The 72,089-nt window shown below is 45.2% G+C and overlaps 2 protein-coding genes across 3 annotated transcripts in view; both read right to left on the reverse strand.

Annotated features, from left to right (window-relative positions):
- Positions 1 to 18,260: 18,260 nt before the first annotated feature.
- Positions 18,261 to 50,537, reverse strand: SREBF2 (sterol regulatory element binding transcription factor 2). The gene is made up of 19 exons (XM_066596230.1): positions 50,315 to 50,537; positions 42,389 to 42,751; positions 42,071 to 42,279; positions 39,527 to 39,673; positions 35,442 to 35,663; positions 33,930 to 34,044; positions 32,525 to 32,706; positions 30,742 to 30,934; positions 29,669 to 29,853; positions 29,054 to 29,315; positions 28,784 to 28,953; positions 26,788 to 26,959; positions 26,509 to 26,620; positions 25,221 to 25,333; positions 24,903 to 25,032; positions 24,566 to 24,731; positions 23,666 to 23,851; positions 23,470 to 23,581; positions 18,261 to 22,777 (listed from the first exon to the last, which is right to left on the reverse strand). The coding sequence occupies exons 1-19, from the start codon at positions 50,379 to 50,381 to the stop codon at positions 22,557 to 22,559; spliced, it is 3,327 nt and encodes a 1,108-aa protein (XP_066452327.1). The 5' UTR covers positions 50,382 to 50,537; the 3' UTR covers positions 18,261 to 22,556.
- A 16,959-nt stretch (positions 50,538 to 67,496) lies between these two features.
- The window catches only part of CCDC134 (coiled-coil domain containing 134), a 39,511-nt gene continuing 34,918 nt past the window's right edge, over positions 67,497 to 72,089 (reverse strand). For both annotated transcript variants that reach the window (XM_066596232.1, XM_066596233.1), the window contains one exon: positions 67,497 to 72,089. This exon is cut by the window's right edge and continues 3,120 nt beyond it. The gene's annotated coding sequence lies outside the window, so the exon portion shown is untranslated.

Below are 72,089 nucleotides of genomic sequence, written 5' to 3' on the forward strand. Positions count from 1 at the left end.
CCTGTTTGATGCAGCATAATGGGAATTCCACAAACCCCACTGCTAGCTTCATGAGATCTGCAATAATTGTAGTGGCAGGAGCCATAACTTATTTTCCCGTTGACATAGTCATATGCAGGCTTGTTTTTGGTGGGACATGTTGTATTTTCTAATGCTTTAATTTTTGGGTACATATAATGCACTGTAGAACTTATTTTTTAGGCGGATAGGGTAAAAAAAATTCTACTTGTTTTTTGGATTTCATTTTTACAGCGTTCTGTGTGCCAAAATAAGTGATGTGATAATGTTTTCTGTGTCAGCACAATTTTGGCGACAGCAAGGTTATACAGTGTTTTTTTTTAATAGAAAAAATAGCAAAAGTGCTTTGTTTTTTTTTTGTAGATTTACTTTTCTCACGACGCATTCCAGGAGCCAGAGCATTCTTATTTTTCCATTGACGGAGCTCTATGAGATCTAGATTTTTTTTCATGATTAACTCTAGATTTTTGAGAACATAAAATTCTGATTGCTTTTTACTCCATTGTTTTCTAGAGGCAAGACTAGCGAAATCTGCAATTTTGACATGTTTTTAATTTTAATGGCAAATGTAAAAAAGAGGTAAGTAGGCTTCCACGTCTAAAATCTTCTTTATTTTCAGGGAAAAAGACATCATGAAAGACAAATTGTCAAGGATCTGGATGCGTTTCGGTTAGTCCTGCAGCCTTTTTTAACAGCTTATGCACACACTGACAAAACACGGTCTTATAACACACAAATCTAAAAACAAACAGATGCATGACTTGATTGCTAATGCTGAATTCAGACCGATTGGTTGTAGGGTAGATCCACAATTCATTCATTCACGCCCAGGCTTGCTGTAGGTTTTTAATGGGTGTATTAAACATGTAAATATATTTAAAGACGCACCTTAATAAATCCCATATTACACATTATACGTCTGTTTATTCACTGTTACAGCAATCCTTTCTCTTCCGAGTGAAAACTAAATGAAGAACACTTGGGAATGTTAAAGGGGTTGTCTCGCGCCGAAACATTTTTTTTTTTTTTTTTTTAATAGGCCCCCCGTTCGGCGCGAGACAAACCCAAGGGATGGGTTAAAAAAAAAATTTGATATATTACTTACCCAAATCCCCGCTCTGCAACGTCTTCCTTCTTCTTCCTTCACCAAGATGGCCGCCGGGATCTTCACCCATGATGCACCGCGGGTCTTCTCCCATGGTGCACCGTGGGCTCTGTGCGGTCCATTGCCGATTCCAGCCTCCTGATTGGCTGGAATCGGCACACGTGACGGGGCGGAGCTACGATGACGACACGGGACCAGCTCTCCGGCACGAGCGGCCCCATTCACCAGGCAGAAGACCGGACTGCGCAAGCGCGTCTAAAAACGCCAGAAGACAGCGAATTTAGACGGATCCATGGCGACGGGGACGCCAACAACGGAGTGGGTAAGTGAATAACTTCTGTATGGCTCATAATTAATGCACGATGTATATTACAAAGTGCATTAATATGGCCATACAGAAATGCTGAACCCCACTTGCTGCCGCGAGACAACCCCTTTAAGTTAGATTGCTGTACCTTATTTTCCCTTGTGTATCACTACTCACCATAACCACAGCAATATTTTAATTTTTAATAATCTACTTATAACCATTTCTTCACTGATTTACTATTGTTTCTTATATTTTTTTTATTTCTTTTACGTCATTGGAAGCTTTCTCCTATAAGGTTCCTCCCTTCCCAATAAACTTGAAATCTGCTCTGGTTGAACACAAAAGAGGTTATTAAAGTACTGTCAAGTGGTTGGGAGACTGCAAAGTAGAGCCCAAGTTACTATTAAACTCCATTGAGTAATGCGTACATGGTAACAGGTGAAATGAGAATGATGATAAGAGTGTGGATGGGAGTGGATGTTCAACACTAGAGTATATCTGTGACTAATTCATCACAAAATTCCCCATCCATTCCCTATGAACAACAGTAATATAGAATACATTGATATCAGCTTATGGGGTTATTCCTCTAACTTACCTACAGGTAGCATGTGCTTATATAAACCTGCAAGACATTATTATGCTGCCGAACATGACCCAGAATAATTGGCCAATAAAAAATAAAGTGAATGAATGCATTTTTGTTTCCCCATGAAAAACATAAAACATGATTATCAGATTTGTCGGCAATGATTGGCTGTGGGGTTCCCGCTATAAAGGGTGAGCTCTATTTTCTTACCGCACACTTTTAAATTTCAATGACATCTCCATCTCAGTGTGTGGCACCACTATAACTCCCAGACAGCATGCCCGCTGCCTTGGGGTTATATTTGACTCTAAAACCCCTACATCCAATCTCTGGCCCGGACATGCCAGCTACACCTCAAGAACATCGCAAGAATCTGCCCTTTTTGTCACAGTGGACACGCTTAAAACACTCACTGCTGCCCTCATCCCCTCTTGGCTCGATTATTGCAGATCGCGGATTGGCCTCCCTCGCGCCTGACCCGCCCCTCTCCAATCCATCCTGAATGCGGCAGCCAGGTTCATCTTCCTGTCCAGCTGCTACTCGGAGGCCTCTGCCCTCTGCCGGTGACTGCACTGGTTGCCTGTTAAATATAGAATTCAAGTTAAATTCATTTCCCTTATCCACAGCACCGCCCCAACCTACATTGCTTTCCTCATCTCAATCCACCACCGAGCCTGTGCCCTCCGATCAACTAACAAAAACAGACTAAGTGCCCCTTTAACTCGAACCTCTCATTTCCATCTCCAAGACTTCTCCAGAGCAGCACTAGTCCTCTGGAACGCGCTACCCAAAACTATCCGGCAACCCTGACACACAAAACTTCAGGCGTGCTTTAAAAACACACCTCTTCAGGTAAGCATACCACATCTCCTAAACCAGACCCCTCTTTACTCCGCCTGACAACACGCTCCATGTCCTACTGATTGCAACCCCTGCTAGCTGTAATCAACTGCCCCCTGCAGTCACAATTTGACCATTGTCTATATATCTATATATATAAAATTGAATGTATGTCTGTCTGCGTGCGTGCGTGTCTGCGTGCGTGCGTGTCTGTTTGTCCTTTATGCGCTACTACACCATTCATCCGATCGCCATGAAACTTTGGGAAGTTGTTGAGTACACTCCTGGGAAGATTATAGGCATAGTACAACTATCCTACGATAGGTGGCGCGCGTACGAGCATCGTCGACAGTTATGCCCCGCAGACAAAGATCGTTTGATTTCCATCTCAAGCACAAAAGCAAAAGGCATTACGAGCAACGGGATGCGTGTTCAACTACAAGATGATGCATCCGCCGAACGTTTCGCAAGACAATTGCTGGATATTGAGAATGCTGAGGTAAAATGAAAGCTGTGCTGCGCCAAAAAATTAGCGTCCAAATTTTACGTACGGAATCTAATTTTCTCACATAGAAACTTGAAATTTGGCACGGGCATTGAATATGTCATAAATAGGAAATGCTAATGGGTCCCAACTCGATTATTCAATTCTATGCGCCAAAGAATTATGACATCAACATCGGACGCCCTTGAACATGCCCCAACATGTTCTATAAAGCTGCATTGTGATGTCATTAAGGCTCTATTATGACACGTACAGCTTGGAACCACTAGAGCACGCCAGCCAATTACCATTGGAGTTGGAAGTGGGTAAACGAGTACTAGGATATCTTCCTAAGAAGCCACAGCAGCTGGATAAATTGTATGTTCCACCCAAAGTATCTTCCCAAGAAGCCACAGCAGCCGGATAAATTGGATGTTCCACACAACGGCTATTTTATTCAGCCTGCAAGGGGGAAGCAGCGGCCTACAAAATCTCATTGGTCGCTGCTGCCGTCATTTTTAAAAAAGGTACGCTCAGTTCTTTCATGGAGAACAATGTTTAGTGGAGAACTCGCTTATTGGATACAATGTTGCGAGCTGGGGAAAACCCCTAGAATAATCCATGGCACGCAGGCAGACAAGCAAAGTGTAAATAACTGGATTGGACAGCTATGTCTGTCTGTCTTCGCAGCAACGAATGTATGTATGTCTGTCTTCGCAGCAACGCGCGACGGGTACGCTAGTATATATATATATATATATATAGCGCATCACAAACTCTCCACCCTTTTTGCCTTCTGTATCACCCCATTATTTGGTATGTAAGCTCCTTGGATCAGGTCCCTCACCCCTACTGCTCCATCAGTTGATTACATGTAATCATGGTTTTTGTTCTCCCCTTTGCTTTATAAGCACTGCGGAATATGTTGGCGCTATATAAAAGATTAATTTTTATTGTTAGCAGGGTTCACCGTGATGTATAAATATGATAAATTAATTCTGCAGGCCATTACAATTATGTCAATACCAAAACACATATAGGTCTTGTTCCTGCAACTTTTTTTTTAAATAGTCTGAAAAAGGTAGGTTTTGTTTTTCGCTGCATTCAAAGACCCAACAGTTTCTTTTTTTTTTGCAGGAGTTGTACTTTTAATGGTGTTATTTGTTTTTTTATTGCATGCAACTTCATATTTCGTTTTTTGTGAGGCGAAATACAAAATTAACTATTTCGCTATGTTCTTTCTATTTTGTTTTCATGACTGTGCGGGTTAAACAACACACAATCTTTTCTCTGGTCATTACGAATGCAGAGATACCTCATATGTGATTTTATTATACATCGTAAAAGGGAGGTTTTGATGTTATTATTTTGATATTTTCACACTAACTTTTTTTTGTTCCACTAGGGAACTTGATTATCGGCATCTTTAATCACTTTATAGACTTTAGTATAGTAGTGCATTAGAAAGCCTATGAGGTCAGCCACCATAATTTGCAGACCTAGAGGACATATTCAAGACTCTGGGTGCCATAGCTAGCCCCGGACTCAGTTATTACATCTGTTGGAAGCTTATGATGACTCAAGAGCAGGGACCGTCCAATAAGGTGCACCTGTACTTGGCAGATGGGCCCACATGTCAAAATATGTGCTAAGGAACATTGAGTTTTTATGTGGTTTGAATAGTTAGACATTTAATAAATGAAGAAGTGCATATTAGTGCTGTTGCCACATCTGCTTGTACCACAAGCTATGGCAGAGGCTCTCTAAAGTATGCCATCAGTTTCCTGTTAGGGAGTGTAGATAACGGCCCCTTAAGAATTGTGCAAATTCCGCAGCAATTACAGCACAATACAAGTGGGTGGAGCTTTCCAAACCCCATTCCCATCTACCCCAAAAACTAGTGAAATTGTGGACAGAAATCAGAGTGTTGGTTAGAACTAGAGATGAGCGAGCATACTCGCTAAGGCTAACTACTCGAGCAAGTAGTACCTTAGTCGAGAATCTGCCCGCCCTTCTCTAAAGAGTCGGCTGCCGCTGCGGGTGAGCTGCGGGAGTGAGGGGAAGGGGGGGATCTCCCCTCCGTTCCTCCCTGCTCTCCCCCGCCCGCAGCCGAATCTTTAAAAAACGGGCGGGCAGATACTCGGCTAAGGCACTACTCGTTCGAGTAGTTAGCCTTAGCGAGTATGCTCGCTCATCTCTAGTCAAGAACAGTAAAATGTTTTTTCAGTCTTTGAACGTAATGGTGTAGAACAAAATAAATACATAAAATGAGACCCCAGAACATTTCTTGGCAAATGTGTATTTTATACGTTGCAAATAAAATCAGAGGTTTATGTATACATTAACCATAACATAGCATTGCCATTTTTATTATACAATCCATAGATATACAGACGAACAAAAAAAGTGTCTATAATGTTACATTATAGGTTGAAGGCAAATGAACAACTGCGTATAAGTAAAAGCAATGTGGGACCTTTGGAGTTGCTTTACATTGTATATCATAGAATTGTATAATAATGTCCTAATATGGTCTAAATTGTCAATGGGCTCCATAAACCAGGTTGACATAAAGCAGCCCACACGTTGTGGCTGGATCTGCATGTCGGCTCCAGGTTAAATCTGATACTACTGCAGCATCTACCGTATAATATAGAGAAAGTCTATGTACAGTATGCCTCAAAGGTTTTGTATAAAGCAGCTATTCGGGTGGAACTTTAATGATAATTTTTCTGTAAAAAGTCAGAAATATAACCTATGAATAGTAGGAGACAACAGTTTAAAAAGCAGCATTAAAGGGGTTGTCCCACGGCAGCAAGTGGGTCTATACACTTCTGTATGGCCATAATAATGCACTTTGTAATGTACATTGTGCATTAATTATGAGCCATACAGAAGTTATAAAAAGTTTTTCACTTACCTGCTCCGTTGCTGACGTCCTCGTCTCCATGGTGCCGACTAATTTTCGGCCTCCGATGGCCAAATTAGCCGCGCTTGCGCAGTCCGGGTCTTCTGCTGTCTTCTATGGGGCCGCTCGTGCAGAATGCCGGCTCCGTGTAGCTCCGCCCCGTCACGTGCCGATTCCAGCCAATCAGGAGGCTGGAATCGGCAATGGACCGCACAGAAGAGCTGCGGTCCACGGAGGAAGCAGACCCCGGTGGCCATCTTCAGCAGGTGAGTATGAAGACGCCAGACCGCCGGGATTCAGGTAAGCGCTGTGCGGTTTGTTTTTTTAACCCCTGCATCGGGGTTGTCTCGCGCCGAACGGGGGGGGGGGGGGGGTTAAAAAAAAAAAAACCCGTTTCGGCGCGGGACAACCCCTTTAATATCTCAAATTGTTTATTTTAAACTATGGTTTAAAAGGCTCAATATATAAAATATATTGAAAAAGGACTTTCATACTAGAAAAAAAAAAGGGGGGGTATTTGGAAGGTACAGGAATAAAATCCAAAACATGCTGCAAGGAAGCAGAGAAGGACTGCCAGAAATGGAGATGGTACTAAGTGTTCAGCCACGTGGTGTAAAATCTGCAAATTCTCCGCTGTTGAATTGCATGCGAAAAATATGCAGCATTTAAAGTAGCATCAAAGTGGAATCCCAATATGGTCTAATTTGTGAATGGGCTCCATAAAACAGGTTGACGTAAAGCAGCCCACGCGCTGCTGCTGGATCTGCATGTCGGCTCCATGTTATATCGGATACTACGGCAGTATCTGCTATGGAGGAAAGCTACAGCAGAATGGACCTCTGTGGAATTTATATCAATTATTACCGTAGCTGTGGAATCCACACCTTACATGTGCAGGTTTTGTGGTGAAGTCACAAACATCTATACAGGAATTTCTGCAGCGAAAATTCACCCCATGTGGATATACACTTACATTTCATACACATGGCGGTATTACAGCTCTGTACAACCCGGGTAGTAGTCTGTGGGAATCTACTATACTTCCATATGCTGCAGATTCCATACCAAGGCAAAAGGGTTTTCAAATGAAGTCTAACAGTAAAAACATGGCATGTGCCTGGACAAATTAAGACAGTCTTTACAAGGCCAAAAATACCCAGTGATTTCTGAGCAATTGCGAGAACTCCCATTTGGGCAGATACATTAAAAAAAACACATTATTTTCAATGGCTTGATGTGCATGAGTAATTTTTTTACTTACACCACTAGTGCTATGTAGGGGAGCAAAAAAAAAAATTTAAAAAAATCACCATTTTCTATAGGTGAAGAAAAAAAAATGCAGACGATTTTTATGCGACTATGATGCACTTTATTTTTCCTATTGAAACATGCCATATCTGAATGTGAAAATTCCATGTGTAGCAATTAGAGATGAGCGAACGTACTCGTCCGAGCTTGATGCTCGGGCGAATATTAGCGTGTTCGGGATGCTCGTTACTCGTAACGAGTACCACGCGATGTTCGGGTTACTTTTAGTTTCCGCTCTGAGACATTAGCGCGCTTTTCTGGCCAATTGAAAGACAGGGAAGGCATTACAACTGCCCCCTGTGACGTTCAAGCCCTATACCACCCCCCTGCTGTGAGTGGCTGGGGCGATCAGATGTCACCCGAGTATAAAAGTCGGCCCCTCCCGCGGCTCGCCTCAGATGCCTTGTGAGTTAGCTGAGGGACAGTGATGCTGGTGCCGGAGCTGCTGTAGGGAGAGTGTTAGGAGTGAGTGTAGGCTTCAAGAACCCCAACGGTCCTTTTCAGGGCCACATCTATCCGTGTGCAGTACTGTGGAGGGTGCTGTTAGCAGTGTTGCACAATTTCTTTTTTTTCAAAATCGGCTGTCTGCAGAGCATTGCGCCCTGCAGTAATAGTCCAGGGACAGAAGTGGTGGTTAGGCAGGGAGAGTGTTAGGAGTGAGTGTAGGCTTCAAGAACCCCAACGGTCCTTCTTAGGGCCACATTTAACCGTGTGCAGTACTGTGCAGGCTGCTGTTAGCAGTGTTGCATTTTTATTTTTTTTTTCAAAATCGGCTGTGCAGAGCATTGCGCCCGGCAGTAATACTACAGGGACAGAATTTTTTTCCTTATCACAGAGACGGGAAGTCTATATGTAAATTTTTCTTAAAAGCCCTTCACAGGTATAGACTAAAAGAATATAGTTTATTAGAAACTCTTAAAAACATATACGGGCTGACTAACAGTACTAACATAAATTAACACGAAAAAGAGGAGAAGATATATTTAGGTGCAAGTTTGAATTATGCATCCAATGTCTCCAATGTAGATGATGGTCACAATAGCATGGTCAGAATAAGTGGATAACTTTAGTGCATATACAGAGTTCCTGCACCGAATGACTGGTGACAGTCGTATGTAGAGGTCGCAGAGAACTACGGCTCTGAATGACTGGTGAAGTCACAGAGAAATACGGCTCAACGCGTTTCTCCGCTCGCTTTAGAGCGGTTCATCAGGAGCCACAGATGTATATTTGACCAAAAAATCTTTAGTGGGATTAATAGCGTCAATCATTTAATTGACTAAGCTATCTTCCTCTTTTAGGATATATAATCAGTAGGATTAAATTGGCAAGAAAGTGGGTTGTCTGCGAAGATGTCGCCAACAGGTATATATATACACCAGACACCGTTAGACAAAAAGCCAGCACGGTACGATGGTATAGTGGCTACGTTGGTAAAGAAGGAAGGAGGACTTGGATAAAGAACTTGTGCACTGACAGTAGTCACAAGTCAGATGCGTGTTTAGATATGTCAGCTATAAGGATCCTGTATTTAGCGCTGTATACCTATCCTCCTACAAGTGTTGCAATGTTAGCAGCACTAATGTAGAACTTCTAGTCATATGCACTGACATTAATGAAAAGTCAGGTGCATGTTCAGATAGGTCAGCTGAAGAGGATCCTGTATTTAAAGCTGCATACCTATCCTCCTAAAAGTGTTGCAATGTCAGCAACACTAATGTAGAAATGCTAGACTCCTATCAAAAGTTCAGACAACCACAGCTCACCATCAGGGCCACAGGCTTTATCTGTTTGTTATTTTACTCTATGTTTGGCACACTAGGTAGCCTTATCTTGGGGACCTATTGTTCGAACAGAAAAATTTGTTGAAGCCTATTTTTGGCTGCCTGCTTGAATATTAGATTGGTTGTCTGAACTTTTGATAGGAGTCTAGCATTTCTACATTAGTGTTGCTGACATTGCAACACTTTTAGGAGGATAGGTATGCAGCTTTAAATACAGGATCCTCTTCAGCTGACCTATCTGAACATGCACCTGACTTTTCATTAATGTCAGTGCATATGACTAGAAGTTCTACATTAGTGCTGCTAACATTGCAACACTTGTAGGAGGATAGGTATACAGCGCTAAATACAGGATCCTTATAGCTGACATATCTAAACACGCATCTGACTTGTGACTACTGTCAGTGCACAAGTTCTTTATCCAAGTCCTCCTTCCTTCTTTACCAACGTAGCCACTATACCATCGTACCGTGCTGGCTTTTTGTCTAACGGTGTCTGGTGTATATATATACCTGTTGGCGACATCTTCGCAGACAACCCACTTTCTTGCCAATTTAATCCTACTGATTATATATCCTAAAAGAGGAAGATAGCTTAGTCAATTAAATGATTGACGCTATTAATCCCACTAAAGATTTTTTGGTCAAATATACATCTGTGGCTCCTGATGAACCGCTCTAAAGCGAGCGGAGAAACGCGTTGAGCCGTATTTCTCTGTGACTTCACCAGTCATTCAGAGCCGTAGTTCTCTGCGACCTCTACATACGACTGTCACCAGTCATTCGGTGCAGGAACTCTGTATATGCACTAAAGTTATCCACTTATACTGACCATGCTATTGTGACCATCATCTACATTGGAGACATTGGATGCATAATTCAAACTTGCACCTAAATATATCTTCTCCTCTTTTTCGTGTTAATTTATGTTAGTACTGTTAGTCAGCCCGTATATGTTTTTAAGAGTTTCTAATAAACTATATTCTTTTAGTCTATACCTGTGAAGTACAGGGACAGAATTGTGTAGGCAGGGCCAGAAGACATATATTATTGATTGAATATAGTCAGTGGGCCTTTTCTTTACCAAAAAAAGGGAAAAATTCTATGTGCCCTGCCTCTGTCAGTCCTCAGCGTTCTGTGTACGTGTGTGGTGGGTGGAGATAGTAAAAAATTCATACGCAGCCAGCTACAATTAACAGCAGGCTTGCGCCAATTTATTTCCTGCCTGGGAAATTCCTTGCTCAGCTGTAGTTAATAACTCTGCAACACTAAAGTTCTGTGACACATTTGCAGGGGCACAACACAGTTATTAAACTTATTATTCATTGAATAGACGCAGTGGGCCTATCCTTTTAAAAAAAGGGAAAAAAGTATATTTGGCCTGCCTCTGACAGTCCTCGGGGCTCTGGGTACGTGTGTGCTGCGTGGAGAACGTAAAAAAATCAGACGCAACCAGCTACGTTTTACAGCAGGCTTGCGCCACTTTCTTTCCTGCCTGGGAAATTCCTTGCTCAGCTGTAGTTAATAACTCTGCAACACTAAAGTTCTGTGACACATTTGCAGGGGCACAACACAGTTATTAAACTTATTATTCATTGAATAGACGCAGTGGGCCTATCCTTTTAAAAAAAAGGGAAAAAAGTATATTTGGCCTGCAGGCTTGCGCCAATTTATTTCCTGCCTGGGAAATCAAATCACTGGTAATACAGCATGCTGAGGGGTAGGGGTAGGCCTAGAGGACGTGGACGCGGCCGAGGACGCGGAGGGCCAAGTGAGGGTGTGGGCACAGGCCGAACTCCTGATCCAGGTGTATCGCAGCCAACTGCTGCGCGATTAGGAGAGAGGCACGTTTCTGGCGTCCCCACATTCATCGCCCAATTAATGGGTCCACGCGGGAGACCGTTATTAGAAAATGAGCAGTGTGAGCAGGTCCTGTCGTGGATGGCAGAAAGTGCTTCGAGCAACCTATCGTCCACCCACAGTTCTGCGCCGTCCACTGCTGCAAATCCGAATCCTCTGTCTGCTGCTCCTCCTTCCTCCCAGCCTCCTCCCTCCACTACAATGACACATGCTCAGGAGCGGGAAGACTCCCAGGAACTGTTCTCGGGCCCCTGCTCAGATTGGGCAGCAGTGGTTCCTCTCCCACCAGAGGAGTTTATCGTCACTGATGCCCAACCATTAGAAAGTTCCGGGGGATGAGGCTGGGGACTTCCGGCAACTGTCTCAAAACCTTTCAGTGGGTGAGGAAGACGATGACGATGAGACACAGTTGTCTATCGGTGAGGTAGTAGTAAGGGCAGTAAGTCCGAGGGAGGAGCGCACAGAGGATTCGGAGGAAGAGCAGCAGGACGATGAGGTGACTGACCCCACCTGGTGTGCAACGCCTACTCAAAACAGGTCTTCAGAGGGGGAGGCAAGGGCAGCAGCAGGGCAGGTTGCAAGAGGCAGTGCGGTGGCCAGGGGTAGAGGCAGGGCCAGACCGAATAATCCACCAACTGTTTCCCAAAGCGCACCCTCGCGCCATGCCACCCTGCAGAGGCCAAGGTGCTCTAAGGTCTGGCAGTTTTTCACAGAGACGCCTGACGACCGACGAACAGTGGTGTGCAACCTTTGTCGCGCCAAGATCAGCCGGGGAGCCACCACCAACAGCCTCACCACCACCAGCATGCGCAGACATATGATGGCCAAGCACCCCGTTCACCGCCTCCGGTTTGCACCGCTGCCTCTCCCCCTGTGCCCCAACCTGCCACTGAGATCCAACCCCCCTCTGAGGACACAGGCACTACCGTGTCCTGGCCTGCACCCACACCCTCACCTCCGCTGTCCTCGGCCCAATCCAGCAATGTCTCGCACCGCACCGTCCAGCCGTCGCTAGCGCAAGTGTTTGAGCGCAAGCGCAAGTACACCGCCACGCACCCGCATGCTCAAGCGTTAACCGTCCAGATAGCCAAATTTATCAGCCTTGAGATGCTGCCGTATAGGGTTGTGGAAACGGAGTCCTTCAAAAGTATGATGGCGGCGGCGGCCCCGCGCTACTCAGTTCCCAGTCGCCACTACTTTTCCCGATCTGCCGTCCCAGCCCTGCACGACCACGTCTCCCGCAACATTGTACGCGCCCTCACCAACGCGGTTACTGCCAAGGTCCACTTAACAACGGACACGTGGACAAGCACAGGCGGGCAGGGCCACTACATCTCCCTGACGGCACATTGGGTGAATTTAGTGGAGGCTGGGACAGAGTCAGAGCCTGGGACCGCTCACGTCCTACCCACCCCCAGAATTGCGGGCCCCAGCTCGGTGGTGGTATCTGCGGCGGTGTATGCTTCCTCCACTAAAGCACCCTCCTCCTCCTCCTCCTCCGCAACCTCTGTCTCGCAATCTAGATGTGTCAGCAGCAGCAGCGCGTCGCCAGCAGTCGGTGTCGCGCGTCGTGGCAGCACAGCGGTGGGCAAGCGTCAGCAGGCCGTGCTGAAACTACTCAGCTTAGGAGATAAGAGGCACACGGCCCACGAACTGCTGCAGGGTCTGACAGAGCAGACCGACCGCTGGCTTGCGCCGCTGAGCCTCCAACCGGGCATGGTCATGTGTGACAACGGCCGTAACCTGGTGGCGGCTCTGCAGCTCGGCAGCCTCACGCACGTGCCATGCCTGGCCCACGTCTTTAATTTGGTGGTTCAGCGCTTTCTGAAAAGCTACCCACGCTTGTCAGACCTGCTCGTAAAGGTGCGCCGGCTCTGCGCACATTTCCGCAAGTCCCACACGGACGCTGCCACCCTGCGGACACTGCAACATCGGTTTAATCTGCCAGTGCACCGACTGCTGTGCGACGTGCCCACACGGTGGAACTCTACGCTCCACATGTTGGCCAGGCTCTATGAGCAGCGTAGAGCTATAGTGGAATACCAACTCCAACATGGGCGGCGCAGTGGGAGTCAGACTCCTCAATTATTTTCAGAAGAGTGGGCCTGGTTGGCAGACATCTGCCAGGTCCTTCGAAACTTTGAGCAGTCTACCCAGGTGGTGAGCGGCGATGCTGCAATCATTAGCGTCACCATTCCTCTGCTATGCATCTTGAGAAGTTCCCTGCAAACCATAAAGGCAGACGCTTTGCGCTCGGAAACAGAGCCGGGGGAAGACAGTATGTCGCTGGATAGTCAGAGCACCCTCCTGTCTATATCTCAGCGCGTTCAGGAGGAGGAGCATGAGGAGGATGAGGAGGAGGGGGAAGAGACAGCTTGGCCCACTGCTAACGGTACCCATGCTGCTTGCCTGTCATCATTTCAGCGTGTATGGCCTGAGGAGCAGGAGGAGGAGGAGGATCCTGAAAGTGATCTTCCTAGTGCGGACAGCCATGTGTTGCGTACAGGTACCCTGGCACACATGGCTGACTTCATGTTAGGATGCCTTTCTCGTGACCCTCGCGTTACACGCATTCTGGCCACTACGGATTACTGGGTGTACACACTGCTCGACCCACGCTATAAGGAGAACCTTCCCACTCTCATTCCCAAAGAGGAAAGGGGTTCGAGAGTGTTGCTATACCACAGGACCCTTGCGGACAAGCTGATGGTAAAATTCCCACCCCGACAGCGCTAGTGGCAGAAGGCGCAGTTCCGAGGGCCAGGTAGCAGGGGAGGTGCGGAGATCGAGCAGGATGTACAGCACAGGCAGTGCAACAGTCTTTAAGGGCCTGGACATCTTTATGGCTCCCCAGCAAGACTGTGTCACCGCTCCCCAGTCAAGGCTGAGTCGGCGGGAGCACTGTAAAAGGATGGTGAGGGAGTACGTAGCCGATCGCACGACCGTCCTCCCTGACGCCTCTGCCACCTACAACTACTGGGTGTCGAAGCTGGACACGTGGCCTGAACTAGCGCTGTATGCCCTGGAGGTGCTTGCTTGTCCTGCGGCTAACGTCTTGTCAGAGAGGGTGTTTAGTGCGGCTGGGGGAATCATAAAAGATAAGCGTACCCGCCTGTCAACCGACAGGCTAACACTCATCAAGATGAACAAAGCCTGGATTTCCCCAGACTTCTCTTCTCCACCAGCGGACAGCAGCGATACCTAAGCAATACGTAGGCTGCACCCGCGGATGGAAGCATCGTTCTCTCTCACCATCCAAAACGGGGACATTTCTGCTTCATCAATCTGTGTATAATATTCCTCCTCCTCCTGCTCCTCCTCCTGAAACCTCACGTAATCACGCTGAACGTGCAATTTTTCTTAGGGCCACAAGGCTCACTCATATAATTTTTCTAAACAATTTTTATACTTTTCAATGCTCTTAAAAGCGCTGGAACTTTAACTTGAAACAATTTTTCGTTAAACTGGGCTGCCTCCAGGCCTAGTTACCACTTAAGCCACATTAACCAAAGCGATTAATGGGTTTCACCTGCCATCTTGGCTGGGCATGGCCAATTTTTACTGAGGTACATTAGTACTGTTGGTACACCAATTTTTTTGGGCACTCACCTACAGTGTAATCATAGCAATTTCTATGTTCTTCGCCTGCACTCATGGTACAGAAAGGTGTGTGGGGTTGGCCTACACTTTAGCTACATAAATGTAACTTGGGCCTTGTCTATACTGCAGCTACTGAAATGGAACGAAGACTGCGCTCCCACTATACTGCTGCTTCGGAATTGTTACTGGGGCTTGTCTTGAATGCTACTATTACTGAAATGGAACGAATACTGTGCTCCCCCTATAATGCTGCTAGTGATATGTTAGTGGGGCCTGTCCTAATGCTACGGCTGAAATGTTACTAATTATGGGCTCTGCCTATACCGCTGCTAATGGTATGTCTCTGGGGTGTGGAAACAGAAGCTTCCCAAAGACATGATGGCGGCGAGGCCATTTCCCACCAACGCTGTTACTGTTAAGGTGCATATAACCACGGACACGTGGAGAGGACACGTAGTGCCTCAAAAACATCCCCCGCCACAGCCCACTTAATCCTGGCCACATTCCGAAAACCAACAAAATAAAACCGCGCTACTAGGTCCGCAGTCACCACCACATTACCACCAACGCGGTTACTGTTAAGGTACATATTACCAGTCAGACTGGGGCATGCAGTGTTGGCCGAAGCCCATCTGCATTAAGCACAACATTACTACCTCAGCTGTGTTGGGCAATGCAATGAGATATTTTTATGTACCGCCGGTGGGTTCCAGGGAGCCACCCATGCTGTAGGTGCACACGGAGTTTAACCTACATGTGTCCACTTGTAAAGAACCCCAGTCTGACTGGGGCATGCAGTGTGGGCCGAAGCCCACCTGCATTAAGCACGACATTACTACCTCAGCTGTGTTGGGCAATGCAATGGGATATTTTATGTACCGCCGGTGGCTTCCTGGCACCCACCCATGCTGTGGGTCCACAGGGAATTATAAATGCATCTGTTTCCACTTCTAAAGAACCCCAGTCTGACTGGGGCATGCAGTGTGGGCCGAAGCCCACCTGCATTAAGCACGACATTACTACCTCAGCTGTGTTGGGCAATGCAATGGGATATTTTTATGTACCGCCGGTGGGTTCCAGGGAGCCACCCATGCTGTCGGTCCACAGGGACTTCACAATAGGGAGTTGTACCTGCCTGTGTCTATGAATTAAAAAGCCCGGTCTGACTGGGGCATGCAGACACCTTGACAGAATGAATAGTGTGTGGTACATAAGTTCCCCATTGCTATGCCCACGTGTGCAGCTCCTGATGGCGGTGGCACAGGATTATATTTTTCATTGCTTCTGTACAGCATTGTGGGCTATCGCCCCGCCCCTTTTAAAGAGGGTCGCTGCCTAGCCGTGCCAACCCTCTGCAGTGTGTGCCTGCTTTTCCTGTGGCAGACGCACTTATAAATAGACATGAGTGTGGCGTGGCATGAGGGCAGCTGAAGGCTGGGCAGGGACAATTTGGTGTACGCTGTGGACACTGTCGTGCGGGGGGGGGGGGGGGGGGGGGGTTGGGCAGCATGTAACCCAGGAGTAGTGGCAGCGGAGTGTCATGCAGGCAGTGATTGTGCTTTGTTGGAGGTAGTGTGGTGCTTAGCTAAGGTATGCCATGCTAATGAGGGCTTTTCAGAAGTAAAAGTTGTTGGGAGGGGGGGGGGGGCGCCCCACTCTTGCCGGTATTGTGGCTCAATAGTGGGACCTGTGAACTTGAGATGCAGCCCAACATGTAGCCCCTCGCCTGCCCTATCCGTTGCTGTGTCGTTCCCATCACTTTCTGGAATTGCCCAGATTTTCACACATGAAAACCTTAGCGAGCATCGGCGAAATACAAAAATGCTCGGGTCGCCCATTGACTTCAATGGGGTTCGTTACTCGAAACGAACCCTCGAGCATCGCGATAATTTCGTCCCGAGTAACGAGCATTTTGGTGCTCGCTCATCTCTAGTAGCAATCCTATGAGTTTTGTCTAGCAAAGCGCATTGATTTCGCAGGAAAAAATAAATAAATCGCAGGTTTGCAAGTGCTATATTAGTCCAAGTTTCTCAGACAGATATCATCCGTGTAAATACGGCCTAAAGGTCTTTTCTTTTTGCTAGAAGCGTGCAGCACAGTGTGACAAGGAACAAAGACTTTGTATCCCTCTGTTCCGGTTGTTTGGACGTGGCCTTGTGCACAAAGCTTTAGACTGAAGGCCCATTTACAGGAGCAGATAATTATTCAACTGTCCTTTGAGTGATTATTTTACATAAAAAATAATTGGTATTCAAGTAGCTAACCAGCTACCTAAATGGCAATTATGTATGTTAATGAAGCCTTCAATGAGTGCATGCTAATAGCCCGAGGCTTTTATATGCGCTCAGATCCTTTGTTCTCCATGGAAACAATGCTATCAGCACTCCCCCATGGAGAACGACTGATAAAACTGATCATTTAAATCAAGTGAGCTTGATTTTAAGGATCAGCAAAAAGTGCCTGAAATGCGGGTGCCCGGCGCCCATTTACACGCACCGATTATCGCTAAAACGATCGGCGATTAGCGAATTTTTAGCGATAATCGGCCAGTGTAAATGGGCCTTTAGACATTTTTTCCTTATGGAACTACAAGTATCAGTGTGCAGTAGTTGTTGTCTAACTGATCAAGAGCCTGCATGATCCAAGCAGTTCTTCATGGTCATAAGCGCATGCCAGGGTAGTCATGGTCAAACATATGCAAAGTCTTCTATTAATTGGTAGCAATTAGACAAATACTCACTCACTGTTTTATTGCCAAAGCTGAACTAGGTCTCTTTACAAATCACGTTGGTTTTTCTTGCTCTCAGTGAATGACGCCAAATCGACCCAATTGACTATAATGGGTCCATTTGGTTACCACTCACCTGTCCGGCATTTTACTGGATGAGAAAGTGCTGCACGCTTTCTTTTTCATATTTTGCGCTGGATCTGTGACAGAACCTCCAAACAGAGTTTCTAGCACAGGGGGGAAAGTGGCGTTGGTCTCTGTGCATATTTACAGTACCCTCCACCCTACTAGTCACAATCCTACAGTATTCCTTTGACAGGTTTGTTTTTACAAGAGGGGTGACTCAAGGACAGGCTGCTGAATATGCCAGGGAAAGCCGCAGACAGCCAGATACTTTCCCTGCAGGAGACGCTATAGAGGAAATTTAGGGCCCATTAGATGAATGTCTTGGATGGCTCCGCTCCAGCAAAATGAGAGCCGCTGATTCTTGTCCTGATGGGAACACCCCTCCAAGTATCCAGCTGTCTGCAGTTGTCATATCATCCTCATCCTTTTACCAACCAGGACTGTGAAACCCAACTTCAAAAGAACAAATGTGTGTTGCAAGTCCGAGCACTACTAATTATTAGGATTTAATGCAGCAAGTCCTGGACCAAACCTGTTCACGTTGAATCTACCAGATTTTATAAATGCCGTTCCAAATTAAAGTAGGTTTGGTAAAATGCACTTTAAAAGGAAAACCAGTAGTTGTGTTTTAATACTTGCAATCAAAACCATATCAGTGCTTACAAATGGTACACAGAGGCCTTCAACTACACCACTGCTAGCAGAAATAAATATGCAACATATACATGTTTGCCAGGTGCCGAGGCATCCATTGTAGAAATTACAAAAAATATACTTATTTACAGGTCTCAGCCTACATCGCTTTCTATTTGTACAAACAAGTCCATTTTAAATTAAGCAAATCCATGTTTATTTTACAGCATTTTACTACTTGTGAATATACACCATGTAGAGTCCTAAAATGCAGATGGCCTATAAAAAGAATTAAATAAAACTTGATGATGTAATCCTACAAACATAAAGGTTGGTCCTCGAGCTTTCGTTGTTGAGAACTGGAATTTTGCTAACAAATATGACAATTTGGAAAACTGCTTCCCCTAGAATAAGAAAACGTAAGCTGCGCCATTGCTAAAGTCTAGTAGCAGGATCCTGCTAGTTCAAGGATAACTGACTAAAAAAGCTTCATGTTGGGTTGGAAATAAAACGGTTAATTGGCAGTAACTGAATATATTCGATGTGGAATTGGTAACTTTTTTCTGTCGTAAATCAGCAATTACCAGAAACAATTGGTTCACGCATAAAACCAGACGTGAAGCGCACGATACATAAAGGACGAGTTTAAGGGACTTTAAAATCGGTTTCTCTAGAACTGAATTAGTTCCAGGATAGATAAATCTTCCAAAAATACATCCAGCTACAATCTGGTCCCTACAGAGACGCCGGGCTCCGTACTGTATCCATCCAGCTCAGTCTTTGGACAAGCTGCACAAACTTCCATGGCTGTAGCCGCCCCGTAACTCACTGCAGGCGTTTCTAGGATAGGAAGAATCATTTTGGCTTGGTCAGGTCCAAAACTGCCCTAATCTGGTAAAGGCGGAAGAAGGGGCAGGAAGAGAATACCTGGTAAAACCTATTATGTTTGATGAATAGCCAATTCCCAAAAAAGCATTTTCTCAAAACACCTGTGTTTTAGATAATGTTTGGTCAAAGGTTGGGTCTTCTGAACTTACCGTTAGCCGATTCCCATTTGTATCCCACTGGTTTTGGCTAGATCACTAGCATTGATATTATACTGGCACGGTGTCTGCACTTGCCTCATTTGACCCCAATCACTTCAGCTTTCCTTGACTGGATTCTTGCCAGCATGTATCAATAGCACATGCGCAAAATCTTCCTGCCCTGCCATCTTTGACCATGCTCATGGAGATAAGTTAAATACTCCCAGGAACACACGGTAGCCAGGGAGCTGTCCTATGTGACTGTTCTCAGGAGACAAGTGCAAAAATAAATGTCAACGTACCTGCATGAAATGATTCAGGGGTTCATAAAGAACATAGAGGGTTTAGGAAAATGCTGGGACGCTCACCATAGCACAACCAATCAGGTTTTAAAGCAGGATGTCCTGTAAATGCACATTTATCAGTACAAGCAGGATATGTCAGGAGTCTATAGACCATTTAGGCCACGGCAGACATTTAAGATGGAAGGACACTTTAAAAACTTTTTTAAAGAAAGTAATTTCTGATATATAGAGGTTAAAAAGCAGATTACCTGGAGCAGTTACAAAATAAAAGCAATTTAAGGGACTAGACCCTCATTTACATGGGGAAAGCTATGAAGGGTAACAAAACTGATCCTGTGCTAACCATCCTCTCTTAATCCTCCAGGTTCTGACTATATAACAGTATACAATAAGAACCAAGGGTTTAGTAATGTGTAACAGAGAACTGCTGACTGTGTTGCCATCCAATGAAGAAAACATCCCTAGTTTTTCCAGTATGGTCATCACTTCAAAGAACACTTCACCAGTAGTATTCTCAGGACGCCACTGGGCTAGGTGACTCGAATAGCACAAACAAGTAAAAACATTCTTCAACAAAAAGGATGGAAAGACAAGAGAAAGAAAAAAAAAAAAAGCTAAAAATCAGGTCCCAATTCACATAATACCCTGCCGACATTCTTGCTAGGGGCTGTGTAGGAATTTACAGGTATAACTCATTAGTAGGGTAGATGTGATCTTTGATCTATACTTCCTGAGTGAGGGCGTCTTTACATAGGGCCAAAGTTGGCTAAAAGAAGGGAAAAATCTCAAAATAAGGGGTGCCAAGTGAGGAATTGTTTAGTAGTTGCTCTTTTTGGCTTACTGAAATAGTGACTGACACGGAATGAGAATTCGCTTGCAAAAGAGGAACGACTGTCTGTTCACCGTGAATGGAGGTGAGCGCTAAGTAGGGATCTCCTGCGCTCGGCCTGCATTCACTCAATGACCATCACCCCTGTGAGAACGACTGTCAGGGTTAAGCACCCAACAGACATCTCCTATAAAGCCACTTCAAAGACACTAGATTGTTATTTGTACTACAGCAAATAATTGATAGTCACTGAGATGTAAATCAGCGACTGGAGCTGGAGAATTACTTTGGCCAGCGAACTGATTCATAATGCAAAGCAATTATTGACCGGTGAGAAAGGATCCAAACAGGTCCATAACTGATCCTACTAAATTAGAAACATGCAACTGAATTTAACACTAAATGTATCAAGCAGATGTACAAGTATATTCCAGTAACTGCTCTGTACTAATTACCATATACACATAATGAACTTCAGTATTGCGCAAAAGTTTGAGGCAGGGCCAGAAAAAAAAAATGCTGCGAAGTAAGCATTTAATAAAAATATATAGGTGTCCGATTGGATTCTTAAGGAGGTCAACCATCCCAAACATAAAGCTAATGGTCATTAAGGCTGGGATCACACAACCATATCGTTATATGCTGCCTAAAAGGCAAAGAGTTTTACTTGTGCAGGTCTGCGCATGTACAGCGTATCTTTAGTGCACCGGCTTTTTAAAAATTTTCCTTCTCATGTCTCTTAGCAACATGCGCTAAACAAAGAGCGCTGCAGATACACAAAGTAATCGCGTAGGAACTGCATTTCGAACGCACCAATAGAAAACAATAGGGCTCTTTAACGCATAATATGCGGCGAAATAGAGCATGCTGCAATTTGTTTTAAGTACACAAATATACGCAAGGGTAAGTGTAACAATTAAATGAAAGTACATTGATGCCATTTACTTTGTGTTAGTGCGTACATTGCACGCATAATAGGTAATGTAAATACGTTCATGTGAGCCCGGCCTAAGAACGAACTTCAGCGTAAAGTAGAACCAGGAGGAAGTGATGATATGGCCCCACAGAGCCCTGATCTCAATATCCAGTCTGTCTGGAATTACATGAAGAAACAGAAGGATTGGAGCGAGCAGACATCCAAAAAAGATGTGTGCTTAGATCTGCAAGAGGTCTTTTACAACCTCCTTGCAGAGTTCCTTCAAAAACCGTGTGCAAGTGTACCTAGCGGAACGGATGATTGGCTTGAGATTGGTCACAACAAATAGTGAGTTGATTTAGAGATTTCTTTTTTTTGGTCAGTCACTTTTTTGCCAAATAACACAATGCAAACTATTAGCACTTCTATGTTTGAAAGCATTCTTGCTTTGCAGTATTTTTTCTACACACAGCTGCCACAAACCTCTACACAGTACTTACTGCATTTAACCTGTTAAGTTAAAAACTACGCATCAGTTCTTATAAACCAGGTTTCTAAATGGGTGTTCAATTAGTGGACAACTCTCCTTCAATAGGGCTGCCTGTATTAAAATAAACTGAACAATACTTGGCACTTTGCTGCAGCCAATCACATTTCCAGACTCCTGGCATCATGGCGTCAGGATTGGAGCACTGGTGCCAGGAGGATGAGCGGTCACCTGATGTCCTATGACATGGTCTGTCAAACTACAGGACCACAGCAGGGCTGTAGCATTAGATTCCAGTGGAGGGGCAAGTATAGTTAGGCTTATTTCAATACAGGCAGCACCATCAAAGAGTGTGTAGGGGGGAGTTGTACAGTAACTGCACAACCCCTTTAACCAGGGTGCCAATTAAGGAGATCTGAGGGGTATATTCTGTTAATGTGGCATGACCTAAGCAATACAAATCATGGGATCACAGAAACCGCATGAATAATCTAGCGGATGATGCAGCTGTCCGTTTAGGCTTTTCTTCCGATGATCGTCCCTTCCTGTAGAATATTTTTTTTCTTTATCACCGAGAGTTCTCAGTTCTTCCATTTGGTTTTTTAAATGCTGAAAGGCTCCAATAAACTCATCAGAATGGCCGGTATTTATTCCTGGAAGATGTTCAGTAGCTGAGGCCAGACCAAAAGAAAAGAGTAGGTCTCATGATGCTGCCATGGCAGTGCCCCCACTAAGCTTAACCATCATCTGCTGGCAATCATGATACGAGCGCCTGTCGCCCACCTTCTCCAAGGTCCGAGCCGCTTCTGCCAACATTACTGCTCTCTGGCCAGGAGAAGATAAAAATGACAAGGGGAGGTGGCGGCACGCCAGAAGGATGGCTGTAGCCCTCTCCCTCTGTCCTGGTAAGGATTCCATATCACCTGGTAGAAAGGAAGAAATCAACACGCATTAGTGTTTTATGAAGACGGACAATACAATATGGAAGTTGGGCTATGTTCACACCTGCGTTCAGGGGTTCTGTCTTTCTGCTCCGTTCTGGGAGCAGGAAAGGGGAATCCCCACAGTGAATGGATCCGCCTTATGACGGAATCAAATGGCAGCAAACAAGTTTAATGGTGTCCCTTTCGTCTCCGGTCAGCATTTTACTGGATGAAGAAGTCCTTTACAAAAGGACTTTTTCTTCTAGCATTTTGTACCAGATCGGCGGTTCCTAACACAGATGTGAACATCGCCGTAAAGATAAGCAAACTGTTTTGCTCTCATCAGTCCATGGAATATAATAGGACAAATCCATTTACTGATCATACGTTACAGTCCTTCAGAAAATAGATCAAGTCCTAATGAGGACGGCAGCCTTAAACCAGAGCCCTTCTAAAACATGCTGTTATTTGCTAACACACTTGTACTAGAGTTGCAAGTTAAGTTGACTCAAGAACTAACTACGCTACATTTTGCTGCACAAAGATCAAAATGGAAATCCACCATTTCTCCATAACAGCTGTACCCATAAACACGACTTAATCTCACATGCAAAAAAACAAGATAATTCAAGTAGTCCCATCCAGCATGTTTAGATAAAACTCCATAAGTGTGTGCAAAAAAAGATAACTACCTGCTTTACTAGTATTTGGGGGGCGCTTCTGAAGGCTGTGCTGCAACAACTGGTGCGTACGGGTGGGACTTGCTCCAGCCATAAGACGAACTGTAGCCTCATGCAGGAACAACTAGGATTTAACACATTTAGTTTATTTAGCAAATTCAAAATTTGCAAGGTTCTCCTTCCTGATCAGCGCTATAACCGCGTATACCTTGCACTGTGCAGGTTTAAAGGCGAAAGCCAATCTGCGAAGACTGCTGAGGTCCCTTTGAAATCCTGTCAGCACAGATGTGGAAGCATGAATCGCTTCCCCTGATGCTTGGGTGGAACAGGTCTGTTTCTGCCATATTGAAGTTCGCATGGAGAGCAGGAGGTCACAAATCAGCAGCTGCACTACCTGAAAGGGTAGATATAGCAAAGAATCCTCATTACTTTTGCTACTACTTTCTTAAGAAGTAAATGACAAACTTAACACAACTGCTTGACAATCCCCATTGTTATGTGCCATTACTGCATACAGGCGTCAGAGGACAGTTCCCTATTGGGCCTAGCTCTGCAAAAACTGGAAAACCATTTGTGAACGCTCATCCCACTTTAGTAATGCTCTTATAGATGAATGGATGAGAATTCCTACACTTGTGTGTAGCAGAAATGGTTTCCAGAGTAGTGAAAGCTGTTACACCATCAGAAGGGACACCTACTCCATATTAATGCTGTGGTTTAAGGGGTGATGTAATGTTTGTGTCCTCATGGTTTCAGCCTTATTTTATATATAAAAACTTTACAGTTGGTTACATATTTTGAGCAACTTTCATACTTTACATTAATTAAGTGCAGGAGGGGGGGGGGGGGGGGACAAAAAAAAATAAAAAAGGACAAGAGATATTATTTTGACACAACTTTAAGATGATGATGAATCTGAAGCCTCCATACTGCACTGAAGAAACATTGCACAGACACCAGAGAGACATGCAATGCAACAACAATGCACCACGGTGACGCCAGTTAGATCTGACGTCTCACTCCTCTTCAGAAGTATTCACGTTTCTTCACAAAAAGGTTTGACACCTCACGCATAGAAAACTGTGCAAGTGAAGTGGCTGAGAATCACCTTGTTGAGATCATTATTGCAGGTGCTGTTCATATTCAGGCTATTCCACAAATAGGCGCTGGCTTTCTCACACTGAGTGAATGAATTCTGGGCACTGTCAGTCTTCCCCGACAAAGACATCTGCAAGGCTCTGCATGTGTGAACGACGGCCTTCACTAAGGGGTTCCTGAACAAACAAGAACAGTCACAGGAGGCATCACATGATTAAGAAACTCACTTACCATTACACACTGGGCCTTAACCTACTGCATTCTAGTTATGTGAACATGGTGCAAAAACGGATATCCATACCAAAGGAAGCCATTTGTTCATAGACGTTATTACTAGAAATGCTTACTCCGCATCCAGCAGCTTTGGCATCCTCTCCACATCCAGATAGTGGGACTTCACTACAGTATCATCCCCCTGCAACCAGCCAACAGCCGTGGAGGCTACAGAGTACCACCAGCGACAGATGGGATCAGTACCTGGAATTATAGGTTACACGCTCAGAACATTCACTTTTTTGATTTTTCTTATGCCACTGTATATAAGGAATATCAGACGCTTGCAATCTCATCCAGAAATACCAGATTTCTGTAGAAACTGCGTAGTAAATTAAATTGTAAAAATAATCGGTGTGGCGTTTATCAATGGAAGGAGCACTTTTACTTACTAGTAGAGGTCAACATGGAGGATGAACTTCCAATAGGGAGAAAGCTGACACCGCTTACTGAATCTGCACACACATTTAGAAGTTTCAGATACTCTTGCGCTTTAGAAAACTCACTGCAAAACGAAAAAAAAAATGTAGGCTTATTATTAACACATTCAAAAAAAACTTAAAAGGTCATTACAAAGAGCACTGAAGATAGTGAAGGTGGATTCTATTTTAATAATCTGTTATGACCATAAAGGGTTAAAGGGGTTATCAAAGTTTAAAAAAATAAATTAATTAAAAAAAAAAAAAAAAAGAATTCTGTTAAAGCAGTTGGGCATGCATCAAAACAACAACTGCTAGAGTAACTGCTACTACTACTAGTGTCATCCTGGGTCATCATGAGTGCCATGATGCCAGGAGGTTGGAACGGTGACACTGCGGCCTCTGATTTGCTGCAGTGGTCACCTGACTTACTGTATGCAGAGCTAGGAGCTAGTAACTCTAGTAGAGACGAGTAAAGTTTATTTAGTTTTTTCGACACAAGGCCAACAGTTTAAAAAAGTTTAAAAATAAATTTAAACTGACAACCCCTTTACATCAGTAGGTGCTTAGTTTCCTCTTTAGAGCTCATCAAGTTGAGAGCTGTTTACTGTGTCTAGCAGGTCAGGCACAGCGTACAGTTCATCTGGGAGCACTTGGTACCAACTACAGGCGTAGTAAAGGTTATTGATGGCGCATCGTGAGAACTATAAAGCACTAAAAAGCTGTAAATCAAGTTAGGTCATAATGTGTTCTATAGCATCATTTTTTATGAGCCAGTTGTAAGTGCTCTTGTTAAAAGTGCCCGTCTCAAGAAAGATGCTTTAAAGAGCAATTCTTAACTTAAAAAAAAAAAGATATCAGGCTATTCAGATGGTTTTTCATAAAGACTGAAGATCAACGTGAAAGAAAAAAAATGTATCAGTTCATGTCCTGTTCTCGTCCATTTACATGGATGAAAGTAGACCATGCAGTGTGGCAGCGGGGACATTGTACAGCACACACGGGGTCAGTCTGTTGTGCGGTTTTTTTTATATGCTTGTTTTGTAAAGGAGCAACTCACACATGTCCATGTGAATACAGAGCAACAGCTACATCAGGTCTTACAGGGGCTGTAGACGTTACATATTTGTTAGTTTTAGTTGAAAAAAAATGTATATAAAAAGTGGAGTAAGGTGCACATAATATTTAACACTATTTTGTTCTATCCGTTTGAGCATTAGAATACTATCTAGCATCTATAGAAATACTCAGTGTCTCATACCAGCCTTCTTCTTCCAGGGACATCTTATTAGCTTCTGGCTTTGCAAGAGCGTACAACGATTTCTCCAGCAAAGATTCGCAAAATGCCCGATGGATTTGAGCAATGGGGTCAGCTGTAGGAGGAGATGAACATTGTGTGGATTTAGAATGGCTCACTAATAAATTAGTAATTAGCTAATTTGAGAAAATTAAGTTTCCTACAAAGATAACAATCGGGTTATTTTCTGTTGTGTCAATATGCTACCAGGAAAAGGGGTAAATCTGTGGGCGCCCCTCATACCTGGGTTCCTTGAAGAGCTGTAAAGAGACTCTTTTGATGCAGTCTTCACGGTCCATTTAGAAGTGATGAAGAAGTGTTTCCCCAGAGGGTGCGTCAGCCACCGTAAGGTTTCTGGTAGACAATCTGTGTCACTGGAAGAGCTTCTATTTTGGGCACATCCCAGGAAATATGCCTAAAATGGGAAAGTTACATGATCTAGTATCCTTTTACTCTTTAATGAAAGTTAAAATAAATGTAACACATTTATGTCCAGCGGTCCTATTGAAGTGAATGGAGTAGAGGTGCACATGCATGTCCTCTGCTGCCCCACACTTCCAGAACTTTGGGATGCGCCAATGTTGCATTCCAGGCATCTGCTGTTGTGAGACAACCCCTTTAAAAATAACATGATTTAAGATATACCAATGATGGCTATAAAGAAAACTGTATGTATTTAATTTGCTCCATCAACATCACATAAGTTGTTAAAAGACACATATAGCCAAGCAACTTTGTTAAACAACGTTTATCAATTAATCATAAGACGTGCACTTCTGGATAGTGGCATCTCATAGGATCTCAACATGGAAATAATCAACCTGCCCGCTCAAAATCATGCTTGCAATATATGTTGTACACTCATTGTCAAAAAAAAAAATAATAATAATCCCTCCCCTAGAAGTTGTCGGATGGAATGAAACATGGTGATTGTAACATTGATATAAGTGATTACAATATCAGAGCAAAAGGATCATTCATTGTGGAAAACTGACCCCTTGTAGGGAGGCTCTAGTACCCTGTTGTATCGCTTCTAGCTTGGATACAAGGTGTGATACGGGCGGGCATGGAGGCTCTGGTACCCTGTTGTACCACTTCTAGCTTGGATACAAGATGTGATACGGGTAGGCATGGAAGCATCCACGTTCTATATGGTGTCCTGCGGCATATCGGTCCACATTTGCTGTAACCGAGACGCTAAATCATGCAAACTCATAGGCTGTGGAATTTCGTGTCTCAGATGGTCCCATACATGTTCTACTGGTGATAAATCTGGTAGCCACATAAGTGTGACAGTGTTGTGGGGACATTTCTGTGACACCCTTTTGTGCGGCCGAGCATTACCCACCCTGGAAGCCACCATGAGAGGAACACATGTGGCTGCAGGATGTCCTGAACAGGTTGCTGAGCTGTCATAGACCCACTACTAGGGGTGGCAGACTGTCATATGCGATGGCCCTCCAGACCATCATAGCAGCAGTGGCAGCAGTCAGGCAGGATTGAGGCGCTCACCCCAAGGTCTCCAGACATGAATGTGGCTGTCATCAGTACCCTGAATCAGTCACTGAAGACAACCCAGTTCCACTCCAGAGTAGTTCAATTTCATCGTTCACGACACCACTGCAAATGGAGGCAATGGTGGGTGTCAGGCAGTACATATAATGGGCGCTGTGAGACCAAAACATCTGTCAGATAAGTGCCTGGAAATGGTTCTAACAGACACAGGGGTGTAATGATGGCGCCACCTGTCTCTGGATGATGGGCAATAAAACAGTTGGAGCTGCTAGTGCTTGTCGGACGATCAGATGATCCTCTCTACTGGTAATCTGTTGGGGGCGTTCTGAGCCTGGTCGCCCTGTGTGCTCTCACACATTCACCGGTCCCAGCACCTCCTAACAGTCGGGTAAGAACGGCCCAGGTGGCGGGCAATTCGTCGCTAGGACCATCCAGCCCCTCTCAGACTCTGGTAACGGGGTGAAATCTCTTCTCTGCATCGTAGAGGGGTCTAGTGGTCAACAAACTCTACACAAGCGGAAGAAGAGGTCCCTACACACAAGGAACCTGTGAGAGCCTTTTATTTGCCAAGGGGGGAATCACTTTTAGGTCCTCAGGTGCTTGAGATGTAACTGCATGCTGAGTTTGGCAGCAAAACTACATTCCTTCTAGGGGCGGGATTTTATTTGGACAAAGAGTGTACATATGAACTGTGGCATTAAAACTGATGTTTGTTAGAACTTACAGTCAGGAAAGAGAATCTTCCCGAGAAGGTGATCTTCATCTGAACAGCTGTGGTCAGGTGGACTTCTGCTAATAATGTTGGCGAGATCTTGTCACCAGCACACTCCGCTAAATTTATGGCGCATAGTGAAAGATTTAATCCTGAACAACGCCAATTTGATGGCAGTTTTCCTAAAAACAAGATATGCATGTATCAATATGGAAGGGGAAAAGCCGTTACCCAAGGCAAAAGGAAATGAATTGAGTATCTGACATCCGTCTAATAGAGTACCTGTCAAATGCAGCTGGTGCAACTTATGATACACAAGGGCAGCATCACGAGCGCTGGTTGTGGCTTCATCCTGGAACTCCGCTTTCTTGCAGTGGCCTGGGGTACGTTTTAGTAACCAACGTACCAGACTGATTTTCTGAAGACTACAACGGATAATGTTCCAAGATAGGCTACAGGCGAGGTCGAACCGGGAAGCAGGTAGAGAGCGGCCCAATACACACAAGCAAGTCTGTAAATTTACTGCTGCGGCTCCAAAATCTCCCTATGTGTTAAAGAAAGCATAAGTAATTGTTTTAGAGGAACTCGACTGTCATCTCTGCGGTCCGCATTCAGACGATCATGGAAGGTCTTTTTTTTTTTTTTGCTGTAAGACCAGTGAGAGGATTTGATTAAATGCTATAGGATGTTGTAATGGTTATTATATTGAAGGAGTTCTAGACAGGCCTGGATATAATATTACAAGTTACATGGACTAGATTACTAGAGAGGTACTAGAGACAATTTCCTGTAATTAACAGCATATTCAGCATTGTTACTTGGAAGAAGAAAAAAAAAAAAACTAGAGGACAAAAGTGAATATATTTAACAAGAAAAGAGTAAAGATAACCAACTTACCCGAGCAAGATCCAAGTCTGCTTGTTTGCGGTGCCTCCAGAACTTTACAGAAGAACGCGAGTGTAACCGTGTCACTGGCTCTCCATGGATCAACAGCTTCGTGAAGACGCTAAGAACAATCACGCCATTTACCAGCCAAAGAATTAATGTAGGAATAAGCCAATCGAGCCAGCTCCCAGAAAGACCTGAATTACAATTACAGATGTGGATTTTCATTAATAATAAACAGCACACAATTCCAAGTCTTGTTCACAAAACTGTCAACATTACTCAAATTGTTCTGCAATGTATATTTATTATTTCCCCTAATTTAACAGAGCCACTAACTTACCCCTGTCCATCATTAGATGTAGCCCTCGGCTGCATTAGGTTGCTCAAACTCTCTACAGTATATCATTTTAAGGTAAGAGAGAACAAGCATACATTGCATTTCACAAGCCAGCTTAAAAGTCTGGTCTATGGTGAGCAGAAAAGAAAACTGAAACTCAAGACTCAAGTCTGCAGTCCATAGGAATAAAGCCCAATAAATAAAACAAAAATGCTAAAAGGCCCACTTAGACAATAATTATCGCTTAAAATCCGCTCAAAAGCCATCTTTAAAGTGATAATCGTGTCTAAACGTGCAACCATCGTGCATTATTCATTCATCGCTAACTTCTAGCAAGCTATGACCCTTATCAGCGTCGTACACAGAGTTCTCAGCGGGATACTGCTGATACTATTCTTTCAGCTGGCATACCGTTCGGAGCTCTCAGCGATAGCGCCGAGAATAAAGACCGAGCGCCGTCAGCGCTGCTGCTGTTCTCGGAGCTATCAGCTCTCGTTGTCTTCTACATACAACGGCCTCCTTCATTTACACACTAATAAACTCTCATTAGCTACTTAAGAGCTTATGCTAAGTGATCGGTCAAAACTGTCATTCAAACTGCCGTTTGAGCGATCATCTTTCCATGTAAATGGGCCTAAAGTCTTTTGTAGGTTCCGCCTTAGGCAGCATAGTACTCCGTTAGCCATGGTAAACTACTGCTAATTATTTGGTAAGATGTTCATGTTCTGAAGGTGATGCAACGTACCTGAAACTTCAATACCCAACATCGTTCTACTCGTCCCATGCTGCACTGTTCTGTCCGAAGGATGACCACTTTCTGAGTGCAGTAATGATGTTAGAGGGTTAAACGTCAAGCAAAGGAATGTCATAGCACAGAGAAGCATCCGTGATCGATCCATCATCCCAAGTCCTGTTGGAGAGTCAGGTTCATCCTTCACCTTCAAAACAAATAGGACTTGTGTAAGTTGACAGTGTCTGATGTAGGTCTGTGCTTTACGGATGATTTCATAAAGTCGTTAGCTGAATGTGCCATGCTTTGACAGCTTAAGTTGCTAAGGCTCTGTTCACATCTACATAGGGTGGGCAATTAATCAAATTAATCAAGCAAGGAGCTGCCAAACTCCTCTGCGGAACAGCGAGTCTAGCAGGCTCCTCACAGAAATGTGAACTACTGAGAAGCGGTGGTATACCTAAAGGGGTGGCAGACCAGGCATCCACTGTGTCCCTGCCAGCTTACTGGAGATTCCCAGCTTCCCAAACTGCAGCTACAGGCAGTAGAAGCAGCACCTCACAGGCTGCCACCACTACGCTCTCTACATGACCCGACTTCTCCATCTCTCCTGCACTCACAGTACAGAAAGGAGTCTGCTCACGCATAGAGCAAATTTGGTGCGGATTTTCCATAGTAGAAAGTCTGTGCCAAAATCAGTAGCAGTTTTCACCTTTAATTCAAAGGGTGAAATCTACTATAAATCCATGTCATGATCTGCACCAAAATCCACATGAAATGGAGCAGATTTTGACATCAATCTGCACCAAAAGCGGTTAGTATGAATGCACCCCAAGAGTGTATTCACACCAGGCAATAATGTCCTGCAAGGTCAAAAACCCCATCAAAAACCGCACACGCTTGATTATGAATTGTCTCGGGTTTGCAATGTGGTTATTTGCTGCGTGGTTCCTAAAAGTGACAAACAAGCAATCTGTATGTTTGTTTCTCTTGTGGCCAATAACCGTAAGTTGCGCACCCAGCAATCTGTGAAGTGAGGCGGGGTGTTCTGCAATAGAGAAATTTCCTCTTGTAAAAGAAACCCATTTCAATATACAGAGAAAATGAATATTTATATACATTTATTACCTACATGTCATCAGAACTGCCCCTTTTAAAAAGGGAGGATGATCACAAGTATAACCTAGGGACAGTTCTGATCATCAAAACATATCAGGTGAGCTTTGTGAAGGAAGGGTCTCTAGATAAGCCTCCCTGTGTAAAGGCTCGTTTACCCGACTGTTGGCCCATGTAAAAGGGCAATTAGTCAAGCTACTTATGCATTTTGTTGCACTGGCTTTGACAATAAAACGTGTATATACAGCTACTCGTATGTGTATGTAGATTATTATAGTCATATGCTAAGTGTAACATAGTGAATCTCCGCTTTAAAGGGGTATCTTCTGAAAGAGATGATGCGGTATATCACTGGAACGTGTCATGACTTTAAGACCCCCAAAGATTAACGGTGAAGGAACTGCAGCACTAAGTCAGCATTTTGGCTCTTTCATTCTCACAATCAAGCAGGGGTACAAGAAGTCAAACCCCATCAATCATCAAGTGACAGTAGATCCTAGTGATAACAGTTGGTGAAACTAAACCTGTATAGACACATGTAAGGCCACCTCACTCGGACATTAGCTTTTTTTTTTGCCTTCTTTCAACTGTGTCTTGTTGCAGAAAAGACCAGAGAACTCCTATAGATGACCTTCATGTAATTCAAGTCATCCACATACAGCATGCACTACACAGATTTCACCTTTTCATCATCCAGCAGAGGACTCCCCGGCTCAGAATCCACAGAATAAGGAGAGAAGACAGCAGGCGATCCCGAGTCTGATGCTGGCGGAGACATCATTAGGATGTTTTGGTTGAATTCATCCATCTTCATTTCCATGCTGGTGTCCACCAAGCTGCCCAAATCAATTCCCTTCAAATATTCTGTAAATTAACGATACTGCATCACAAAGAGCAAGACAAACAAGGGGAAACACAATATCTACTAGCAACGCTGTTAGGTGGAAATCTAAGATGAAATACATAAAAACAGAAGACTAAGGCTTCCTAAGCATGCATGATTTCGGGCTGTGAAACTCGGTCAGATATCACGCTTGTGAGCGTGCCATTTACTGGTGGATGGGAGGCGATTTTCATGTAAAACCGGCTCACATAGCATCTGTGGAATTCTGATCCTCATGTGCGATAGAGGATCAGAAGCACTTCCCATTGATTTCCATTGGAAACGTCGTATCTCGCTTGCATGCACATCACATCACACGGCTGAAAGCTGCGCTGGAGGACTGCAACCTCATTTGCTGGGCCAGTAGATATTCCTCCCAATCTCTCTCATATACATGGTCCATCAAGCTTACAGGTTTTCAAAAGCGAGGGAGAAAACCACTGCCAGCAGCTCACTTTCCTTGAGAACAAAAGGATTGGCCATATTTAAATTCAAGGCGCCCCCCCCCCCCCTTCCCCCCGTGTCAGTGTGCTGTCCAATTTAAACTGCACATTGGCATGTATTTTTGTCCGCGAAATGGACGGGAACAGGGAGCGTGCCACGGGTTATTTTCAGGCAGATTATAAATCCGTGTGAAGAAATGTCAATGTGCATAACCCAATAGACCTGTAATGGGGCCATGTGCTGTCCGTGGATTACCAGGGACAGCACACAGTCCCAAACATGTGCTGACGGTCTACATGTGCTATTACATGTGTTTCTCCCATGCAAACCACAGGCAGAGCTATACTGATCACAGCCAGAAACTGGACTTGTCAGTTCAATCACTATGTTAAGTCCATATGCCGGCCTCATTCTGTTCCGCCTGTGTTTTGCGAGAGAGACACGCTGCTTTGTAATAGCACCCTAAAAGTCTGCAGATTCTACTAACAGTTTAATTGTGAATAGATGCAGCCCAGTTTTACCTAGGCATCTCGTGTGCCGAATTCCAAGATGACCACTCTTTCATTCCTTATAATATACTGCAGTCACCGCCAAATGTGAAGCAAAATGGTCTGTGTGAAGACCGCTACATACGTGTTGGAATGATATCAGCAGTTTATTTCTAAGCAGTATGCGGTACTTGCAGTGTTATTTACAAGGTGGCGAGACCTGTACAGCTGCTGAATATAGTAGGCATTAAACATTCTGCAATACAGCTTACTGTTTTTTTGATTGGCTAGTTTAAGAGCCATATTTTCTTGACGAAGTTTCTGATTGGATTGTTGCAAGTACTTTATGTAGTCTATGGCTTTCTTCAGGACCCCCGACTTGTGCATCTGAAAAATAACACACTTATTTAAACACGTGCATTTATCAAATCCTGTGCATTTAGTAATGTTACTACCCTTGTGTATGCATGTTGTATTACCCGGGAATAACATTTAGAACTCAGATTCCAAACTTCAGTCCTCGCAGCCACCCAACAAGCCAGGTGTCAAGGATCTCCATAGTATTGCACAGGTGATGTAACTATTGTCTGCGCTTCAGAAATTGCTACAGGTGTTATCGCTGTAGGATACCCTCAAATCATGACCTGTTGGTGGGGACTTTAGGACTGGAGATTTTCAAGGAGATTAGATCCATTTTAGAGCAGCATAAACACCGCAGTCACATACTACACACATTATTCACATCTGTGTAACAGGTTCCATTAGAAGCCTTCAGTGGAGATCCACAAGAAAATCCAGGATGAAATAGTGCAGAATGCTGCACAACGTCATCCAGTAAAAGGCCTCCTGCACACGACCGAGTCGGTTTCTGCATGCGGGAGCAGAATCCCACCCTGTGCACTGCCAACATCTGCGTGTACTGTTTTTTTTTTCTTTTTTGTACAGCGCGTGGTCCGCACAGCAAGCCATCGGACATAAGCAGTACAGATTTTTATTTTTATTTTTTTAAACCCCTGCTTTTCTCACATCATCGCTAGGTGATGACGTGGAATCTGCGACCTTTCCGCAATGTCAATTACGGAAGGGCCGCGGGTTGAAAAGCTTTAATGGACTTCAATGGAAGCAGTCCATGCGGAGTCCACACGAAAATACAGCACACTTTGATTTTTTCTCCACAAGCGAAAAAGCGCAATCGATTTCCGCTTGTGTGCAGGAAAAAGCGTTTTTTTCCTTAGCATGTTATAGGTGGTATTTGCTGTGGAGTCCAGAGGCAGACGCCTGCTCCGGATTCCGCAATGCAAATCTAGCCATGTGCAGGTGGCCTAAGGACGATCAAAATACCAGAAGCTGGATGGCCCCCATTATATAGTTAATGGGGTCTCTTAGGCTCTGGCATGTGCCAGATTCGGTGGTTCTGGCATTGTCATTGCTTAGCTCTAAAGACTGAGCCAAATTATTGAAATAGGTAGGAGCCGCAGGCACACGTGAGTTTAATACTATGCACATCTGTGGACTACACAAAACATACATACAAGTCTCATTCCATTAAACCCTACATACTGGAAGTTGTCAATCATTTGTATATTATCTTTTAAGATGTGTGTAAAGGGAAATATTCACAAGTGATACATATGGTAATGATAAAAAAAAAACAAAAAAACACAACACTTAAATATAATAGATATTGACTATCAATAAGCGGTCAGTTAAAAGCAAATAAAAAGTTAAAACTTTTAACAAAGGAATACTATGGTAACAACACCCCTCAGACGTGTGTCACTCACCTTAGCATCAGTTCCCATAAGCAAGTCCTTCAGTTCAATGATTTTATCGTTGATTGAAGAGCGATACCTCTTCTCAATGATGTTGTGTGTTGTTCTCCTCTCGCCCTCCTTTGGAACCTCTGGCTGTTTCAGAGTGCCAGGCACCTGCTTTATAGGCATCTTTTCTTGTCCCATCATGACTGGCATAGTCGTCAGAATAGTTCCACTTCCACCAACCAAGGTCTGTAAATGGATAGTAGACATATTGTAAGATTGATCATTCTAGTCAGCAGAAAAAAAAATACAACACTACAAAACTAGACAATAGCCACTGGTCTCTGATTCAACAGTTTTCCACAACGCCCGAGAGAGGTTCTGTTTTGATGACCTTAAATGTGCGCCCTGAAGGACCCTTGGGCAGAGCCAATAACATGTGAACAGGCTCTAATGTGTACTGCCAAAAGTCAGTTGCCTAAAAAGATTTTCTGCTACAAGAACAATGTAACAATAAGAAGTATTTTTACAATATTTTGCACTAGTCTGTAATATGTAAGCAATACCTACCTTTAACCCCTTGAGTGGCAGGTTTCCTACCACCCTGTCGTGCCCACCAGGGCAGGTTTTTTAAAATGGTCTAATCATTGAATTTCAACTAGTTTTGCAGTTGCGTCTCAAGAGCCATAACTTTTTCATTTTTCCATTGACATGGCCATATAAGGGCTTGTTTTTTGCGGGACAAGTTGTGATTTTTTAAACAGGGGGGAGGAAAAAAAGAAATGGGGAAAAAAGAAAAAAGGGGCCATGTTATTAAGGGGTTAAATAATGTATTAACTTCCTTCTCTGGGTCATTACGACGCACATGGATACCACATGTGTGATTGTATTTTTGATTTTTTACAAAGTAAAGGGAGACAAGTGTTTTTTAAATTTTTTTTTTAATTTTTTTACATTTTTTTTTTTAATTTTTTTATTTTTTTTTGTCCCTTTAGGGGACTTCCACAGGGACCCATCAGGACCCCTGATCACATTCCAGGGGTCCGATGGTGACAGCCCTTTACATGCTGCAGTGACAACCCTTTACATGCTGCAGTCACAGACTGCAGCATGTAAAGGGTTAACACAGCAGAGATCGGAGGTTTTCTCTGATCTCTGCTGTAAGAGCTAGTACCTAGCTGTCCTCTGACAGCCAAGCACCAAGCTCTCCCTGCCACAGAGACCATCGGCTTGCTTCTGACAAGCCGATGGTCTCTATGGCAACCTGTAAACAAAGCAGGACATTGCCGACATGTCGGCAATATCTTCTGCTGGTTTTTTAAAGCCCTTGCTTTGTTCTCTGTTGGACTGTGCAGGCAGAGCACACTGTCACAGCTTGTAGCATTGTGCTCTGCAGCTCCCATAGTGATACATAGCCCGGAAATCTTCCGGGCAGTATCGCTATGAGCAGTGGAGCTCGTCACGGAACTTTTCCGGGCGTGCCACTCAAGGGGTTAAAGGGTTACCACCGTGTGAGCTGCTGTGGTGGGCTGTTAAGAGGTTTTTTTTCCTACATAAACTATGGCCTTAGAAAAATCTTTGTAATGGAAGATTCTAGAGGAATCCGAAGCCCCATAACTTTGGCCAAGATCTCCCCCCCCCCCCCCCCCCCCCAGATTCTGCCTAGGGTTGAACGCAGGTAAAAAGAGGAATTTTTTTTGCCTTTAAATTTTTCCATCAATTAATGTCCATCTAGTAACAGATGGTGAGAAATAAAAATTGAACTCATGTATGTAATTGCGGTGAACGGATTACCTACTGTAGCAAACAAACTTTTGCAGCACCTTGAACCATCACTACAGGATAATGCCTACAGGCATTCCCAATAAACGTTAAAAGGGGTATACCTGCTTTTTTTTAACCAATTACCTACCCACTGGCTAGGTCATCATTAGTCGATGGATAGGGACTAGAGATGAGCGAACCTACTCAGCCACGCCCCTTTTTCGCCCGAGTACCGCGATTTTCCAGTACTTCCTTACTCGGGCGAAAAGATTCGGGGGGGGGGGCGCCGTGGGTGAGTGGGGGGTTGCAGCGGGGAGTGGGGGGGGGGGGGGGGGAGGGAGGGAGAGAGAGAGGGCTCCCCCATTCCCCGCTGCTACCACCCGCCCGCATCTTTTCACCTGAGTACTGAAGTACTCGAAAATCGCGGTGCTTGATCGAGTAATTACTCGAAACGAGTACGTTCGCTCATCTCTACTAGGGACCCAAGTGATGGATCCCTGAGGCTTCGACTACTGATGGCCTAATCCAGAGGATAACTGATCAAATAAAAAAAAAAAAAAAGGAGTAGCCAAAAACAGATAACAAGGGCTTTTCCCCCAAATAGGAGCACACTGAAGAGAAGAAATGTAAATCACCAAGTTCCAGTCAAACCTCTAGTTTCGTCGGTTTCCAGTTTCACTGATTTTTCAATCCAGAATTGGCTGAGAGGGCTGTCACTTAGCCGATTCAGCCAATCAGAGCAATCTCTTGCTGGGAGGCGGGGAATTCAATCCCCATCCCTAGCAATAGATGCTTTGCCAGCTTGACAAGCATCTGGCAGCTGGCCAGAAGCTCCAAAAGCAGCGATAGGGAACCGGTTGGCACTTGAAAGGCGAGTATTGATGCCACCTGCAGTCCTATGTAACACCACAGATAACACTGTGATAACTCATAGGACAGATAAGACTGCAGGACACATCTACTGCATTATCTAACACCACAGATAACACTGTGATAACTCTGCGAATACAGATAATGCAGTATATGTGACCTGCAGTCCTATGTAACACTTTCGGACGGATTACCAATGAAACTAGAGGTCTGACTGTATTACAAGACTGGGGCTCGAAAACTGATGTAATGTGCCACATCATTATAGCGATAATTTCAAAATGAAAAGTATTATGGATTCTAGTAAGAGAATCCTAAATATTATAGTTTAATCAAAATGATTATTAACCCCTTAAGGACTAGGCTATTTTGTACCTATAAGGACCAGACACTTTAGGGATTTTACTGTCCTATTTTTTTTTCCTTCAGCTTTCAAAATTATTTTTGCTGGTTTTTTTAGCTGCTCTCAGCTAAGTAGAGCTCTCCAGATTGATAGATAATCACATATTACAAAAGGCATTTGCACAGCTGCTTATGCATTTGAAAGGGGCTCTCCGGGGCTACAAAACTGATGTACACATTTCATTGTTTACCAGGCACAGCTCTGTACTTGTAGTGGCTATGCCTAGCATTACAGTATAGAGTAACCCATTCCAATGAATAGGACTGAGTTGTAATACCAGGCACAACCATATACTGTAGGTACAGAGCTGTGTCAAATAGAGGGGAGGCGGTATTCGCTCGAGTACATGGCCCCTTTAATCAGCTAATTACCAACGCTTGAGAGAATCGGACCCCCGTCAATCTGTGTAGATATCTGGAGCCATAATCACATAGCCACAATACTGAATTAAGGAATTCCAAGATTGGCTTGTACTTTAGGCTAGGTCTACATGGCAACGACATAGATCACACGGACAAAGATCCAAAATATTTTTTCCTTCAGACCTGTAAATATACCCAAAGTGCATTCTATGAATCTGTAGCGTGGGGTCTGTTGGCAGACTGCACATGCCATTGGTAGCCTGTAGTATGCTGATGAGGGTGTAGATCAGCGTTTCCCAACTCCAGTCCACAGGGACCCCAACAGGTCATGTTTTCAGGATTTCCTCAGTATTGTACAGGTGATGTAATTATTGTCGGTGCCTCAGACATTGCCACAGGTGTTCTTACTATAGGATATCCTGAAAACATGACTTGTTGGGGCTCCATGAGGACTGGAGTTGGGAAACACCGGTGTACAGAATACTGGCAACGGTCCTTGACAGCCACTATATGGAAACTTGAGTACTACGGGGTCAGGCAGTCACGCTGGGGTCAGGCCACGAGTTCGGCGGCCGGCAGTCACACTGGGGATCACATGACTCAGTTGCCCATAATGAAAGGTTTCATAGTGTGTGGATGCAACTGAGCGGGATGAAACAAACATCAGTGCCAGAATATTGCAGGCGAGTTAAACAAAACAATGCCAGACTTACGGGTACTTGCAGAGCGGTGGTCTGCAGAGGGGCAGTAAGTGTGGTGATTGCAGGGTTCTGTACAGCAGTCATGACAGGGCTACCATCAGCTTTCAGTGCTGTGAGGACCAGCGACTCAGTGTTAATGATCTGAGGTTGTACCAAAACCTGCATGGGAAAAGACAAAAATCAAAGCCAAACTCATTTAAAGCATCATAACAAAGAGAATTTACACATTTTAACCCTTTCCAATCCAATGTCGGGTCTGCCCCAACATCATCATTTTCTTCCACAGCTCCGATGTCAGGACAGGCCCGACACTGCAGTGCAGGAGTGCATCTGTACCCGATTGTCAGACATCGGATGCAGATGCACTCCGGCACTGGTCCCCGAGGAGAAGGCATAAAGGGTTTTTACAGAGATTCTGCCCGGCGATCATGTGACTGCCGGGTGCCACCTGACCTCAGCTATCACGTGATTGCTGAGCCAGGAGGCTGCAGGGAGAATGCAAAAGTAATACTTCCGCATTTCCCCGATGGTGATGTGACCACCGGCACCCTCCTGAGCTCTGTCAGATCAGGAGGGTGAAGGGAGAATTTATTTCTTCTCATCCATTCTCCCCAACTCCAATTTGGAGCTGGGGAGAATGGATGAGAAAAAATAAATGCATTGGAAAGGGTTAACCCCTTAATGCCACACGATGCAAGTTTATGGTACTTAAACGCAACAGTATGTAAACTTGGGTCCTGTGGGTGGTATGGGCTCAGAAGTGAGCCAGCGCTACCCGGCGGGGGGGGGCTGTTTATGACTGACAGCTGTCCTCTCCCTGTTAACCCCTTAAATGCCTCAATAAATGCAGATTGTGGCATGTAAGCGGTTCACAAAGGGAGATCACTCCCTATGTGACATCAGCCCTCCGCTTAGTAATTGCGGAGAGCTGAAGGGTTGCCATGGCAATCAGATGCCAGACAATGGTGTCCAGGCCTTTCATGGCCTGTGATTGCTATTGTAAGCAATAATGCACTGCAGTACAGAAGTGCTGCAATGCAATATCACAGCTTTTCTAGTTAAAGTATATATATATATTTTTTTTTTTTAATCCGTAACAAAGCCTACACTTTTATTCCCTTCACTGAATTGACATAATTGTGAAATATATGTACCCAAAAATGGTACCAACAAAATTACAAGTCGCCATGCAAAAAACAAGCCTCATGGGGCAATGTCAACTAAAAATAAAAAGAAGTTATGGCTTTTGAAAAGCAGAGATGAAAGTCCCAAAAACTCATTGCATCCTTATGTACAGAATAGACCGTGTCACTAAGGGGTTAAAGGGGTTTTCCGAAGTAAACATTTTAGCCTGTCATTGGCTGCATTCAGTCTGCGATGTTCCATATAAAGGCTGACCGCAGCTTGTAAACTGAGAGGGAGAATGGAGATTTGGCCTGGAGTCGCAGGGACCTAAATGGGTAAATATAGGCTAGTTTACCATTTTGGGGGTAAAACCAACAGAATTTTATAAATTATTTTTACTGCGAAAACCCCTTTAAGAGTATTTTATTTTCTTATACAGACTTTACACTACCATTACATGGCTACAGATTCAGGCTGGATTCAGACGAACGTATATCGGCTGGGTTTTCACGCCCAGCCGATATACGTCGTCTCTCTCTGCAGGGGGAAGGAGGGGGGGGACTGGAAGAGTCAGGAGCAGTGCTCTAAGTTCCCGCCCCCTCTCCGCCCCTCTGCACTATTTGTAATGGAGAGGCGGGATGGTGGCGGGGCTAATTCACGGAGCTTAGCCCTGCCCCCGCCCCACCTCCTTTCATTGCAAATAGTGCAGAGGGGCGGAGAGGGGGTGGAGAGAAGGCAGAGAGGGGGCGTGAGCTCAGTTCCTGCTCCTGGCTCTTCCATCCTCACCCCCCCTGCACATGAGGACACTGTATATCGGCTCAGTAGAAATAGAAAAGTCCCGCAGCACACCTAACACATGCACTTCAGTGCAGAGGTTCCAGTCTGTATATGCCAAGCCACCTGTGGGGTCATGAACCCAACCCCAAATAAATGCAATAGTATCCAAGGAGGCGGCAGCATCAACGGTGTAGAGATTGTAAAAAGGCTTGAAAAAGACTTAGATTAAGTCGAAACGTCGCCATTTTATGGAGCAATAAAACCCTTTTTTTACCATCTCTACACTGTTGATGCTGCCGCCTCCTTGGATACCACTGTATATCGGCTCGGCGCGAAAACCGAGCCGATATACGGTCATCTGAATCCAGCCCCATGCTGTATAGCTTTCAGCAGACTCACCTGTGGCGATTAGCTAGTAACTAATTAGTTTAGAGAAGTAATGCCCAATTAGGACAACTCCTGAACGTGTACATCAGCTTAACAACATTCAGCGATTCAGAGAGTCAAAACCTAGAGGTTGAAGGGGCAGTGGTTGTGTTCCTGACGAGCAGTATACCTTAGGTCCCATTTTCCCCCACAGACTAGGTCATGTATTGTCTAGTACATTGCACAGACGTTACTTCATAACTAATATAGTTGCAACCAGACACTTACAGGAACTTGCTGCACTTGTGGAGTAACAGCCTGAACTGTCGCTGGAGTCAACGTCTGGATTGTGGCCTGCGTGGCGGGACTAAGGGTTTGGATGGTACCATTGGCGGCCTGTGCGATGACCCTCTGGGCTTGGACCGTTTGTACCTGCTGCTGGATGGTCAGTGGTTGCATCTGTGTTGTCATCAAACTTGGAACTTGTGACTGCAGCACTAAGAATATCAAAAGCATTAAGATGGAGGTTACAGTCCCCAACGTGACATGTTAATTACTACATTTTTTATGCCTTATGACACATGACAAACATACTATAAACCTCACCCTGAAAACTTGTAGTGGCTGCATTCTGGTAGATGAGCGGTTGCTGTATAATACGAGTCTGGGGGGCCGTGCTGAAGGTTGGGGTCAGCATCACCGTCTGCTGCAGTTGATGCTGTGGAGGAGATTGCAACACAGGGCGTGGCTGAAGAACAGGCGTGGTCCTCTGAGGGGTGTTCTGCACGGAACTTTTGACAGACACTACCGGCTGTGGGGTTATAGTCGGGTAGTTTTGAGGCTGGGCCTGGTTGTAAGTCTTGGGTAATCCAGTGTCCATCGCAGCGGTTCCCTGGTAGCTGGAACATAACTGATCTTCAAACAGGTCCGGAAATTCTCCCACCTGATTGCTAACGAACTGCAGCATTTCTACAAGGGGAGAGAAGGATTGTACAGAAGTAGTCAGCAACAAGCACAGGTCAGAAGGAGGAAGTTATAACTAGTAGGAACCTAAAGACAAATGTCTTTTCTCGCGAGACGCTTGCTGCAGCCCTACAGCTCGCTGGTCTTCCCTTCTGTTGGCTCTTCGCTGTCTCGTTCTCTCGGCTTGCCCAGCTCGGCGCTCGTCTTCGCTATTACATATTCCAGCATGTATTATGATTTCACAGGACTTGTTTACAATTTGTTGTATCAAGATTTTGCCACTTTGTGAAACCGTTGTGGGACCTCAGCAGATGATGGGTTAGAAGAGTGTTGTACGATGTGGGCTCTTGTGTGGTGGGGAGAGGAGCATTGTGACGCTTGTGTGGATATAGATGAGAGGCGTGAAGTTTGTTGTACAGGGGGCCACAGAAAAGTAGCCCTGCAATCCCCTGTTATGAGAGCTGTCTAAAAGAAAATCTTTGTTGCCCATAGCAACCAATCTCCCCGCAGCTTTTACTTGACCTCCGCAGTATAACAGCAGCACAGTGATAGATGCGTGGAATTCAGCGGTCTGTCGCTTATACCGATTAGTTTAGTGGTTTTGCACCCTCTTAGAAAATGGGTGATTTTTGAACAAGAATCACCCAAAAATAGGACATTATTAAAATTTTCGAACTTGGTCTCCCATTCTGAGTTAAAAAAAAAAAAGTCACTTGTGTGAATTAAAGGGGTTGTCCCGCGCCGAAACGGGTTGTTTTTTTTTTCAATAGGCCCCCCGTTCGGCGCGAGACAAACCCAATGCATGTGTTAAAAAAAAAAAGTTTATTACTTACCCGAATCCCCGCGCTGCGGCGACTTCTTCCTTACCTTAGCAAGATGGCCGCCAGGATCTTCACCCACGATTAACCGCAGGTCTTCTCCCATGGTGCACCGTGGGCTCTGTGCGGTCCATTGCCGATTCCAGCCTCCCGATTGGCTGGAATCGGCACACGTGACAGGGCGGAGCTACGAGGACCAGCTCTCCGGCACGAGCGGCCCCATTCACCAGGGACAAGACCGGACTGCGCAAGCGCGTCTAATCGGGCGATTAGACGCTGAAATTAGACGGCACCATGGAGACGAGGACGCTAGCAACGGAACAGGTAAGTGAATAACTTCTGTATGGCTCATAATTAATGCACAATGTACATTACAAAGTGCATTAATATGGCCATACAGAAGAGTATAACCCCACTTTCTTTCGCGGGACAACCCCTTTAAGCCATTCAAACTGAATGGGCACGTTTCCCGTACAAGATCTGTCCATCTCTGAATTGGACAAAAGTCATCGGGGTAAATAAAATTGGTGTGTGAATACAAACTGATGGAACAGAACAGCGAGTCAGTCACTATACTCCGCAGCCCGGGCACTTATGGGAAATGACAGGGTCCCTTTAATGAGAAGTTCTCAACATGAAGCCCTCCATCCCCCACTCCAAACTGCTACAATGCCGATCTGAAGACCCGCAGAGCGCAACAATGCAATTATCCCTGAATTCCCTTCCAAGGAAAGGAAAGCACTTGGTCCATACTCTGTATGTTAGTGAACCGAAGTGAGACAATGATTGGCTTCAGCAGTCACATGTCAATCGGTCACTGCACAGGTCATCGCTGCTTCAAAAAGTAAGAGCAGTGGGGGAATGTGTGTATATATTATATATGCATGCGCAGTAGGTGTTCACGTGAGCTAAGTAGGGCTTCTACTTTTCTAGCAGGCTGAGCAGTTCCCCAAAAATGGGAGAAATAATCATCCCTTTATAAACATGAAGATTTGTAATATTCCCCTGGTTTAGAGAAGGATTTCCCAGTAAAAAGGAGGTACACACAGGACTCCTAGTGGAGACGGAGGGAGTCCTGCTTGCCCCGCCCCCACAGTGATTGACAGCTCTCCTTGTGTATGCAGAGAAGGCTATAAAGCAGTGTGTGCGGGAGGGGTCAGCAGGACCCCCATCGTCTCCACAGTCTCTAGGAGTCCTGACGGAAATTACTCTGCTTTAGGCCGCTTGCAGACCGGCGTATTTTTGCTCCGTATTAGGTCCGTGTTGAGGGGCTTGTAATGCAAAGCTAATATGAATCTACAGGGCCGAACACATGGCTGTATTTTTTATTGTCATTTTTCAAAAACACACCACAATTCATTTCGCATATTTGTATTCTTTTCTGTTGGGCAAAAATAGATTAGTATCTGCCCAATAGAAAATAATAAAAATACGGAGGCAAATACACATTAAAAAATCATTGATGTACGGATGGAATGTCTTTAGAAGCAGATCCGTAATACCAATCTGTATTACACATGTTTATATGCTCTTCTGAAACCAGCCTTATACCCCGAACTCCTGCTCCATCTATATCAGGTGCGCAGGGGCAGACCGGCCGCTCATCCCACCGGCCACAGCTCGCTTTTATTTTTAAAAAGTTAGTTGCGGAAGTGACAAAATAAACCACAGATACCCCCGAGTTGATCCTCCCAACTCCTCGCAAATACAAATCTTGTAGCAGTGACCCCACGCTGACTTGCATGTTGCGTGCGACCCCATGATCGCCATCATGTCCATTCCCAGCCTTCGGACTGAACGTACCACAAAGCTGAAGTCAATGTGGGGCCACTGCGACATGATCAGTAGAGGCTTTTTTTTTTTTTTTTTTTATACAATCCTGAGGGACATTACTATTTAACAGGGAGCAGGAGGGGTATTATTACTGAGTGAGGGCATAAAAAGGGCACTGAAAGTGGCATTTACAGTGTGGAGCCTACAGTGAGAACAAGGGGATACTGTTATGCATTACTGCTATCTGGGACACTACACAATCTTCCCATATATAAAGGTGTGGAAAGTGAAAGCAGGTAGCTATAAAACTGAGGAGTCAAGGATGTCTGTAAAAATGTGACCAAGCGTTAGGCATGATTGCAGTCTGGGGCGTATGGAGAAGAAAAGGGAAAGTGAATGACCTCAGTCTGAGAGGATGTCACCTGTGAGCACTGGAGGCAACTGTACTGTAGTGACATAGTAACAGTACAGAAGTGCAATCTGCCGCTCTATAGAGGCAATCTTGGTAATTGTATACTTTCTTTCAGTAACACTGTGGAGATATTACTTGGTCACAGTCTGGTTCTCACATAGTGTTATTGTTGGTAACAGTGATCTCTGTAGCGGTCTTTGTTTAGTGATAGCATGGTGATATTAATCACTGGTGGTAATGTATGGTCATGGTGTGGCAGTATTGTGGCCACTACATAGTGTTATTACTGGTAATGTTGGCCTTGGTATAGTACGCCTTGTACAGTCACACTATGGAGGTAATTATATGGGTTATGACTGCAGAGATAATGGGGGGGTTTTCGCTTTTACAAAAGACAGTTTTTTTGTTTTTTTTGTTTTTTTTTACAGAGTACATTAATAGAATTAACATTTATTCTACTCTATATTTAGTTCCCCCAGGGATGGAGCAATGTGATCACGGTTATAACGTTTTAGTATACTCAGTACAGCAAAGAATTATTATCTGCGAGTCTAAACAAGCTATATTTCAGTATAATAGGCCTCTGCCAGCCACGGCTACCCACTGGTGTCCTGCAGTTGCATTTGGGGGGGGGGGGGGGGTTGATGAGGAAATAAGGAGCCCCTTTTCTCTGTCTAACCACCTAGATGCTGTGGTCACTGTCGACTGTGGCTTATAGGGAGTTAAATGACTAGGATCTGAGTAGTCTCTGATCCTGGCCATTATGGAGAGCCTGGCTTCTAGTCAACACAGAAGTCTGACAGAAATCACGTGACGCAGGACCCTTACAGGGGAGGGGACTCCTCACATTGAACATGCAGTCCAATCTGCAGGCAGCACGTTGCGGAGCAGGAGGAAGGATGCATGTAAACCTCTGCATGGTTTCTTAGCCCTCAGCAATGAAGTCCAGTTTCCTGTGACAATCCCTGGCCACAGCGGCGATGTCCAAATGGCCAGAATTTGCTAGCTTGTTGTTGATTGCATCTTCTATACTGACAAAATGTATTGTTGCTCGGCAGAGTTGAGTGCTTAAGGCCTCGTGCACACGGCAGGGTCGGATCCGGCATGCGGGCCAGTGACCCGCTTACTTGTTCGGATTCTTCTTTATCTGTCATTACTAGGTGACAACGCGAACTCCGCGACCCTTCTGCAGTGCTTCAATGGAAGCCGTCCGTGTGGAAAAAACGCACAGAATGGAGCATACTACAATTTTTCTGCCACGAGCAGAAATCTTCGCTTGTGTGCAGGAAGCAGCGGTTCTCCATAGCAGGCTACGGGCGGTATTTGCAGTCACCGGCCCTGAATTCTGCAAATCAGACCTGCCTGTGTGCAGGAGCCCATGAACAGAGAATCATCAACTCCTTCAGAGAGGAGAGAGGGGAGTGAAAGGTAAACACTCTGGAGGCGGGCGAACCGATAAATGATCTCAGGAACAAGGCGCACAATTAACTGCACGTGTAAGAGGCGATCACGCACACACACCATTATACACTGTATCTTCACGTGTCCAACACCCTCTAGTGAATGTTCTTGGGAGTTCTGGAGCTACAAGGGGGGTGTAATATCATTTATTAGAGCCTCGTGTGGCACAGACTGTAAACTCTCGCTCACGACCTGAAGGTTACAGATTCAATCCCCGATTGGTCGACTCAGCCTTCCATCCTTCCAAGGTCGGTAAAATGAGCACCCAGCTGGTGAGGGGGGTAATAAATAAAAATTACATGAAAGCGCTGTGTAATAAGTTGGCGCTATACAAATAAGATTTATTTTATTTATTTATGCAGCCAGATACATGCTTACTATTTACAGCAATTCCCAATAAAGGTAAAAGAAAAATGGGTAGTTGGTTTCGGTCATATTAGCAAAGATAAACGGGCTGCGGTGTTATGTATGATCCCAATATTCCTGTATCGTAGTTGTATTTCATGCATATAGCATACTCCAGTAAAGTTGTTGAACATGGATATTAAGCTCAGAGTGTCCGTAATATTATATGGATGGCACAGATCTAATGCATCCGGTCTGGGAATTGTGCAAAATAGTGTGAATTTTCAAATGGGGAACTTGTATTCTGGGTGTTGATGGGTTTAATGGACATGCTATTCAGGGAGTTCAGAGAGCATTGTATCCGGCTCGGAAGCTGATTACTGCCCGTTGGATGCATCCTGCCCAGCCCTCCCTTCTTGGAGAAGGTGGAGAAGAGGGAGGTTTTTTCTCTCTTTTTGTATGTCATAATGCTTTATTTTCACCATTCCCTGCCCATTCGATTGTTTTCAGCACTGGAAAGGCTTTGCGGTCTCATGCTGCCCATAGAAATCTATGCAGAGGAGGAGGGAAGAGGAAGGTGTTGCTGGAAGGAGACAGAAGAGAGACTCGCACAGATGTGCAGCTCCTAGTAAGCATTTACTGTGTAACTGACATGATATCGGCACTATTCTACAAGGACCTCCATGATGCTGGTAATTATGAGGGGTTCTACAGAGAATATCTGCTTTCATAAGGCTGTGCAGTGTATGGCAACCACCATATATCAGCTTATCTCTGCCTGCCAGCTCAGGGGAAACTGACAATAGATCTAGAACCTGCCAAGGGGAAAACCGGTGAAGACGCAGGCTGTAAGTGATCTAATGGGCAGAAACACGGCTTCTCATGTGCCCATAGATCCTACTGACGTCACACAGTACGCCTTCACTGTTCAATGACTCACAGCCTAGAAGTCATCATTACCAAACGCTTCCTTCTTCTCACTCTTCACAAACGACAAACACTATGAAACTAATTACAATTGTTTTAGGCACTTTTTAAAAGGAAAATGATGACACGGCCGGACTCACTACTGTAAGAGAGAACGTGTTTAAGCCAAAACTGAGACCAGGTCCCAAACAGAAGTTTAACCCTTTCCAATCCAATTTGTATCCTAGTTTTCCTAGGGGGCTTACTCTTTTTCTGCCGTTAAACAACGGCGCTATCTGCTGGCTAAAGCCAGTACTGCATGAGGTGACACGTTGGATGGGCTCTGACAGCAAAGAGGCTGGCAATGTACAGTAAGAGAACCCCTACGGACGTCTTCCAACATCGGAGCTGTACAGCCTTAAGTCATAATGTCTTCAGAGGTCAGACAGTGGGTTGGAAAGGGTTAAAGCGTAACTCTACTTTTAGGGAACGACAGAATAAGCCGTCGAGTACATGAGGAATGGACTACTTCTTGCCTGCTGCATTCTTCACCATCTTTCCCTCTGCAGCTCTAATTCTCAGTTTTCCTTAAAAGGCATTTTCCAGGCAGCGGTCGCTGGGATACATTAGGGTCGTAGAAGAACCACTGCTCCGACCCCCGTGTAGTGGCCAGCGCTTGTAATTGCAAACACAGCTGTCACTGAGATCACATCCTGGCGGCCGCTTCCTGAATAACCCCTTAAAGCTGCATGGAGATGAACGGCACAGAGAGCACTAATGGCGATCCTGAACAGCTCCAGTACGAATACAGCTCTGGACGAGCTTCAACAGCCACAAGAACCTGCAGCCCTTCTCTGCACAAGGGTCTCTCCTCACTATAGACTTCTATGGATAGGAGGAGCAACTGTAACCTGATCTCTCAGCTTACAAACTTCTATGTATTGATTTTATCAGTAAATGCAGACGGCATTGAGAAAGGAGACCGGGGGGGGGGGGGGGGGGGGGGGGGGGGGGGGGTCTAATAAACTATATTACAATGCTTTATCTCAGCCTCTTCTACTGATCTACGGAGAAGAGAGGGGCTCAGGTACCCCATTATTGGGATTGGTCACGAATACTAGATGGGGGTTGTCAGCCATAGACCGCAGCTAGTCGCCAATGTGGGTATGGCTCACTGTAAAGAGATGGGCGGCAGCGATCTAGAAATGATGGCTGAGGGCAGGCAGCGGTAATGGAAAGCTGGAAGACCCCTTTAAGAAAACGCTCCTATCCTATGAATGCAGTCGCTGCATAAGCCCACCTAACAACGCAATCGCAGCCCCCACAGATCAACCGCAGGCGGCGACTACTTCCATCATATGTGATTCCGAGCTCTGGAATTTAAAAAACCCTAAATTTGTTAAGAAAACCGTAACGCGGACCGGCAGATTACAGCAGACGCCATCACCAGTTGTACTTCCAGCGATGCGACGGTCCGCATTACGTGATCAGACAGACGCAGCAAGTCACACCGACCGCCTGGATGACTCTACAGGCTACAAGACACTCCGCAGCATCTGAGAGTCAATACGATCTGGGCTTTACAAAGACCGTAAAGCCCAGCACCGCCGGCTGCACTGCAGTCATGTGATCAATAAAGACTGTGCACCATCAGAAGGAAACAGTCAGCAGCCAGAAACCCCCGAGGAGCTCTGCAGCCCCCTCCCCTCACACAGGGGGCGCTCTGCACCTCTACTCCAACAGCACAATAACTTCTCACAACATCTTAAAAAGTGGTCTTCCCCTTTAAGAAATGGCAACCTGCATCCCCTGTAGCAGGGCAGCCCGGAGCCGCTCCCGCCGCACATGGCTCACCATCAATGTCTCCCAGGGTGAGCTCATCCCCGAGTTCCGTCAGCGTCTCCATGTGTTCAATGCTCATGTCGGCGGCTCCACTGCAGCAGACAGCAGCCGCTCCGCCTGCCGGGGAGTCCGCGCCTTCTCGGGGCTCCTGTCACTTTCTTCACAACTCAACAACCTGTCACAGCCGAAACCGACGCCATATTCCTGCAGCCCCTCCCTCAGCTTGCGGTGACGTCAACGACTTGCGTGTCTAGCCTCGTTGCGGACACAGAGAGCTAAGTGAACTACAGTGATGAGAACGAGGCTTGGCTTCCCTTTCCCTCCCCTCCCCATCTGAGGAACCCCTACTGGACGCCGCGGCGTGGTGAGGCCCCGCCCACTGCTCTTGTAATAACGCGTGCTGGTTGTTTTGTTGTCAATGAGACCAGGGGCCGTCAACCAATCAGAGCGCTTGGCATGCTGTGGGGTGATACTACGTCACCGATCAGGGGATCTGTATTTGCATAAGGGGCGGCCACAGAGATCTCCCGCAGACAAGAGGCTGACAGCCGTGAGCTCACTGTTAACCCGTTGTGTGCTGTGCCAGTACATAGCAGCCGTGGAGAATAACCACATAGAGCTCTGTGATATCACACATGGCGGCGGCTCCCATCGCCAGCTGGTCATGTCTTCAGGATATCCTGTAGTAAGAACCCCTGTGGCAATGTCTGAGGAAATCCTGAAAACCTGCCCTGCTGGGGGTCCTGAGGACTGACAACTACACCACCGGTGTGAGGCTACAGTCACACGGCCCAGAACCCTGCATCAGTCTTAGATGTTGCAATTAACACAAAATATGAATATGAACGCCATTCTTTTGAACGGACTATTCTCGCTCGCAGCGTGTTCTATCAGATCACCCCGCCATTGATTTCAATGGGACCTTAAGAGACATCACATGACTCTCACATAGCGTGCGATGCTTCTTATAGAAGCCAATGGGAAGCACCTGTGATGTGCGGGAAACACTCCTGAGGAGCGCAACGTCACAGAAGCAAAGGCAGGCGTTTTTGAATGAAAAACGCCTCGCATTCGCTTGTCAATACGCATTGATGAGCGCAATATTGGACGGCGTTCCACAGCGGATATCCCACTTGTCCGTGTGTAGAAAGCTCAGGCTGATCTAATGCGGGCGAGCGCAATGTCAGGCCATGAAACTCTGCCTAATGTCGCACTTGTGAACATGCGACGTCCCTGCGGATGTGAGGCGTCTCTGTGTCAGAAACTCCTCCCAGGGAAGCAGCGATCCACCGGATCAGCAAGTGTTTCCCGGGGTGTTCAATGGTAAACCGCACATCACGTGTGCCTCGCACACCTGAAAACATGACCTGTTGGGGGTCCTGAGGACTGCGGGTGGGGACACTGCCACATGGGCTGGCGGGAGAACGGATGACCCGTCCGCGGCTCTTTTACCAGCCATCAAGTGAACAAAAAACGTATTAAAACGTCTTATTTGCTGCATCTGTTGGCTACAATTCGCGAAACGAAGTTCAGAGGGTCTTGCTTTGGACAGCGCTTGGCGTCCCTCACGCTTGTGCAGAACAGTATGGCGCTGCTTGTCTTCACGTCCCGCAGAAAATGGACAGAGATTATTTTTTTTGACATTATAGTCAGTGGAAACGTCGGCGGCTTCTAAACGTTATATATTCACTTTTATCAAATGCCTTAAAGGAAGAAAGTGTTCAGCCGCAGAATGTTACTGAGAAAAACATCTGTGATTCCTAATGTAAAACACACAAATGTATAGAAACGTGCGTGCGTCTAACGTGTACGCGGTAAATGTGGGTGTAGAGTGGCGCACGTTTGGATGTGATGTTTTCATATAATAACATTGTAACATGTCCGTTCCCCAACGTCTTGTAGCCCGCTGTGTGATTCTGGAATCCCATCACAGCTGCAGATACAGCGCTGTGCGGAGCCCCAGCAGAGCCACCTTGTGCGTTCACCCATTGCGGAACTGCCGATTTGTTGAGGAATTTCCGCAGTAAAACTCTAGATTACAGTGCAAACTGATCAGTAGGGAGACTGATAAAACTATCCATCATGGATGCTAAACCGCGCCAGATCCACTGTAAACAGAAGGGATCAATCTGACCTCTGACATGCACTTCCATCTGTAAAATAATCCCGCCATCTTGCGCTCGTCCTCTCTATGATATTTAGTTGGGAATTTCAGGAAATCCACCAGATAATAAATATTCTCCTGTTCTGCAGACAGGAAAGTAGGAAAGAAGCCCCGACGTCTGGCCAACTATTATTGCCCCAACTGTTTTCTGACCACATTGGTCTGTCTGTCGCCAGGGCACACATCCGGGGTCACTTAATGTCTTAAGACGTCAGACAGTGGATTGGAAAGGGTTAAGGCAGCAGAATGCAGTCCTAAGCTCTCGCTCACAACCTGAAGGTTGCAGATTCAATCCCCGCATGGTTCAGTTAGCCGGCTCGAGGTTGACTCAGCCTTCCATCCTTCCAAGGTTGGTAAAATGAGTACCCAGCTTGGGGGGGGGGGTAATAAACAAATGACCTGAAAGCGCTGCGGAATAAGTTGGTGCTATACAAATAACATTTCCCTACCCTTCATGTGTCACTGGTAATTCATGCAATACTACACATTATATAACTTGTAACCTCCTTCTGTGGTGCATCTGATTACTTGCGTCTCGTCACCTTGTATGACTCGCAGTCCCGTCATCTCTGATGTAGCAGGAAGGTTTCGGCGTTTTTTTTTTCAACATACAGGCTGGTAATTTTTCATCTATATGCTGCAGGTATTGAACGGGTCAGTCGGAAAAAATTCTAAGTAGAGAAACACGTATTTTTCAATTGAAAACCAGCGCCCCCTTTGGATTAAACAAGAGATCTAACCTGATTTTGGTCTACTTCTCTCCTTTTTTTTGCTTAGTCACATGACTACTTTTCTGTTTGTTTATTGGTGTGTGTTTTTTTTTACCCTGAGCGGGAGCGCCGTGTTCTTATAGTATGACACTATAACTAAGAGCCGCTGTGATAGCTGGAAGCCTGGCAGATTGTCGCGCCATTGTATGTCCTTCCTCTTGGGATTTTAATATCTCTCAATAAAGCCGGGATCCTATTGATGTTAGATCCTTTTCTTGCCGTCTTCTGCAATTGACCTTGTGTGTCCTGCTGGTGAGCGGCTTCATTTTCTCTGTAGAGTTACAGCAGAAAAAATGCCAGCTTTTTTCCCTCTACATGTGAACAGGATTTGCTTTAATTCCATCATTTAAGGGTGCCTACCCACTAGTGATATTTTTGCGATGCGATAGTAATGATTATGGAACCAATGATTTTCAATGATTTCATACTCATTTGCGATTTTTACTCTCAAGCCTTGCGGTGCAGAGAAAAAATCTGCAACATCGCTCAGTGCTTCCAACAGGGACGGCGGCAGCAGCGGCAGCCGCATTGAAAACATAGGGAATACATCACAGACTTCTGCCACAGCTGTAGCAGAGGATTCCTTTATCCCCACTATCCCATTGCTTTCAATGGGGTCGGCACTGCTGCGGCCCCATTCAAAGCAGTGGGTTGCAGGCAACTCCCACGGCGATAATTTTCGCGGAAGGGCTTGAAATATAAGCCCTTCCCTGAAAATCATCCCAAGCTGTAAAAAAAAAAAAAAATTATACTCGCCTAGAAGAGCCATCCGGCTCTTCTCACCAGCCCTGGCAGTCCTCTTCTGCAGCCAATCACAGGTATCGCTCAGCCATTGAATGACAGCTGGGCGTTGCCTGTGATTGGTCATAGCGCTCAGCCATTCATTGAATTCATAAATAATTATCAGCAGCTGCAGTCTCGCCACCCTCTTATGGTGGTCAGCTACTATCACACAAAATAAATGTATGAGACCCGCAAGAGGGACTATTTTTAATCATCTAAGCATACCAGTGGTGGGCCATTTGTCTTAAGAGTCTTAGTGCCACTGCAGAGATGGGTCTATCCTGTGTAAAGGAATTACACAGTCGAGTCACATTATTACGACCACCTCCTACTGTCTGTAGCCCATGAAGGAAGTGACGTATGGTGAGCCGGCTTGGTGGCTTTATAAAGCAGTCTACTCACACATCTCTCATTGTCATGGTTAAAACGCATTATAATTGGCTTTTGGGTCAAGGGTGGTTATTGTGAACCGTGCTGCTGTGGTTAAAGTGGATCGCAATTGCGATTGCAGAAATGGCACCATTGGGCATAACCGACGTTGAAACTGTAGAGCACCATGTACTATTGATGTGAGGTAAAGGTTGGCCACTAAGCTGCGCAAGCGGTGACAGATACACTATAGTGGAGCAGCTCACCATGAAAATGAACAAGGAGGCTACCAGTCGTGTCTAAGGGTGACTACCCACTAGCGTTTTTTTTCTGCTGCGAATTTGCTCCTATTTTTTCTTCCAATTGTCAATAGGACTTTCTAATGTTAAAAACGCAAAGTTGCGTTGCGTCGCAGCAGCGCCAACCCCATTGAAAGCAATGGGACAGCATGCTGGACTTCTGTCACAGCTGTGAGAGCTGTGGCAGAGGATTCCTTTATCCCTGGGGGGATGGGCTTTTTGTTTTTGCGAGCTCCTGTGCGCATTGTACTGTATTAGCGTACACACAAGCATGCTCCTATTGATTTCAACGGGCAGTTAAGTTAAATTAGTTTGATATGTGCTATGTTCATCCACAATACACACGGCAATAGAACATGCTGCATATTTTGCGCAAATGAAATACATATTGCGTATTCTATTTATTGCATATTGCACAAATTCTGTATACGAATACACTGTGCAGATGCGTTTAAAAGACAATGTGTGATTAAGGGCTAATTCAGACAAAGAATGAAAAATTCTGATTGAAAATCTGTTCCGATATAATGGATGTAATTATCCTTGTAGGCAGCTCCACAGGAGAGAACAGCGCAAGGGCGTAGGGAGCCTTACATAAGCCATGCAAATGAGTGATGGAATTGTGCTCCACAGTGCCTCCTATTGCAGTGGTAGCTAATCTCTGAGTCAATATCCATTGTGTTAAGGGTGCATTCACACAGGAGAGAGTATGTCATGCCTGACATTCTTGTCTACAACTCACTTCGCGTCTGTGTGCTATGCAGTGTGGAAGACGGCACATCCGCATGTTCTATACTTGTGTAAACCCAGAACAGCTATGCCTATTGCACCCGTGTAGGTTTTATTCTGAAACGAGCCAAAGATGACCATAAGGGCTCCTTCCCACAGACCGATTTCCGCCGCGTTGCCAACAGCTACTAGGTTCTATTGAACCTAATAGCTTAATGCTCATGGTGCGGAATTCCATCGCGGAATTCCGCACCGTGAAATCACCCGTCCTCACCCGTGGCATGCTCTATTTGCCGCGTGTACGCGCGGCCGGCTTCCATTGCAGTCAATGGAAGCCGTCCGTCACGCTATCTTCCGCTGTAGCACAGCGGAAAATAGCGTGAAACCGCTTCTCCAGCCACCGCCAGCCGCGTCATATGACGCGGCCGGCGCATCATGTGGCGCTGTGGGCGTGTCATATGACGCGGCCGGCGTGTCGCACGCTCTATTGCGCATGCGCGCCGAAGCGTCATGCGGGACGGAGGACGCCGGATCCGGAGGTAAGTATTGGGGTCTCTGGGGGCGCAGTGACGGGCCCTGCCGCGGAATTCCATGGCGGAGCCCGTCACGGCCGTGGGAAGCCGGCCTTATATAATATTTTTGCCAAAAGAGATCTTAGTTTACGGATAAAAACATAATAGGATCGGGAGTGATTCTGTATACTTTTAAACTATATGTGCAGTGTCCGAGGAGCAGGCCCCAGTCAAGGATATGGCGGGGTAGAGTTTGGGCTTTGTCACGGTAGCTCTACAGTCTCCCACCCATAGGGTAACCAGGAACACGTCCAAGGAGCCGAGGGCAGGCTATTAAATGGGGAAAACCCAACAGGAGTTTACATGATGCCACCATTCCGTCCTCCACGGTGAATTCTAGACAATGTAATAAAGAGTCCACATTCGCAGAGTTGACTTTTTAAGGCAGAACAGGGAACGGTCGGTAAAGCAGTTTACTGGTAACATAATTTGCAGAACTTAGAACAGGGTACTGGTGCATCTTGTGGGCTGGGCAGGTTGTGTTATAGGGCAGGGGTGTCAAACTCATTTTCACCGAGGGCCACATCAGGTGACCTTCAAAAGGGCCGATTGTAAGGCCGCCTGCGGACGGCCAGGTCGGATCCTGCTGCGAGAATTCTCGCAGCAGGACCCAACCTGAGCACCTGCAGGAACCAGCGCGGCACTCACCTGCTCCCGCGGCTCCGGCTCTGTGATGTGCCAGCTGCCAGGCAGCCGGGATATTCGCAGAGTGGAAGCAGCGGGCGGGGGGTGACATTTCTGTGCGGGGCTCTGCGAGACCCACACAGAGATAGAGCATGCCGGTTTGTTTTCCGTGCGAGATTTTGCGTGGACAAATCACGGCCATCTGCATAGGATTACGTTTTCTAACGCAATCCTATGGCAGCTTCCATGGGCGGAAATTCTGCGGGAAATCCCGCCGCGGAATTTCCGCCCGTGTGCAGGCGGCCTAAGTCAGTATAGTAAGGGCCTTTTGACACAAGCCTATTTGTGTACATAATATGCAGTGCATAGAAGCCATTGATTTCATTGAGTTCATTTACATGATGTTTATTTTCATACAGCATGACCTATTTTGTTACGTACTACGCACCCCAATAGGCCATTGGAGTGAATGGAACGCGCAAATACGTGGAGAATGCGCAGGAAACCTGTGTATTCACTGCATATTTGCGCCTCATTTCAATGGACCCATCTGCGTTCCTTTTTGCGTACGCAAATATACAGGCATAAGCGATTTTCGATTGCGCAAATACGCAGCGTATTTGCATGACCGAAATACAATTACATCCGTGTGAACGAGCCCTAAAAGTGACCCGGATAGTGGCTCCAGTAAAAATAATGACCCCCACAGTGGTCCAATTAGTAATATTAACCCCCTCAGTAGTAATAAACCCATAGCAACGTTAACCCCCCCTTAGTAATAATAAGCCCCCCCTCAGTAGTAATGAGCACCCCCTCAGTAGGGATGAGCCCCCCCTCAGTTGGCCCCTAATAAGAAGCCCCCCCCAACCCATATACTTACCTGCTGCTTCCTGTCAGCGTCGCTCCCTCTCTGCTTGCGCTGAGCGCCTGGATGCACACTGACGTCAGTGTGTCCGCCCAGCACGCTTCCTCCCCGAGTCCTCTCCTGTGGAACTGAAGAGCAGGGGACTCGGGGAGGAGGATCCTGGCTGCACACTGACGTCAGTGTGCGCCGGGATCACCTGTAACAGCGCGATTAACAGCGGGGAGCTGCGGCACCCCAGCTGGTAATCGCTAGAGCGGTGTCGGCACGCCGCGGGCCACATAACACGAGGCAGCGGGCCTTGTGTTTGACACATGTGTTATAGGGGAAGGAGCAGTTCACACCCCCAAGACTATATTGGCTGCTCCCCGCACACAGCATGTCACTTTCCGCCTCTCTCGGCTGTGAGCATGTGAGGTCCCCAGGTCCCAGTTGATCAACCCACACACGTCTAACCAAAACCGTAATCCACACTCCTAACCTGGCAGGGCTGCTATGTCCGCTACTAGCGCCTCCTGACACTCTCCCCTGCCAGCTGTGGCCCTGTCGTTCTCCCCCCGCCCTCCCATCTCCGCCGGTCTAACCTCATCTTCCCTCCTGGCTATTGTCACTGTGGCCACCGCTCTGTTTTCTCCCATGCAGGCTCCTGCGCTGTCCATCTGGTGCTGTAACTCTCCCCTGACGACCCCGCTGTTGTCTGTCTCGGCTGCCATCTGCCCTGCCGACCCCGCTGCTGTCACTGTCCCCTGCCTAACCTGCTGCTGTCAGTGGTCCGACCACTCCACTGTGACTCTCCCCACTCCACTGACACGGTCGTCTTCTACGCCGCCCTCCTATCTACGCTCCCGGGGCAGCTGTAACAGTGTCCGGTGGCCTGCCATGTGTCCGTAAATGGCTCCGCTGTCAGTGCGCCCGGCGGCACTCCCCGGCCCTGCGGTCAGTGTGCCCGACGTCACTCTCCTCCCTGACACCCTCCAATGGATGCCTGATGTCTGGCAACTAACTGTGAGGACAGTAACTGTGGGGTCGGCACAACACACACCTGGAGCCAATTGGCAGCTAGGGGTGAGACCGGGGTGTTACCTCCAGCTAAACGTGGTCAACCCCTAGCTTCAGGTGTAAACAAGATGCACCACTACTTTACAACAGTCTTTACTTCCACTTGTAAAGGACACTGGTGCAGGAGAACACGTGGTGGGACAGAGAGGAAACACGGGAGGCCAGAGGGACTCTCACAGGCCAAGTTAACTGTAGTTCTTGGTTCCCGGACACACTTCTACTCCCACACGACAACTCTCTACCGGTACACAGTCACGGTTTAGGGATTGCACTTAGCGCTACCCAGTGGATTCACATAATCTTGCGGTTCCTCTTGATGTTCCGCATAGGGACCCGATAAGCTAGGCCCTGGACACACACAGCATCCTCTCTGCCTCTTCCAACCTTTTTTGTGATAGACATGATGATTAGTCAGTGTAAAATGTCTATTGATTTGTATAAACCAAATGTATTATGCTATTGTAATGACTTCAGCCTAATGTGGAACTCTGCTACATAAGGAAAGAGTTAAATCACAGTGTTATATGTTATTGCTTGTGTTCATCTTGGATGTTTCCCCAGCCCTGCCCCCACACAGAAACTTCTTAAATAACACAGAGACCTCTCAAACAATGACTTGTCAGGAACACAGAAATTCCTTCAGCTAGGAGAAAGTCCAAGCTACATTGGACTTGAGAGATGTGTGGGGAGAGGGAGGCGGGGGTTCTATATGATCCGACAAATGAGAATCTTATATGTTACTGATGTAATCTGTTGCACGCCCATTAAAGGGCGGTTATCATGTGTTATAATAAAAGCCTGAGACTCTACACATTTGGGTAGAGACTCTCCCGGTTTAGACCAGCATTTGTGTCTGATCTGGTCGATGATGTGTGCACACTATACAATTTGGAAGCTACAGAAATACCCCGAAGCCTGCTGGAGAAAATATGATCTAGCACAAATTGGCGTCTCCTGGGTGAGCCGAGTAGAGATTTTTGATTTCTTTCATTCTGGAAAAATACAGAGATCGGCAGATAGCAGGCAGAACTCAGGGGCCTGAAAATCTACAGAACACGGTAAGATTGCTTTATGTAAATTAACCGATGTGAGCTGATTTCTAACTGCTAATCTGCCTGTTTCTGATCCAGAGTGATAAATCAATGAAAGGCAGGTAATATAGTTCTTTCTACTCGGAAAAAAACACCGTTTTAACCTGCCTAAGGGGTATTCTGTATGCTGGGTATGATATGTCTGAGACGGTTAAAGATTGTGTATACAAGACCAAGAGATAAATTCTGTGATGGTTAATGTGTCAGAAGGGTGGACTTGGCTGTTTTAAGTCTGAGGGAACACGCCAGAGAGAGACACTTACTCCTAGGTAACTAGTGTGAGGTTAGGAAAATTTATGATACGCGTATGCACTTGTATGATTGAGCGTGTTATGTTCTCATATGTGGAAAGGTATATACGTGGGAATTATAGCCGTGGTGTGACGGCAGAAGTCTCCGGATATTGTTGAGGTCTTGGTCATTGAAAATAATCGTCAGTCTCTGTGTATAGCTAAATGTCCTGTCCAGATTGTGTGCAGGGAGTGCTGTTGGGGATTACTAGTAGAGGGTGGGTTGTTGCAAAGGTAGGTGAGATATATACCTTGAGCCGTTGTGGGTATTCTCCAGTAATCCTGTCTGTTCGGTATTATAGAATTAATGTGCAGTGTTTATTATTGGGGGAGGGTTACTGATAAGAGAGTGGACTGAAGTTAAGCCACTGAAAGCATTTCCCAATTAACCCTTCTGTTCCCTTTGTCTTGTGTTTTGTAGTGTTAATGTGCATTGTGATATACGAGGGATATAAGAGGTGGAATTTAGTAAAGGAGTTTTACTGTGTCTAGAAAGTTCAAATAGGATAGAATAAGCAGGCAGAATAGAATGAGGGATCAGTACAGGATGTTTTGGAATATGCAAAACATGTAGAAACGTTTTACAAAGAAAAGGATCAGGAAAAGTTGCAGAAATGAGTATGGTAAAATAGACTGTAGAAAGTTTTCAGAAGATGAGCAGGAAGCCCAGCAGAAAGAAAGGTGTTTTAGCTAGTTTTTGCTAGGAGGTGGTATAATGTAGGAAAGAGATTCAAGAGGGGAAAGCATGTAGTGGGGGATGTGTATTGCTTATGAACAATATAATGCCTTTGTGTTGACTACAGCCCCTCCCTGTAATGGCGGCCGCACTTGCAATGTTTAAAACCCCACATAGTGTGACTCTGCAGCAAATGTGGTGAGCCCTGCCCCCACCCTGAAGTTACTTCCCCCCCCATGTGCTCACTTTCAGGGTGTGTGATGTTACTTCCGGCCATTCCAATCTGGGATAGGACTAAGCCCCGCCCCTTCCTCCTCCAGCAGCCATCTTGCCTCACCTGGGAAACTTGTATCCCCGCCCCTTTCTGCTTCTGGCGGCCATTTTGCTGCACTTGGGAGGCCTACATTCCCTAATGCCACTGTATCCAGTGCTAACCTCATGATTGTCTGAAGTAAGGTTTTGTTTGACCGGACCTTGTTACACTCCAAGATGTGGCCACTTTGGATGTGTGATAAGTTCAGGGAAACAAACCTTTGTGAAGATGCAGCTTGGGACATAGTAGATGACTAAGCTGGTTTATAGTGTATGGAAGATTGGAGTTAATGCATGGGGCACAGAGGCCAGGGATCCATGACAGGGGACGCCTTCTCATGGTGTGTTCCCAGGGGCTCTGTTTTCCACTGCCTGCTTCTCCAATGGATGTTCAGACAGATGATGTTATGGAAGGCTCCTACAGATAGAATAATTTCCCTATAGTCACCCAGCAAACTTTTTCACGCAATTTGATGAAGTAATTTTACTTTTTATGTGAGAAAGAGGGACTGAATTGCTCAGAGTAGGATGTTAATTCATCCGTATTCTTTAGTTTTCCTTAAGTCTTTTGTATATTCTAGTGTCAGTCTACACTGAAGCTATAATTATATTCCGACAGGAGAGTGAAAGTTAAACGCTGGACATTCCCTGAAATACTATTACACTGGGTGACGTAAAATTTTACTTGTGTTGCGCCATCTTGTGTTAAAAAATGCTAACTGCGAGCTGAAGGAAAAAAAAAATCTAAAGGATATTTTCGCTCAGACTTCGCTGCATACAATGTCACCTTGACCTACAAAGTGCTTGTTTTTGTGCCTCTTGGTTTCCTTTTTCAACTTGTACTAGTTTGAACGCAATTACTCTTTTTTCCATTGAGTATTCCGGTTCAAAAGGGGGGAGGCATAGGTGATCTGGGTCATAGATGATCTAGGTGTTGTAGATCAGCTATTGGGTTTAAAAAAAATAAATAAATGAAATAAGATAAAAAGGAAATAAATGATTTTGTACTACAAGATTCCGAGCCATGTGAAATAGAACATCAGCACGATTATTTAGTACTAATACAGTAAGAAACTGCAGGTATGCAAACAGTTACCGGAACCTCTGTTGATAATGCACATGTTGAGCTTTTTGCAGATGGTACTAGGGTGAGGATTGATGACTCCACATCGGATATGCAGTGGTCACACAACAAGATGTCCTAGAAGCAGAAGCTCTTCCTCCGCATGTCTCAGCACAAGAAGCGGAATTGAAGGCCCTCACTGAGGCGAGTAGAGTGGCGAGAGGTAAGACCGGCAATCCTTTACACTGACTCCTGGTATGCATTTGGCATAGCTCATGATTACGGCCCAATATGGAAGGCCAGACAGTTTTTACCTTAGCAGGACAACCAATTGAGAATGGTGCAGCGGTGCAGAGTCTCATGGAGGCCCTACTTCTACCTGACAAAGCTGAGAGTTCGCACAGATTCCTACACTGGAGAAGCGAGAGACGACACCCTCGCCAACAGCGCAGCAAAGGCAGCGGCCCTCAAGCTGTGGAAGAAAGAAGAAAGGTACTGACAGCATGAGTCAGTGGTAAAAACTTTGGACATTGACAAAAACGTGGACTTTGATATGCTAAAAACTTTTACAGTTACAAGCCAGCAAGGAAGGAAAGAATAAATGGACTAATATGGGAGCAGCAGAAACAGGACCGTGTATGGTGAACAGTCAACAGCACTTGCCCACCACAGTTTCTGTATCCCATGATGGCCCAGCTGATGGACGGAAAGACCCACCTAGTAAAGCAGCAATGACGACGATGCTTGAAAGAGGATGGGCGACTTCTGGGTTCTCTGTAGCTGCTGCATCATTTGTCCAGTTTAGCATGATCTATGCCATAGGTGAGTCAGGGCAGAAGTAAATTTGCCACATCACACTTGCCGGTACCACTCTACCCATTTCAGGGATTGCAAATTGACTACGTTCAGCTCCCACTTGTTGGGAAGTATGAATACGTGCTTGTTGTTGTTGATGTCTTTGCAGGTTGGAGGCCGACCCTGTTACCAAGGCAAACAAGTAGGTAACCGCAAAGAAGCTCATGAACGAGGTAAACTGTGAATATGGGGTACCAGAAGTGATTCAGAGTCAGACAGAGGTATAAACTTCGCAGGTGAATGTAACATGTCATGTCTGCTCTGGGTGTATCCCAGGCCTTTTACATACTCTACCATCTTTAGAGTAGTGGAAAGGTGGAGAGACTTAGTGGCACGCTAAAAAGTAAGATACTTAAAAATGACGCCACTTTTGAAAGACTGTCATCCAATAGCCCTATTCAGTGTTAGATATGAACCCAGGGGGGATCATACATTATCTCCCTACGAGATTGTTTGGGCTAGCCCCAAGGCTAGGTCGTTACTATCCTCAGTAGTTACAATTACAATCTGATGTGTTGACTAAGTATGTGATTTCCGTTGTTAAAGAACTAACCAAAGCCTATGCACAGGTGTTCTCTTCCAGACTCAGAGGCAGACACTGGGACACATATCTTGCAGGCTGGGGATTGGGTGTGCGTCAAGAAGTTCCTCAGGAAGCACCCTCTTGAGCCCCGATTTGATGGCCCCTACCAGGTGCTTCTGACTACTGCCACAGCTGTGAAACTAGCCGAAAGATTTACATGGATCCATGCTTCATACTGTAAGAAAGCTTCAGATCCGGGAGACCAGTCTTAGTTGTGCCAAGGACATTACTCTGGTTAGGGCTAGTGAGAGAGGAGGGTGGCAGCTGGAATCCTTAGTCGGAAGAATATGAGGGTATGGTTACCTTCTGGTATAACTCGTCCAATACTCAAGTAGCCGCATATCCCTTCGACTATGGTACTGTGGTCTCGTGTCTAGGCGTAAAATCCCACCGCAGGCCAGATTTAGCTCAGTCCAGCTGGTTATATGACTTATATACCCGGGGAATACAATATGTTTGCGCCACTGATAATGTCTGGGGAGAAGACTGCCGTTATTGGGGATTAGTGGGATGGAACGCAGGAACAGACTAGTCATATAAACTGCGAAGTGCCTTAAATAAGAAATATAAGAGCGGGAAATCCCTAATTAGTCGTATAACCCTCCTTGAGAATAATAAGGACAGCAGGTATTGGAAGGCTGAACTTAGTATGTTGCTTGGTTTTAATGCGTTTTTTACACTAACCATGGGAGATCCAAGCCCGGGGGACTTACAGTCTGGGGACATACTGATGCGGGAGGACAGATCCCTTAGGGAAGTTTAAAATAAGGGATATGGTAGATGCACCCGAATGGAAGCGTTCACTTAGTCCCGTGCCCATAATTAACCCCCTCCGCCGTAAGATAAAGACCTTGACGAACATGATGATCATAGCCGACCCTACCTTTGTGGACACCTTGACAGTAGCGACTGGCTACTCTGACCAGAATCTCTGGTTGGAGTTGATGAGGTATAATGCTAACAGGAGCAACAAGTCTAACTGTTGTGTGTGCTGTAATGCCCGACTACACTCGGGGATGGTCCCCCTAAATCTCCCGGTAGATGCTGAAGAGCGGTTTATTAGTCTCTTCACGAACATTTCCGCTAATTACACTGTCCGTGAGAAGTAGAAGAAGGAATACTCTATAACTACTTAGGTGTTTTGCACCGGAGAGAGTATTACTGACTACCCTGGAAACTACACCTGCCAGGCAAATAGGCAGGGTGGAGGGAGATTCTTGGGGAACTCACTAACGGGTATTGCTCCTCCTACGGTACGATAGGAGGGGAATGGATGCAGAATCAGGTCCAGTCCTTAGGAGACGTTTACTGGCTTTGTGGAGACATGAGGTAGAGGACCCGCCTGGAGGGTAATTGGACAGGGGAGTGTGCCTTAGTAAAGGCCTTATGCTCCTCCACATCCTGTCAGACAGCATTGAGGATAAAGAGGTTACCCCCAATAGTTAATTTATCTCAATCAAACTCAGTCTGTGTTTTGTGGTTATCCTGTCATGTTGGTCTATCCTTGTTTTCCGCATAGGTACGGTGGTTCCTTCCAGTCTTGTCACTAGGTAGTGTAGGGTCAGTGCAGGCGGCCTGGACGTGTCCACCATCTGGGCTATCTCCAGGAGGGACATTGGTGTGGGTGAAGATTAGGGAGTCCCAGGCCGTGCGTACCTGTGCACACTACTAGTATTGTAACATTATACTAGAGCGAGAAGAGAGACTCCTGGTGGTAGTTTTGATCTACACGTGTACATTGACGTCATAGGAGAGGCAAAGTTAAAACTAGATTAGAGTCCATTTTCCTGATCATTATGGTAAGTAAAACGTTGACTGGATTAATTATGTTTATTATAATTAGCAGCGGTTTATAAATTATACTAGAGATGCCTTATAGGGACTAGTCGACCAATAGGACCTACCTCGACTATGACTTTTCAAAATAGAATGGCCTTAGATATGATTTTGGCTAAAAAGGGGAGTGTCTGTAAGATGATAGGGGAGACTTGTTGTACCTACATCCCAGACGACACGTGACCCGCGGGTAAAGACGCAGTTGCCATTAAGAAGCTGACTGCACTAACTAAAAAGAGCTAACTTTTGGGACCAGCACTCGCCATGGATGAGCGGGTGGTAAAGGATCCTGGCACAGATGGGCGTCGCTGTTGTATGTGAACTGATGATTCCCTTTTGTGTTCTAGTCTGCTGTGTTATCCCCTGTGTCAGAGAGACCTGTGAAACTGATGCTGGAAAAGCTACTCCCACAATGAGTTTGCTGGATGCATCCCCAGAAGGAGTGGACAAGTCCTACACCCCCTTGAAGACTCTAAAACGAACCTTCAACGCGCTCCGATCATAGGCTCACACACAGAGAACTGTGAAAATTTGACGGGAAGAGTTAGAGGATAGACATTTTAAGGGGGGATTGTGATAGACATGATGATTAGTCAGTGTAAAATGTCTATTGATTTGTATAAACCAAATGTATTATGCTATTGTAATGACTTCAGCCTAATGTGGAACTCTGCTACATAAGGAAAGAGTTAAATCACAGTGTTATATGTTATTGCTTGTGTTCATCTTGGATATTTCCCCAGCCCTGCCCCCACACAGAAACTTCTTAAATAACACAGAGACCTCTCAAACAATGACTTGTCACGAACACAGAAATTCCTTCAGCTAGGAGAAAGTCCAAGCTACATTGGACTTGAGAGAGGTGTGGGGAGAGGGAGGCGGGGGTTCTATATGATCCGACAAATGAGAATCTTATATGTTACTGATGTAATCTGTTGCACGCCCATTAAAGGGCGGTTATCATGTGTTATAATAAAAGCCTGAGACTCTACACATTTGGGTAGAGACTCTCCCGGTTTAGACCAGCATTTGTGTCTGATCTGGTCGATGATGTGTGCACACTATACAATTTGGAAGCTACAGAAATACCCCAAAGCCTGCTGGAGAAAATATGATCTAGCACATTTTGGCTTACAGACTGAAGGTGTCTGTGTGCCAACAAGCTCCTGACTTGACAGCAAAAAGCTGGAAAAAGACTGATAGAAAGACCTCACTCATGCACCTTGCAACCACATATATAAAACAAGGTCACATGACACAAAAAGATACATTTCCAGACATGACCCAGACAGTAACCCATTCAGTGCTCCAGCTATGTAATACACATCATATTCACTCACATAGAAGACACTGACAACACATAGGCACAGGACAACAAACCACTCAAACATCCAGAAGGTTTGGTGTATTGACTTCTGTACACTACATATGTATTTATTTATGCATTTTATTTTTTGTCATTCCTTTTTCTTATATTCCATTATTTTCTACTTTATACCTGAATTACATATTTGTGTAGTGTAGGCCCAGCAAGTACTGAGGAACAGGTTCACAAACCTCGAAACACGTTTACAAGCTGGTTCTTATTAATACATTGAGATATCTAGCTGCAAGCATTTTTTTTTTGCTGAGTGGGAACTGGACAAATTACTATTCTAGAGTTTAAGTGACTTGGGGATATACTAATGGAAGATGGAACAATACCTCTGCAGCGCCACCTACTGGGAGTCAATGTCAGACTCTTTATACGAGTCGTACAAGCCTTATAACAATGACTGGGAATTGAAAACCAAGCCTGAATCTATACATAGACAGCTGTTTGGGGTTTTTGCCTCTCATCAGTATACAGTAGGTTACTGGCTTGGCTAGTGAGAGGCCTATAGATATGGCTCAGGAGGGGCATCGTTTCTCCTTAAGGAGAGCACCTAGAAGGGATATATTGTGATGCCGAAGTGTTCCCTTAATTAATTTATTTTTTGTGAGTGACGTATCTGAAAATCCAGTACAGTGCATGTGAATTGGGTTTAACAAGATCACATGTTGGTAATTTTCACCAATTACTTTTTCTATTGCAACTTCCTGTGACTACACAACATGGGCAAACATATAGAAGACCACAGAGGGACTCAAACTTTGTTGTTGTTGTGACTAAGACTAAAAGAATTCCTAATGTTACAGCTACATCGTCTACAAGAAGACCATCATATTTTGGGAAAAAAGTGGACAAAGGAAGTGGAAACAAGACACCACAACAGCGTCATTATGAAAAACATTTAATATGAACCTATTAAAATAAAATACAACCATTTTGACAAATTCTGGCTCAGAAAACTGCCAATTTTAAACAATGTCACAGTTATATAATGTAGAGGAAAACTTGTGGCCATTTAAAAACATCTTGGAATCATTTCATACGTTAGTTGGTCCAACATATGAACAACACATGTGTAAGTCTTACATACTGTACAGTACAGGGTCCAAGTCTCATGAAATGGACTGGCTTGCTCTTAATGGATGCACAAATGTCACAGGTCTTCACTATTTCACATGTACTTAGTATTGACATGCTATTTAACCTTTAGATTTGTATGGTACAGATGTGTCCTCCATCAACTCAGCATAACTAAAGATGAATAATGAAAAATTGCAAAGAAACAAAGTATATAGCGGACGAAAACCAATCAATCACAGTAGGCTCTTAGGTTAAAAAGAAAAGCATGTTTTTTTTTACTGGATGCCATCCATTAGCCATTCATCACCCACAGGCTCCCAAGTTAAAAATAAAATGTATACATGTTACTACAGGATGGGGTCAGGTTTAGAGATGAGCGAGCGTACTCTGTAAGGACAAATACTCGAGCGAGTATCGTCCTTACTGAGTACCTGCCTGCTCGCAAAGATTCGGGTGTAGGCGGGGGAGAACAGGAGGGAGATCTCTTTCTCTCCCCCCGCTCCCTCCTGCTCACTCCCGTAACACAGCGCTCACCCACACCGGCACCCGAATCTTTGCAAGCGAGCAGGCAGGTACTCGGTAAGGACGATACTCGCTCGAGTATCTGTCCTTACCGAGTACGCTCGCTCATCTCTAGTCAGGTTATGTCAATCTAGTATCCTGTGAAATTGGAGTCCTGAATGAAACTTAGGAAAGAGGAGAACATAGTGGTATTTCAATCTTCATAAAAATGTTCCTGTATTTCAGTCAAACCCTGAATAAAGAATTGACAATCATTTCTCATCTTCCATTGCAGTCTTGTAAAAATACAACATTTTCACACACTGCCAAAATGAGTGCAAGATAAAATTTGGATGAATTATTCAAGTAGGTCAACGAAATTTTTATTTAGACACATATACAATATTTAATAGGGTTGTACCACAACTGCACATTATTCCGTATCCACAGGATAGGCAACAACTTGTGGATAGGAAGGGGTTTTGAGAATGGGGGTCCTGTGCCGCCCCACCTCCCCTCTCCCCGTCCTTTTCACCCGCCCTCTACCTACAGCGAGGAGGAGACTGAATAGAGCGCGGCTTAAAAAAAAAAAAAAAAAAAAAGAGAGATTCATGTATATCATTAGGAATTTAATATACCAATCCCTGTTTTTCTTTATGTCTCTATGACTAGACATCACATTGGAGTTGTTGCATAACAGTCTGAATCAGAGGTCATTGATACTTTCGTTACTTGGGTACATAGGGATCCGTGTGTCACGCATACAAGCACTGCTGAAAATGGTACAAGTACGAAATTATACAGCCTGTTCCACACGAAGAAGGTACAACCTTCTATCAGAATAAGGCCTTTATTCACCCTTCAGTATTTGAGAAGTATTTTGCACCCATTTTTAAAGCCAACACCAGGACTGGATCCCAAGCAGAACAATATCAGAAACATTCATACTACTACTAGAACTACTACAGCCACCCCCCACCACCACCACCACCACCATCACCCACCATTACTACTACAACCACCACCACCCACCACTACTTCAACCACCATCAACCACCATCATCACCCACCACCTTTTCTTACATTTATTCATAATTTTAGCTTAAAAAATGCAAAATACTAATCAAATACTGAAGTGTGAATTAAACCTTACTGATGATTAGGCAGACCGATTTAAAACAAAGAAGGCAATATTAACCTTCCAGACTCAGAACTTACAGTGACAACGTATTTCGTAAGAAAAAAATTGGGGAAATAATTAAACTGTGATTTTTTTCCCCCGCAGGCAACAGACAAAACTGCTACTGTACAATTGGCATGTTCTGGTATTAGAATAGATCATTTACACGGATAATCTGTAAATAAATATCAAAGCAGAATTTAAAGTGTAACGGCCGATCTCTGAGGTATGCAACGTCTTACACAAATGTGACCCATGTTCCCCCCCTATGGCTTTGGGTTATAGTCTACAGAACCTGGGTTATAGTCTGTACCTGGTATGAGCTTATACTTTGAACTTTATTAGTATTACTTTTATTGGGTCTTATTGCTATTGCCAATACCCATAAGATGAGTAATACTATTACAATAGGGAAAAGAGAAAAAACTAATAAGAAAATAAAATTAACATTTTTTGTTTTACGCCCCCACATTCAGGACCGTAGTGCCCTGCCGCAAGGAAATGCTTGCAAGACTAATCCCATCAGGTCTGTGGAAGTCAGTGTTCTACCCCGGGTTCTTCTGAAATATGGAGAGCAGAAAGAAGACCTATTTCTTTGTACCACTCAAAACATGCAGGCCGGAATACTTCTCCCACTCCCAAACCAAGAATAGACGTTGGGTTTCCCGGGAAGAAGCAAATAACTTCAGAGGTTCCCCCATGGTAGAAAAGGCTGGGAATAAGGGCTCACCCACATGGGTGTATGTGGCCCGCATAGTTTTCACACACAATACGCGGTGCTAAAAGCCCATTGATTTCTGTTGGGCCACTTACACAGGTTGTCATATTTTGGTGTGTAATAAGCACCAATAAAGGCTATGGGGATTTAACATGTGCATTTGCTGTGTACTACATGCATGGAAAATACACATGTAATACGTGGGCCACATACACCCGTATGAGTGAGCCCTAAGAACTAACAATCTCTCACAGGGAATGTGATCTGGATGAGATCTTCTCTAAGAGGTCTTTTGGACGGGTTCACTGTATGTTGTACCAATATTATCAGCTCCAATTATTTTGAACTAATGATAGAGGCAACTTGATCTTTGCATGGAGGAATCTCAAGTACATGATTTAATATTGCTGTGATTAAATGTTCCTGTCACATATAATCTGGATCTATGATCACCTCTATAGATTAATCATATCCTTACGGCCGCCTGCACACGGGCGGCTATGCATTGTGGAATCCGCAGTCGGCGTCCGCACTGCAGTTCCGCAGTAAATACTGTCCATAGCATACTATGGAAAAATGCTTTTGACTGCACACTTGCGGAAACCAAATGCGGTTTCCACAAGTGGAGGAAAAATCGTAGCATGCTCCATTTTCATGCGATATCCGCACAGACGGCTTCCATTGAAGTCAGTCGAAGTCATCCAACCCGCGGCCCGTCTGCAATTAACATTCGCGGTTTCCGTGTCATTGCCTAGTGATGGGGCGGGAAAAAAAACATTTGAAAAAAAAAAAAAAATAGGTACTGCACATGTCCGAAGAGCAGCCGGGTCCATCCGCAGTACGGATAAAGAAGCAAAATAACAGGTACGTGCGGACAACGCTGCGGGTTCTTGCAGGCAAAATCCGTTTCTGACATGTGCAGGCGGCCTTAGAAGTAAAGCTTGGGAATAGCTGCCATTTACAGCAGGTGAGAGTATAAGTAATGGGACGTCATAAGAACCATTTAGTATTTAATGCTTATAATTGTTCATGTACAACAGATGAAAACAGCAACATTGTTAAACTATGTAAATAAATAGGATTAAAAAGTAGGTAATTACTAAAAGGAAGTAGATTTTTCTTTTTCAAAATCACAAAGCGCGTATCCACCGGAGCAGTTTGTTCTGTCCTTCACATAACATCACAGGAAGACAGTTAATCACAACACGCGAGGTCGCAGGAACGTTGTCACCACTTCTTAGGTATAAAAATTGTACAGACTCAAAATTACAGAGTTTCCTTTAGAAACCAATTTGATGAATGGTTTTATTTTGACAAGCTGCACCAGAAACAAGAGGGCTGCAGTGACTGGTGGCTTTAGGCCGCAGCAGTGTTGTTCACGTAGGAAAAAGTCATTTTCACTGCTGCATTCTAGAATCTGAAGCCATTATTACTACAAATGATAAATATTCCCAAAAGTAACAAATACAAAATCATGCTTAAGCATTCGCTCACTTATCTTTCAACATAAAATTGTAGCTCTTTACTAACACGCTGAACAGAGAGTGCACAAATGGTTGGCTGAAGTCCACTGAACAGTAAAGCTGGCCCTACACATTAGATGGCCGTCAGCTGACCAGAAACATGCGAGCTCGGCACAACTGAGAGCGCCCGTTTATTTCAATGGGGAGACACTTCTGGCAGCAGGTTAGCTCCTGCAGAGACAATAATCATGCATGCTGAAATCCAACATACCGGAATTCGTTCTCCCCTTACAACCCCCTAACATCTGTCATGAGGAAATAGCCAGCAGGCTGGCATACATACAAGACCATTGGCCAATCCTGCCAATATTGGTGGGTTGAACCAACTTTGCTCACAAGTGTTCGGCCAGCTTTACTGGTTTAGGATCACTGCTGTACAGTGTACTCTGCAGGGTTGTATTGTGCTTTGAGTGAACATCCTTTTAATAGGGTTTATGATTTTGTAACTTAAGCTTAAAGGTGTTGTTCCACAAAGA

This window comes from Eleutherodactylus coqui, chromosome 3 (genome assembly GCF_035609145.1).
Source record: "Eleutherodactylus coqui strain aEleCoq1 chromosome 3, aEleCoq1.hap1, whole genome shotgun sequence".
Taxonomy (NCBI): Eukaryota; Metazoa; Chordata; class Amphibia; order Anura; family Eleutherodactylidae; genus Eleutherodactylus; species Eleutherodactylus coqui.

Bases quoted from the DNA above. Each gene is read 5' to 3' on its own strand.
- SREBF2 (XM_066596230.1), bottom strand. From the start codon at position 50,381: ATGAGCATTGAACACATGGAGACGCTGACGGAACTCGGGGATGAGCTC. The intron at 39,674-42,070 runs GTAAGTGTCTGG...TTTCCCATGCAG, and splicing joins CACAAGTGCAGCAAGTTCCT to GTTTTGGTACAACCTCAGAT. The intron at 23,582-23,665 runs GTATACGCGGTT...GTTAAATCCTAG, and splicing joins TTAAACCTGCACAGTGCAAG to TTGTTCCTGCATGAGGCTAC.